The following is a 65,782-nucleotide window of genomic DNA, read 5'->3' as shown; positions in this document are numbered from 1 at the left end:
TCTGACGGCGTTCGGATCGATGCTCAGGGCCGCCTTTGTTTGCCTAGACATTGCACTCCATTTCTCGTCCGCGAGTTTCATGGTCCCACTCACCGCGGACGAAGGGGGGTAGTGGAGGATTTATCCAAAATATTTTGCATCGACAAAATACACACCGATGTACATCACATTCTAGACAGATGTTTAACGTGCGCCCAGAATAATCCATCTAAACCAGGCGCGGTACATCAGCACCTTCCCATACCTGACACGCCGTTCCAGGAATGGCAGATTGACTTCACTCACATGCCAAAGCAGGGCCCCTTTAAGTATCTCTTGGTCATGGTCGACAAATTTTCACGATGGGTGGAGGCTTTCCCTTGCGGGAAAGAAGACGCTCGCACGGCGGTAAACAAATTGACGCAAGAAATCATTCCGCGTTATGGTCTCCCGGTAGGGATAGACTCTGACAAAGGTACGCCGTTCACCTCTAAGGTGACACAAGAACTGTGTAAAGACTTAAAGATCCATTGGCGTTTCCACATCCCGTACCATCCACAATCCTCCGGCATTGTGGAGCGCGCAAACAGAACAATCAAGGGTAAGCTGCGTAAAGCCATGCAAGAAGCTGGTACTAAAAACTGGGTACAAATTTTACCCTTAGTCCTCGCTGACATGCGAATGACCGCTCAAGTGGCCCTCGACAACCTGTCTCCGTACGAGCTCGTGATGGGCCGGCCTTTTCCTACACCCTGGCGCAGAGGTATGCAGGCTATAGGAACGAGTGATCTTGATGTACATCTCAGTGAGTACGCCGTGGGTCTCATGCGGGTACTTGATGAATACTGGACGAGACTAAATTCCAAAAAGCCTCCCATTCCTGAGGCACCCACTCACCCCTTTGAGGTAGGGGATAAAGTGTTGGTAAAGAAATTCGCTAAATTAGGCACTCCTCTAGAGGAACCACCCTACAGTGAACCCACGGATGTGCTCGCTGTAACTCGAACGGCTGTACTAACTGACCTTTTTCCACAGTGGATTCATGCCAGTCGAATAAAGAAGGCTCCAATGTAATAGAAATCTATATTGTTGATGCTTAACAGGTTTTTGTGTTTCAGAAAGTTGCTGTGACAATAGCTGACGGCCTTTTCAGGGATCCCCTTTCCAGCATCCGGAGTGATCCGGTTTCGGCTGATCTACAAAGAGGGGATGGTCGGTGCGTCCCGCAGACTTCTGAACTGAGGAATCTGGAAGACACGTGAGCCTGGGCTACCTTCAACTATCTACATCCTGTGGACACAGAAAGAACAAAGTCAGTGACCAGTATGACTTTCCTTCTGGTATTGGTCTTAGTGCTTGGAGCAGGGAATCCCGCTCAAGCCAGCCACGAGGACAACGTTTTTTGGCAATTTGCCAACTGGACTGCTAAACAACATACTAATCAGTCTTGTTATGTCTGTCAATACGTTAGAGTCTAAACTGTAGTTATACTCTGTAAACAAAGTATAAAAGAGGGGATTGTAAGATTGTATGTGTGTTCTCGTGCATAGCTGTACTGAACTTATGACCCTTTCACACCCTGGTAAACGTGCATAATCGCGAGAACATACTCTTTTATTTTCTCTGTACCTTCTAGTTTCGCTGAAACCACATTCCTGGTTCCTCCTGTTCTAGGGGGTGTATGGTCTGCTCTTTCATGTATAATAAAAACGACTCCTTATCTGGCGAGTTGACCTTGTGCCCCCGAGCCCCTTACTTATCTTGTCACGCAAGCTTCTGATGTATATAAACCCTGCTCTCTGTGTGTATCACTGAGCAGTGCCTGAATAAACCAGATTGATTTAATTCGTGTGGTTTGCTTTAACCCTGCTCCAGAGCGCTCTTACGTCAACGCATCTGAACTGAGACAGACACAGGTTCTAACACCAAGTATAATATTTTTGTCTCATTTGTTTAACTGGGTTCTCTTTATCTACTTTTAGGACTTGTGTGAAAATCTGATGATGTTTTAGGTCATATTTATGCAGAAATATAGAAAATTCTAAAGGGTTCACAAACTTTCAAGCACCACTGTACCTCAAGGTTTAATGTGTTGTGCATTCTGACATACTTTTCTGCTCACCACAGTTATAAAGAGTGCATATTTGAGTTATTATACTAGTGCATTTCAAACAATTATAATATCGTGAAAAAGTTATTTTTTTGTAATATAATTTAAAAATCGTAAACTCATATATTCTATATTCATTATATGTAAAGTGAAATATTTCAAGCCATTTTGTTTTAATTTTGATGATTCTGACTTATAGCTCACGAAAATCAGAAATCCAGTATCTCAAATTATTAGAATATTTCGTAAGCTCAATTAAAAAAAAAAGGATTTACAATACAGAAATGTCCGACTTCTGAAAAGTATGTGCCTTCAGCTCACCTGTATTTTTGGGCTGGGTGTTTCTCATCTTCCTCTTGACAATGCCCCACAGATTCTCTATGGGGTTCAGGTCAGGCGAGTTGGCTGGCCAATCAAGCACAGTAATATCATGGTCAGAAAATCATTTGGTAGTAGTTTTGGTACTGTGGGCAGGTGTTAAGTCCTGCTGGAAGAGGAAACCAGCATCTTCATAAAGTGTGACAGCAGATGGAAGCATGAAGTGCTCTAAAATCTCCTGGTGGGTGGTTGTGTTGACTTTGGACTTGATAAAACACAGTGGACCGACACCAACAGAAGACATGGCACCCCAAATCCTCACAAACTGCAGAAACTTCACACTGAACTTCAAACACCTTGGATTCTGTGCCTCTCTACTCTACCTCCAGACTCTAGGACCTTGATTTCCAAATGAAATGCAAAATTAACTTTCATGTGAAAAGAGGACTTTGGACTACTGAACAACAGTCCAGTTCTTTCTCTCCTTAGCCCAGGTAAGATGCTTTTGACATTGTCTCTGGTTCAGGAGCATCTTGATATTCGGAATGCGACAGTTGTAGCCCCTTTCCTGAGGATGTCTGTGTATGATGGCTCTTGATGCACTGATGCCAGCCTCAGTCCACTCCTTGTGAAGCTCTCCCAAGTTCTTGAATCGATTTTTCTTGACAATCCTCTCAAGGCTGCGGTCATCCCTGTTGCTTGTGCACCTTTTCCAGCCAGCCTTTTCAGCAATGACCTTCTGTGGCTTACCCTACTTGTGGAGGGTGTCGATGATCATTCAAGATTCAAGATTTTTATTTGTCATATACATAATAACAGACATAGCGATTTATTATTGGGTAATGAAATTCTTATTTTGCAACTGCCCGACCAAACTACGCTTACCAAAATAAAAAGAATAAAATATGAAATATAAAATATAAAGTGCATATGGAATGCAAAATATAAAGGTAGAGTGAAAAATAAAGATAACATTTAAAAAAAAGGCAAACAAACAATGTGCAAACATAGAGGTAGATATACTGTGCAATGTCTTGTGCAAAATTGCTAAGATAATCAGTGGCTCAAAGCCTGATGGAAATATAGAGGTAGATGGTGATTATAATCTGTGATTCAAAAGCCTGATGGAAATATAGAGGTAGATGGTGATTATAATCCTTGGTTCAAAAGCCTGATGGCCTGGGGGTAAAAACTGTTTGTCAGTCTAGTAGTCCTTGCTTTCACACTCCTGTAGCGTCTGCCAGATGGTGGGAGTGTGAATAGTCTGTGTTGTGGGTGTGTTTGGTCCCTGATGATGCTCTGTGCCCTTTTTGTGACCCGGGTGTTGTAAATGTCCTGTAGTGGGGGCAGGACAGCTCTTCTGGACAACTGTCAAGTCAGCAGTCTTCCCCATGATTGTGGTTGCATGTACTAAACTAGACCAAGAGATACACGGTATTTATACTGTTTTACTCAAACTCAAAATGAAATTCTCATATTTTGAGATCTTTTTTTTGTCCTGTAGGCCATAATTATCAAAATTAAAATACAAAGGTGCTAGAACCATTTTAGCTTACATGTTTTGAGTCTATAATATATTACATGTTCACTTTCTTAATTAACTGATGGAAAATACTGAACTTTATTATATGTAATATTCTATAATATTGTTTCAGATACACTAGTAGACTTCCTGTCAGCTCAGATCAGTCTGGTCATTCTCCTCTAATTTTTCTCACCAGTAAGGTATTTCAGCCTGCAAACCCTCTGCTCACAGGATATTTTTTGTTTTTCACACCATTTTGTGTAAACACTAGAGACTGTTGTGTGTGAAAATGCGAGAAAATCTGCAGTATCTGAAATACTCAAACCAACCTATATATGGCACCAACAACCATGCTACGGTTGAAGTCACAGAGATCACACTCCCCCATTCTAATGTTTGATGTGATCAATAACTGAAGTTCTTGATCTGTATCTGCAAAATTTTATGCATTGTGCTGTTTTTTACCTTTAAATCAAAAAGGGTTAAGAAGGACAAAAAACCCACAGACACTGAATGATCCATTAGAATTTTTAATAGTTAAAAATGATATGGAAGTGCCTTATGACCATCCACTTTGTCTGACTTTCTTTCATCTGTGGAGTTGGGCCTCTGCAGTGGCAGGGAGCTCATGCAGATGGAATGATGCTATGTGAAGCTGGATATTTCCAGGGCTCATTCTTAATCCGAACAGTGATTAGTCATTCTTAGTCTGAACACTTTGCTATCAGTAGCAAACCTATCATATTAAAGCTTTAACACAACCAAAAGCCTATAGTTAAAAAAAATGCTTATTCTACTATATATATGAACAGATATTGCATAGGATAAAAGCCATGCTGTATAGTATGCATATGTAAAAAAGCTGAGTAATAGATAGACAAGGTTTAGCATTAGAAAATGACATTACCAATTCAGAATTCATCTGAACCCTTAGTGCATCAGAATGGATAACATTCAGATAACTGTGGATATCTCCATTTGCATGATACAGACATAAATAAATTCATGTACGATATATGTACTAAAAATAAAACATTACAGGACATTGTAAAGCCCTTATCCATTATTGAAACCTATGACTTAAATAAAGTTAACTGATAAAATGATAAGCCACCTTACCAAAAATATGTAGTTAAATGATAAACTGTACAAAAATTGTCATACCAGAAACATGGTGGGAAATTGGCTTACAATGCAAAGTTGAAGATTTGCCTGAAATATTAATATTGTCTAAATGGTGTCACTCAAATACACAAACAAAACTTCATATCTTCCTCAAACAGTAGGTTAATATATTGCATGCACTACATATCTCTATTTTTTGACATGAAAAAGAAAAGGCATTGTGAATCAAAGGTAAATATTGAAAGCAACACAATCATGCAATAAAATGTTCATAATATTTACACTGTTATTAGTAATATTTCTCATTAGACATCCTCTTGCCAACACATTCATAAGGCATGCCTTGAGTGGTCATATATTTCATCTCACCAATACTTTCTTAACACCAGTATAAGCTTTCTTAAACAATGAACTCCTTTGTGTTACGTTCATATGGTCATGATATGAATGTCTTCATCTAAACAAAACAAAAAAAGAATAGAAAATAGATGATCACAAAGATGAGCTCATCAACCATATCAACAGCAGATATTAAAGATGAGTTTTAATGTTTGTAAATAACTTTGTCTTTAGAAGAAAGAAGTGGGAATATTTAACTTACTGTACTAGTGGTTGGTTTAATTTGTATTCCTTTGACGTAGGTTTTTGTCTTTGTGATTGTTAGTTGAATTAGTTTTCCTGGGAGACATTATAGCATCATTCAGCAGGTCAACCAGCACTAAAGACTATTGTATTACAATGCCATGACTAAACTTTACTGAAATTTGTCTTGAGAAGTGTAAAGGACATCAAATTTAATGGGCTCACTTATAAAGACCCTGTTTACACTTGGTTTTAAAATGTGTTCTGGGTGATCAAATCACAAGTAGACACCACTAAATACAAGTGTAAACGACCACCAAGATGCATTCAAAACATTCACTCAAACCACTTGCCAAGGTGGTCTGGGACATATTTGACCACATTGCTTTTGTAGTGTAAATTCTAATGCATCCTGATGTGTCCCTGACAAGGATGTAACAGGAAAAGTGACATAAGCAGTAACAAAATCTGAACATAAGTGATCAACTGAACACCTTGGAGATACATGATAGACACAGGTGTAAATGGTGATTTCTCGGTAAACCACTTTTGAGCCGATCACCCAAAACACATTTTATTGTAAGCAGAAGGAAAGAAAAACCCTAGTCACAAAGTTCCATATGAGTAGAGGAATGGTGTTGTTAAATATTCAACAAATACTTAATCTTTAAAGAAAACAAAAAATCTTAGAGACCGGCTCACCCTTCCCAGAATCCAGTTCGTTTTTGTTTTGAAAGTATGTGACTGCTACCTGTTAGCTTTCTGTGCAGCAAAACCTGTGCAAATTCACTGTTAAGGATCCCTTCAAACCCAATCTCAAACTTTTTCTTCATCTATGTGTCATATGTGGAAGCTTTGAACAGAATATTCTTTTTTTCTTCCGTTCATAGCTGCATGCAAGACAGCTGAGGCCGGTTCGGATCCATTACAATGGAATAATCATATGAAAACAAAATGGATCGGTTGAAAGAATTTAAAACAGATACTTTGACAAAATATCTTCAATTTCACATAATTTAAAATTTATGGACTAGGATGATGCTGGATTGTTTTTGAAATATCGCTTGCATAGAAAATGGTGACTTCCTACTTAGTGTAGGGGATTCTGGGAAGGGTGAGACGGCCCCTTTAACTTGGTGTTCAGTAAAAACTGTCAACCATAATATATCACAAAGGGCCTTAAATTAAGAGAATTTTACATGGGAGACACGGAGTTGATATGGACAAGAAAGGGTATTTTGAGTATGAAGCACCATTTGCAGTCATGTGAAAAAATAAGTACATCCCATTGAAATTATAGACTTTTTCTCAATATAGTTAAACAAGCAAACATTTCACCCTTTTGATACAATGCCTACAGATAAAGGTGATATACTTGAACAAAACAACAAGCAAAATTAGCTTTTTCAATCATTTATTCAACAATATCAATCAATGTAATATTCTTCTGTGGAGAAAGTAAGTGCACCACTGGCTTCAGAAATTAGTATTGCCCCATTTACCGAAATAACTTCTCATAGTCATTTTGCATAATTGTCTACCAATCTCTGACATCGGTTTGCTGAAATTTTTGGCCACTCTTTCATACAAAACTTCTTCAGTTGAAAGATGATCTTTCTTGTATGTACTGATCTTTTCAAATCTCCCCACAACATTTCAGTGGGGTTCAAATCTGGGCTTTGATGAGGCCATTCCATAACCCTCCATTTCTTCTTTTTGAGCCATTCCTTGGTGGATTTGCTTGTGTGCTTAGGATCATTATCTTGTTGAAAGGTCCACCTTCCGTTCAACTTCAACTTTTGAACAGATGACCTCATATTACCTTCAAGCACTCTTTGATATGATTCAGAATTCATAGTTGAATCAATGAATGCAAGCTTCCCAGTCCCTGAGGCAGTGAAGCAACCCCAAACCATAACATTTCCACCATCAGTCTTCACAGTTGGTATGAGGTTCTTCTCCTGAAAAGCTGTCTTTGGTCTTCAGTACACACGTACTCTTAGTTTGGCCAAACAATGCTACCTTTGATTTGTCTGTCCAGAGCACGTTACTCCAAAAGGCCTGGTCTTTGTCTATATGTTCATTGGCAAACTGTAGTCTTGCTTTAACATTCCTTTTGGACAGCAAAAGCTTCCAAAGCTCCCATGCAGGTCAAATTTGTCCAGTCTCTTTCTGATTGTAGATGTATGCAGTTTCACACCAACAGCTGCGAGAGTTACCTGCAGATCCAATGATGAAATTTTGGGGTTCTTGGAGACTTCTTTTAGCATCAAATGGTCTGCTGTTAGGCTGAATTTAATGGGGTGCCCAGTCCTGGACAAATTGGCAGTTGTTTGAAATCTATGCCATTTGTAGATGATTTTCCTTAAAGTGGAATTATTCATTTCTAATAATTTAGAGATCTTTTTGAATCCCTTGCCAGATTCATAGGCGGCCACAACCTTTTTGCTGAAGTTCTTAGAGAGCTCTTTAGATCTTAGCATGATGACACCACACATGTCAACAGCAAAGAGATCACCAGGTCCTAGATGTCAGGTTTAAATAAGACGGGTTCCACTTGTAGGAGGTTCGAATCAATGGCACCAAAAATCTGGAACACCTGATTCTAATTTTATGGACTTGAAAGCATGATAAATTTAAGGGTGTACTTACTTTTTCCAGGTATCCTTACATATTTTTGACTGATTGTTTTTTATTTAAATTATAAAAATGACTACAAAATCCCCTCCTAGAACTGTCACCTTATTGTGGTGGAGGGGTTTGTGTGCTTGAATGATCCTAGGAGCTATGTTGTTGGGGGCATTATGCCCCTGTCAGGGTTTCCCAAGGCAGACAGGTCCTAGGTGACAGGCCAGACCAAGAGCAGTTCACCAAAAACCCCTATGGAGAAAAAAATCAAGGACCGTGACGTCTCCCAGTATGACGCAGCCGGGGCCCCACCCTGGAGCCAGGCCCGGGGTTGGGGCTCGTATGCGAGTGCTTGGTGGCCGGGCCTTTGCCCATGGGGCCCGGCCGGGCTCAGCCCGAAGAGGTGACGTGGGCCCGACCTCCTGTGGGTTCACCACCCACAGAGGTAGCAGTAGGGGATTGGTGCAGTGTGGATTGGGTGGCAGTTGAAGGCAGGGGCCTCGACGACCTGATCCCCGGACACAGCGGCTGGCTGTTGGGACATGGAATGTCACTTCGCTGGGGGGGAAAGAGCCTGAGCTTGTGCGGGAGGTTGAGAGGTACCGGCTAGAGATAGTCGGGCTCACCTCCACGCACAGCTTGGGCTCTGGAACCCAGCTCCTCGAGAAGGGCTGGACTTTCCACTTCTCTGGAGTCGCCTGTGGTGAGCGGTGGCGGGCTGGTGTGGGCTTGCTTATAGCTCCACAGCTCAGCTGCCATGTGTTGGAGTTTACCCCAGTGAATGAGAGGGTCGCGTCTCTGCGCCTTCGGATTGGGGAGAGGGCTTTTACTGTTGTTTGTGCCTACGGGCCAAATAGCAGTATAGAGTATCCGGCCTTCTTGGAGTCCCTGGGAGAGGTACTGAGGGGTGCTCAGATTGGGGACTCCATTGTGCTACTGGGGGACTTCAATGCTCACATGGGCGACGACAGTGACACCTGGAGGGGCGTGGTTGGGAGGAACGGCCTCCCCGATCTGAACCCGAGTGGTGTTTTGTTATTGGACTTCTGTGCTAGTCACGGTTTGTCCATAACGAACACCATGTTCGAGCATAGGGGTGTCCATAAGTGCACGTGGCACCAGGACACCTTAGGTCGGAGATCGATAATCGACTTTGTAGCTGTTTCATCTGATCTCCGGCCCTATGTCTTGGACACTCGGGTGAAGAGAGGGGGTGAGCTGTCAACTGATCACCACCTGGTGGTGAGTTGGATCCGCTGGCGTAGGAGGAAGCTGGACAGACCTGGCAGGCCCAAACGTATGGTGAGGGTCTGCTGGGAACGTCTGGCCAAGCAATGTGTTGGGGAGGTCTTTAACTCCCACCTCCGGGAGAGCTTTTCCCAGCTTCCGAGGGAGGCGGGGGACATTGAGTCTGAGTGGACCATGTTCTCTACCTCCATTGTGGATGCAGCTGTTCGGAGCTGTGGCCGCAAGGTCTCCGGTGCCTGTCGTGGCGGCAATCCCTGAACCCGGTGGTGGACACCGGAAGTAAGGGATGCCGTCAAGCTGAAGAAGGAGTCCTATCGGGCCATGTTGACCTCCGGGACTCCTGAGGCAGCTGACGGGTATCGGCAGGCCAGGTGCGCTGCAGCTCGGGCAGTTGCGGAGGCAAAAACTCGGAACTGGGAGGAGTTCGGGGAGGCCATGGAGAAGGACTATCGGTCGGCCTCGAAGAAATTCTGGCAAACCATCCGGCGCCTCAGGAGGGGGAAGCAGTACTCTGCCAACACTGTTTACAGTGCAGGTGGGGAGCTGTTGACCTCAACTGGGGACATTGTCGGGCGGTGGAAGGAATACTTTGAGGATCTCCTCAATCCCACCGTCATGTCTTCCACTGAGGAGACTGAGGCTGATGACTCAGAGGTGGACTCGTCCATTACCCAAGCCGAAGTCACTGAGGTGGTTTGCAAGCTCCTCGGTGGCAAGGTACCGGGGGTGGATGAGATCCACCCTGAGTATCTCAAGTCTCTGGATGTTGTGGGGCTGTCTTGGTTGACACGCCTCTGCAACATCGCGTGGCGGTCGGGGACAGTGCCTCTGGAGTGGCAGACTGGGGTGGTGGTCCCTCTTTTTAAGAAAGGGGACTGGAGAGTGTGCTCCAATTATAGGGGAATCACACTTCTCAGCCTCCCAGGGAAGGTTTACTCCAGGGTACTGGAGAGGAGAATTCGACCAATAGTCGAACCTCGGATCCAGGAGGAACAATGCGGTTTTCGTCCTGGTTGCGGAACACTGGACCAGCTCTATACCCTTCATAGGGTACTCGAGGGTTCATGGGAGTTTGCCCAACCAGTCCACATGTGCTTTGTGGATCTGGAGAAGGCATTCGACCGTGTCCCCCATGGTATTCTGTGGGGGGTGCTTCGGGAGTATGGGGTTCGGGGCTCTTTGCTAAGGGCTGTCCGGTCCCTGTACGAACGGAGCAGGAGTCTGGTTCGCATTGCCGGCAGTAAGTCAGACCTGTTCCCAGTGCATGTTGGACTCCGGCAGGGCTGCTCTTTGTCACTGGTTCTGTTCATAATTTTTATGGACAGAATTTCTAGGCGCAGCCAGGGGCCGGAAGGAATCCTGTTTGGGAACCACAGGATTCTATCTCTGCTTTTTGCGGATGATGTTGTCCTGTTGGCTTCTTCAAACCAGGACCTTCAGCATACACTGGGGCAGTTTGCAGTCGAGTGTGAAGCGGCTGGGATGAGAATCAGCACCTCCAAGTCCGAGGCCATGGTTCTCGACCGGAAAAGGGTGGCTTGCCCTCTCCAGGTTGGTGGAGAAGTCCTGCCTCAAGTGGAGGAGTTTAAGTATCTCGGGATCTTGTTCACGAGTGAGGGAAGACTGGAGCGTGAGATCGACAGGCGGATCGGTGCAGCCTCCGCAGTGATGCGGTCGCTTTACCGGTCTGTCGTGGTGAAGAAGGAGCTGAGCCAAAAGGCGAAGCTCTCAATTTACCGGTCGATCTACGTTCAGACTCTCACCTATGGTCATGAGCTTTGGGTAATGACCGAAAGAACAAGATCGCGGATACAAGCGGCCGAAATGAGTTTCCTTCACAGGGTGGCTGGGCACTCCCTTAGAGATAGGGTGAGAAGCACAGTCACTTGGGAGGAGCTCGGAGTAGAGCCGCTGCTCCTCCACATCGAGAGGAATCAGCTGAGGTGGCTCGGGCATCTTTTTCGGATGCCTCCTGGACGCCTCCCTGGGGAGGTGTTCCAGGCATGTCCCCCCGGGAAGAGGCCCCGGGGAAGACCCAGGACACACTGGAGGGACTATGTCTCTCGGCTGGCCTGGGAACGCCTCGGTGTTCTTCCTGAGGAGCTGGCCGAGGTGTCTGGGGAAAGGGAAGTTTGGGCTTCCATGCTTAGACTGCTGCCTCCACGACCCGGTCCCGGATAAGCGGAAGAAGACGAGACGAGACGAGACTACAAAATGTCAATTTTATGAGTTATTTGTTGGAGTATATTACCTTTATCTGTAGACACTGCATCAAAGAGAGTGAAATGCTTGCTTGTTTAAATATGTTGAGAAAAGTCTACAATTTCTTTGGGATGCACTTATTTTTTCACATGACTAACAATGCCTTATATGGTGCTTCATACTCAAAATAAAGAAAGGAGACAGTGGACCTTGTACTATCTCATCTCATCTCATTATCTCTAGCCGCTTTATCCTGTTCTACAGGGTCGCAGGCAAGCTGAAGCCTATCCCAGCTGACTACGGGCAAAAGGCGGGGTACACTCTGGACAAGTCGCCAGGTCATCACAGGGCTGACACATAGACAACCATTCACATCTATGGTCAATTTAGAGTCACCAGTTAACCTAGCCTGCATGTCTTTGGACTGTGGGGGAAACCGGAGCACCCGGAGGAAACCCACATGGACAACATGCAAACTCCGTACAGAAAGGCCCTCGCCGGTCACAGGGCTCGAACCCAGACCTTCTTGCTGTGAAGCGACAGCACTAACCACTACACCACCGTGCCGCCCTACCTTCTACTATATGAAAAAAAAAATTCTGAGGTGTGTTAAGTGCCCATTATCAATAACGCTAGCTATTGGTATATGAGAGTAAATGGGTGGTCTGATACTTACATTGGCCCAGCTGAGTCATCATCTTGAGCAGAGTAGGAAATAAAACATTAACCATGTTAGACAAGACTCTTTCGTAATGTTAACAAGTCTTACAAACAAAGGCTTTGACAGATTTGAAGGCATTAGAGCATGTCAGATATGTTCTAATGCACTGGACTTGCTCATGCACAGTGTCAGTCATTATATCTTCAGGATGGTTAATAATGTGGGCTACAGTTTAGTAAAACCAAAACATCATGTTCACATTAAAAGACAAAAAAGAAATAGTTTTTCTAAAAAGATCATTCAAACAATGCTGATAATAGGTATGATAGAAATGACACATTTGCATTAATGCTTTGATCAAATGATTTTCTTTGGCTCTCTTACAAACATTTAAATTGAATGATGATGGCCAAATGTTAAGGATGTAGCAATGTCATGTAAGTGAGTAAAAGAAATTCTCCATTGTATCAGTTTAAACTCAAAACATAAACAATGAAGATTCCATTTCAAATAAAGAATCTAGCAAAAATCAGTTGATTAAAGCCACAAAACATAACGCAGCATAGTGGAAGATGTCTGGATGGACAGCAAACTTAAACACCATGCAAGTTCTCTCACTTACCACCCAGTGTTTTAGGTTATGCAAATTGGGGAGAGAAAGGTGTGTTATAGTATGAAAAACTATAAACTTTAAGGACTATCCTTTTATGTTGCAATAGATTATTTCATGAAAAATAATATTTTTATCCACCAGATGGCAGTATTCAATAGCACACCTGCCTGTGCAGCACAATTCAGAACTGCAACAAGACCCATGCAAATCCAGTTGAAACAAAGGCAAAAGAGGCCCATGTTTCTCATTTCTGGCTTCAAATATACTAACTGTGCTACATAGCTTAATTTAGTATGCTAAGGAGCTCATATTCGCTTAGGTTAGAACTCAACAGAATCAATAATTTAATGTAGACATTTCTCCTATCGGATTAAAGTCACTTGAGTGACCTTTGTGTGTGTGTGTGTGTGTGTGTGTGGGCTGGTCCACATTTAACTAAATTATTAATTGTGAGAGTGTATCAATATCAGTTCCACAGAGGATACTCTGAAAGACTGTAAGGACAAAACAATGCTATGACATACATCTCACATCTGTGAATTGTAACATCAGTCCCAAGAAAGTCACATAATTTTTTAATAAATGTCAAGTTGCTTATAGAGAAATGCATACAGAACCAGAAAAAAAATTTGGACACACGTACTCATTCATAGGTTTTTCTGTATTTTGACTATTTTCTACTTCAGAACAATACTGAAGACATCAAATTAAAAATAAAGAAAAAAAAACCCTATCAAATTAGAAGATGTGTCCAAACGTTTTACTGGTGCTGTATATTTGATCTTAAATTACAACTTACCATATCCTAACCTTGATTTTTTTAATCCAAAATTGAAAATTCAACTAGTAGAACATAATGTACAAAGAGAGCAAAACTGTTTCAAGATTTTAAGCCTGTTTTCACATATTTGCTCACCATCTGGAACTTCATCAGGCTTCTTGCGTTTCTCGTAGATGACAATGATGAGGATCAAAATGATGATTTCAGCAAGGACGCCCAGGAAGGGCCAGAGTGGAGCCAGGTGACTCCGCACACGAAGCACTGAGGTCATGCTAGTGGAGTCAATGATATTAGTGGCGTTACACTCATATTCTCCAGGATCAGAATTGATGTCCAGGTTAATGATCGACAGCTCTGTGTAGTTGTCCTTGTTGCTGATAAAAAAGCGGCCGGAGGAGTTGTCAATCTCCTGCAAGGTGAATTACGAGGAAGTTACTAGGTTAAGTCAGTAATTATGGCTTTGTACCTTGTGTGTCAGATACAGACAGACCAATCAGACTAAGACTGTCCTAATTTGTACAACACTTAGATTAACCATTTTCTCAACAAAGCCTGCCTTTTTTTTACATATCTGAATAAGACTCTTTCAGAGTAGTGTCACACCACAGCCGAAAGACTCAGAACTGTACCAAAAACTGTCATTTTGTTTATCACTAACAAAGATTTCAGAAAAAAAACCTAATCTCTATACAAAACAGCAGCATGAGGAATACATCAGGCAGAAGGACAAGCCATCAGTCGTGAATACAGTCAAAATGAATGCAGCTTTTTTTGACAAAAAGAAATAGTCTACACTGACAAACTGATGCTCTAGTTAGATTCTTGTTAGCTTGATATTTAATTTCACAAGAAAAAAGGCATTTCTCTCATTCAACAGAGTAGCAGCAGCAGAGATTATATCCTGCTGAGGCAATTTAAAGAAAAGTGATTATTATTGTGTCCAATTTAAGCTGCGGAGTTTATAGTTTATGTAATGAAATAACATTATTAAATTCATTCATGTAATGAAAATCGGTGTGCTGCATAGTTTTGATGTCGTTTGATGTCCTGTTATTCAGTTCATTTAACATCTTGGCCCTTATTGTCATTAATACAACGTACAAGAAGTCGTATACAAACTCTCATTTAATGTAACTCGATGCAGTGAGTTTTCAGCTCACTACTTTTTCCACAAAATTAAGTGGTTAGAATTCCGACCAAATCAAGAATGAATGCCGTTATGAGATTGATTAGAACAGAGCTAATATGCTGGAATAACAGCGAAACATACAAAAGAGCCACCGTTGTTTAACTTGCGCCAGAACCAGATAGGATTAGGGTAGCCAACGGACTTGCAATAGAGGACAGCGCGTTCTCCTTCGTTCTTATTCTCACTGCGCTTGTGTCCTGTGATCTCTGGAGCAGCTGAAGGAGAAAGACAAAAGGACATAAAGGACAAAGTCACAGTCTTCACAAAATTCTTGTTTTAATAAATCTACTGTACAGATTTTTCAAAGTATCAAATATTCTAACAGTGTCATTCAATTTAGCTTCATAATAAACTACAGATATTTTTAAAAGTCAAAGCCAACAGTTACAAACCAAATCATCCAGAATAAACTTCTCAAGGGAAATCAGAAATGTAAGGTATGGGTGATATGTTCAACTTTTACTATATCCACTATCTCTGTTGATGTATGCTGCAGTTATTTCCTGGATTCCTCTATGTCTTCTTATACAGTATATAAAAACTACTACACAAACAATCATCATTGCACTGCATTCAGAGCTACACTAGTCTTTCAGCTGAAGGAAACTGTCAGAAGAGAAACAAGTCTGCTACATTACTCTTCAAAACTCAAAAAATTGAATTATACTATTATTTAACCCAATGACATTCTGCAAAGTGGTACATAGTTAACGTCCAAGTGCCATTCATATGAGGGGTCATTTAATCACCAGTCCTCTGGACAAGCTGCCATGTGTTGTACTGCAGAACAAAGTATAACCAAAGTGAGAAAATATTTTGAATACTGTGGACTTTAATGTTTCCTGTTATAAGATTACAATAAATCAGAAATAAATCAGTATAAGAATTCCATGTGGTAATTTTTATTATTATTCTATTAGAAGAAAAAAAATAAAATTAGCCTAAAAATATCTGCCAATAAAACAAAATAATTTCAAACTTAAAATGTTTAGTTGTGTAGTTGTGAATGGTTCAGGGCATGTCAGAGATTAACAGCATCATGAGTTACAGAATATTTCAGAATATTTCAGTTTCCATCAATGAAGAGTTATAACATCAACGAAACTGACTTCATGTTAAAACTGTTAATGTTATAGTCATGTTGTCTGTTGTCGCCCAAATGAGGATGGGTTCCCTTTTGAGTCCGGCTCCTCTCAAGGTTTCTTCCTCATGTCGTCTGAGGGAGTTTTTCCTTGACACCATTGCCACAGGCTTGCTCATTGGGGATAGATTAGGGATAAAATTAGCTCATGTTTTAAGTTGTTCAAATTCTGTAAAGCTGCTTTGCGACAATGTTCATTGTTAAAAGCGCTATACAAATAAACTTGACTTGACTTGAATAAACACGGCTGCGTCTCCAAATTTTGTCCAATAACAACTTATGTTCTACGTATTTTTAAAATTAAAACTATTATTTTATATAGATAAATAGAGATCAACAGATGTGGAGAGAGAGAGAGAGAGAGAGAGAGAGAGAGAGAACATAAACACCACAAACTACATTTCCACACATACTCATACCTATTAGGGACAAGCACCTTACTTGTGTAATGACGGTTTCTACACTGACAGATTAATATTTCTACTTAATACGGATTTTGAGCCAACCAAACTGAGAATCACATCACACTGATATTCTGGTCATGCCGTCAAGCCCTTTCTCACATATCAAGCTTTTCATCTCTGACAGAATATTTTGTAGAGTACAGCAAAATACACAACAAAATGTAGCCTGCTATGTCAAAAAAGGGACACCTTATGGCACAATTCACTATCTGAATATATGAATGAGAATATACTGAATTCAGTATCTGAAGTAAGTGTGATGGAAAAGTGTAGGAGACAGAGAGAGCTAAAAATCCTGCACAGTCATCCTGGCCTCCATTTTAACACCTTGTTTCATGGTTTTGTCCTTCAGACTCAGTACACTGATTGAATCACATGATTTTCAGCTGCTTTTGCTGAATGTTGCCTGTAGGCCATACAGAGCCAAAAAAGCAAAAAAACCCAAAAAACAAAAAACATGTGATTAAGGTGATTGCTAACCCTAATTATGTTTAGGTGCCAGACTGCAAATCCAGTGTTAAACAGGACATTAGGAATGGTTCCTATTTAAATACATCGAGTCAGAATGCCATATTTGAAAATAGACCTCTTTACAACGTAAAAGTCCACTACAATTATTAATTATTAATAAGGTTATTTGTAACCTTGGATAAAACATACACAGGAAAAAACAGTAGATGTCTACTTATGTCTTTGAAAAGACAGGTGTATACTGGAAATGTATCATTAAATGCACTTTTAGCTTGTAAAGTGTATAAAAAAGATAACCATAAAGGTCATAGGCAATGGTCAGAGATGAAATTTAGAATATCAACTTTATTGTCTAGAAGAACGACCCAAAAAGCGAATTCAATCTTCCTGGTGTCTAATTTGCACCCTAAAATTGAATAAAATGCTTAAAATATATTGTTTTGCCCAATTTCCGAAGGTTTGTTTACATCTCACTTATGCGCACTTTCACCGTCAGGGGGCAGTCGTCGTGACGTCATTTAAGCCAAACAGACCGGGAGCAGCTCTGTGTTTACGGGGCCAAGATGGCGTCGTCGTGGATAGATATGTGAATTTACGCTCGTTAACAACTTCAAGTGAAGTGGACTGACAACTAGTTTAATGACAATTTTTGAGTAATAATAGTGTGTAATACAGGTAGTCGTCGACTTACGACCTATGCGACTTACGACCGATCGACTTTACGACCGTCTGGTTATGACTGGCAAGTGTTTCCCAGCTGAGCTAGCTGAGCATACGACAGTTTCCGCCCCAGCTCCTGGCTCCGCCCAGCATCCAGCCAGTGTTGCCAGATACTGCTGACGGTTTCCAGCCCAAAATATGTTCAAAACCCACCAAAATGCACTTAAAACCACCCAATCTGGCAACACTGCATCCAGCCTCTTCTATTATGTGTGCAGTGTTTCTCTGGACAAACAACGAGCGAGCTACAGTGCGCGTACGGCTTAACCAGATCTTGTGCTATAACGTGCACAGCTGGTAATCAAAGTAACTTTCACTTTTCTGTTCTGTTACACTGTTCTATGTCCAATGTCCAAAATGAAAAGTTAGTTTTCAACTGTTCAGCTAAAAAAAGTAATTAAAATGATTGTGTTGTTGAAATGATGTGTTTGCAATTTATTTATAATCAAAAACTGATACAGGTGGATGAAAGAGTGATAGTGTGATAAAAAGTACTATACTAATACTACTCAGTGATAAGAAGTCCTAGTGAATGCTTGATAAGTAGACAATAATAAATAATTTGGTGTATTTTTCGGCACGCGCACTATGGCTCAAAATAATATACCAGCAAGAAATAAAAGTTACTTTCACCCCTGAATATGCAGTGTTTGACTTAAACCAAATAATGAGCCAAGGTAATGAAATAAGAAAATGCTGATAAAATAAGAATTTAAGATGATTACAATATCATTACACATCACAATATACTTACGTTCATTTAACATAGGCCGACTTACGACCAGATTGGTTTATGACCCGTCAGTTGTAACCAAACGCAGTCGTAAGTCGACGACTACCTGTATATATTTAACACATAGTTGAGTGTATGGGCAAAAAAAATAAGAAACAAGGGAAAGGAAAATCTAAGAAGAAGATGCTGCAGGATATGGATATAGTGCAATCAGCTAGTTCCAGTGCTGTGCATTCACTGGTGGATTCGGGTGAGGAAGACGGTAAAACTCGGTTCGACTCAAGTCCATCATTTGACTGTAATTTTACCGTAGCTACCGAGCCAGATACTCCTGTGGAACCCGTGAGTAAGAAAAGTAAGCGCGAGGAAACAGGGATGCCGGCTATGACTAACAGTGAAAGTAATATGGACATTTTAGCTGCTATCTGTGAACTATCTGTTAAGCACGATGCAACGTTTCAAAAGATTTCCACAATTGAGAAAACGACTCATGCTACCCCAAGAGAAATAGAGAGCCTCTCTGTTACGGTGAAACAACTTGTAGTAGATGTGGGAGAGAATAAGAAAGAACTGCATCAAATAGACACAGAGGTTCAAGCTTTGAAAATGGAAAATCGCAGCCTAAAAACTGCACTGGATGAATCCCACTGTTATGGCTGGAAATGGTTTTTGAAACTTCATGGTCTAAAGGAGTCTGATGGGGAGAACGTGAGAGAGTTATAGACATCCTTCAGCAGGGGGCACCCGACGTGTGTGACCATTTGCAAGCCGGAGTTGACATTGTCCACCGTCTCGGACCCAAGCAAGAAGGGAAGAATCGATCCATAATCATCCTCTTCGCAGTCCGACGAGTTCAAAACGCAGTCTGGAATGCTGCGAGGAAATCCAAGTATCTTCAATCTAAACAGCTCTCTATCATGGAGCCCCTTTCTGCAGAGGACAGAGCAGCGAGGGAGAAACTTTGGCCCTTAGTTAAGAAGGCTCGTGAAGAGGGCAAGAAAGCATCTTTCAAGAGCTCATATGCCCTCATCGATGGGAAGAAGTACAACTTCTCAGATGTCTAATAAGAAAAACCAAAGCTGTTTTTACTTGGAAATCCGGGTCTTGTTTCTTTCTATGTAGCCCAGCTGTGAATTTTTTTCCCTCTCTCATAAGAAATCAGTAGGCTCCTAAGCTGGCTCATAAAAATCTATAGCCTATATTTTTTTCCCTTTTTCAGATTTTTATATATTTCTTTTTTCTCATTTAACTACAATGACTGACTGAATAAAAGAGATTTAAAGGGGAATAGCCATATTCAATTCTGACAATATCATCACTGGACACTTTATTGACCTTTTTTTTGTGTGGATAAATCTCTTCACTCAAACTCAATGGGTTGCCCAGCTCACATTTGACCCTTTTGAAAACCTTTTTCATATGTCTTTTTCCATTGAACTCTAAAAGAAATTTTATAAGTAGGCTACACAGCAAGTGCTTAAAGATAAGATAATTTTCATTTGGCTTTTTATTTAATTTTATAAGGGTAACTTATATTGGGATTCTTTGTATTCTTAATAGAAATCCTGTATATCCTCACACTGTTAGCCTAAAAGTTTCTAAGTTGTCATCCACCTCTCCTTGGTAGGTAAGTTTCTTCAAGTTCTGGGTCAGTGTTAATTGTTGTCTTTATGGATTATGTTTTTAAGTATAAAAGATTTTTTTTTGTTTTATTATGAAAACCCTGATAATAGCTCATTGGAATGTGTTGTAAACTTTTTAATTTTGCATTCTAAATTTTTTCTCCATAAACAAAAATGGCAAAAACTACGACCTTCCTTCTGTGCCTTCAAGTCAGAAATAGACTTGCTCCTCAGTTCTCTTCGCTTGGTTAAAAATAATTTTAAAAAATGACAGACCTTTATGTCTCCTTCACACAGTATTGAAAGTATGATTGATCCCTTCCTCTCCTTGTACTATGTAATATTATATAATATTATATAATAATATATAAAATATATTGTTATTTATTTTTAACATATATTGTAAAAATGGAAGACTAATTAATTAATTAATTAATTAATTAATTAATTAATTAATTAATTAATTAATTAATTAATTAAGTAATATTTTATTTTTTATTATTGTTTATTTTTTCCTGTCTTTTTCTTTATGTTGATGTCTGTTTGTCTGTGTCTTGCTGTCTGTGTTGTTATTGTTACTGTTCTACAGCATCAATAATAAAAAAACAAAAAACAAACAAACAAAAAAACAGCTCTGTGTTTACCTGCGAACTGAGCACACGTTTAGGAGGTTCATTTATTTAACCACTTTCTAAATATACTTTTTTTTTTTGCTGGAGAGAAACATACAGGGCTAATTTTCAACAATTCAATAATAACATATACCAGGACATTTAATGGGGTTACCCACTGATGCGCACAGGGGCACACACATAATCCCTATAATAGAATGTGTATTCATTTATATTGCTAATATAATTAATCTCATCTCATCTCATCTTCTTCCGCTTATCTGGAGCCGGGTCGCGGAGGCAGCAGTCTGAGCATGGAAGCCCAAACTTCCCTCTCCCCAGACACCTTGGCCAGCTCCTCGGGAAGAACACCGAGGCGTTCCCAGGCCAACCGAGAGACATAGTCCCTCCAGTGTGTCCTGGGTCTTCTCCGGGGCCTCCTCCCGGGGGGACATGCCTGGAACACCTCCCCAGGGAGGCGTCCAGGAGGCATCCGAAAGAGATGCCCGAGCCACCTCAGCTGATTCCTCTCGATGTGGAGGAGCAGCGGCTCTACTCTGAGCTCCTCCCGAGTGATTGTGCTTCTCACCCTATCTCTAAGGGACCTGCGAAGGAAACTCATTTCGGTCGCTTGTATCCGCGATCTTGTTCTTTCGGTCATTACCCAAAGCTCATGACCATAGGTGAGAGTCAGAACGTAGATCAACCGGTAAATCGAGAGCTTCACCTTTTGGCTCAGCTTCTTCTTCACCACGACGGACCGGTAAAGCAACCGCATCACTGCGGAGGCTGCACTGATCCGCCTGTCGATCTCACGCTCCATTCTTCCCTCACTCGTGAACAAGATCCCGAGATACTTAAACTCCTCCACTTGAGGCAGGACTTCTCCACCAACCTGGAGAGGGCAAGCCACCCTTTTCCGGTCGAGAACTATGGCCTCTGACTTGGAGGTGCTGATTCTCATCCCAGCCGCTTCACACTCGATTGCAAACCGCCCCAGTGCATGCTGAAGGTCCTGTTTTGAAGAAGCCAACAGGACAACATCATCCACAAAAAGCAGAGATGAAACCATGTGGCTCCCAAACAGGACTCCCTCCGGCCCCTGGCTGTGCCTAGAAATTCTGTCCATAAAAATTATGAACAGAACAAGTGACAAAGAGCAGCCCTGCCGGAGTCCAACATGTACTGGGAACAAGTCTGACTTACTACCGGCAATGCGAACCAGACTCCTGCTCCATTCGTACAGGGACTGGACAGCCCTTAGCAAAGAGCCCCGAACCCCATACTCCCGAAGCACCCCCCACAGAATACCACGAGGGACACGGTCTGCCTTCTCCAGATCCACAAAGCACATGTGGACTGGTTGGGCAAACTCCCATGAACCCTCGATCATCCTATGAAGGGTATAGAGCTGGTCCAGTGTTCCACGACCAGGACAAAAACCGCATTGTTCCTCCTGGATCCGAGGTTCGACTATCGGCCAAATACTCCTCTCCAGTACCCTGGAGTAAACCTTCCCTGGGAGGCTGAGAAGTGTGATTCCCCTATAATTGGTGCATACTCTCCGGTCCCCTTTCTTGAAAAGAGGGACCACCACCCCGGTCTGCCACTCCAGAAGCACTGTCCCCAACCACCACAAAATGTTGCAGAGGCGTGTCAGCCAAGACAGCCCCGCAACATCCAGAGACTTGAGATACTCAGGGCGGATCTCATCCACCCCTGGTGCCTTGCCACTGAGGAGCTTGCAAACCACCTCAATGACTTTGGCTTGGGTAATGGACGAGTCCACCTCTGAGTCATCAGCCTCTGCTTCCTCAATGGAAGATGTGGCGGTGGGATTGAGGAGATCCTCGAAGTATTCCTTCCACCGCCCGACAATATCCCCAGTCGAGGTCAACAGCTCCCCACCCGCACTGTAAACAGTGTTGGCAGAGTACTGCTTACCCCTCCTGAGGCGCTGGACAGTTTGCCAGAATTTCTTCAAGGCCGACCGATAGTCCTCCTCCATGGCCTCACCGAACTCATCCCAGTTCCAAGTTTTTGCCTCCGCAACTGCTCGAGCTGCGGCACGCCTGGCCTGCCGATACCCGTCAGCTGCCTCAGGAGTCCCGGAGGCCAACATGGCCCGATAGGACTCCTTGTTCAGCTTGACGGCATCCCTTACGTCTGGTGTCCACCACCGGGTTCAGGGATTGCCGCCACGACAGGCACCGGAGACCTTGCGGCCACAGCTCCAAACAGCCACGTCAACAATGGAGGCAGAGAACATGGTCCACTCAGACTCAATGTCCCCCGCCTCCCTCGGAAACTGGGAGAAGCTCTCCTGGAGGTGGGAGTTAAAGACCTCCCCAACAGAGTGTTTGGCCAGACGTTCCCAGCAGACCCTCACCATACGTTTGGGCCTGCCAGGTCTGTCTGGCTTCCTCCTCCGCCAGCGGATCCAACTCACCACCAGGTGGTGATCAGTTGACAGCTCAGCCCCTCTCTTCACCCGAGTGTCCAAGACATAGGGCTGGAGATCAGATGAAATGACAACAAAGTCAATCATCGACCTCCGACCAAAGGTGTCCTGGTGCCACGTGTACTTACAGTATGGACACCCCTGTGCTGGAACATGGTGTTCGTTATGGACTAACCGTGACTAGCACAGAAGTCCAATAACAAAACACCACTCAGGTTCAGATCGGGAAGGCTGTTCCTCCCAATCACGCCCCTCCAGGTGTCACTGTCGTTGCCCACGTGAGCGTTGAAGTCCCCCAGTAGAACAATGGAGTCCCCAGTCTGAGCACCTCTCAGTACCTCTCCTAGGGACTCCAAGAAAGCCGAATACTCTATACTGCTATTCGGCCCATAGGCACAAACAACAGCAAGCGCCCTTTCCCCGACCTGAAGGCGCAGAGAGGCGACCCTCTCGTTCACTGGGGTAAACTCCAACACATGGCGGCTGAGCTGTGGAGCTATAAGCAAGCCCACACCAGCCCACCACTGCTCACCGTGGGTGACTCCAGAGAAGTGGAGAGTCCAGCCCCTCTCGAGGAGCTGGGTTCCGGAGCCCAAGCTGTGTGTGGAGGTGAGCCTGACTATCTCTAGCCGGTACCTCTCAACCTCCCGCACAAGCTCAGGTTCTTCCCCCCCTCAGTGAAGTGACATTCCATGTCCTAACAGCTAGCTGCTGTGTTCGGGGATCAGTCATCGAGGCCCCTGCCTTCGACTGCCGCCCAATCCACACTGCATTGGCCCCCTACTACTACCTCTGTGGGTGGTGAACCCACAGGAGGTCAGACCCACGTCACCGCTTCGGGCTGAGCCCGGCCGGGCCCTGTGGGCAAAGGCCCGGCCACCAGGCGCTCGCATACGAGCCCCAACCCCGGGTCTGGCTCCAGGGTGGGGCCCCGGCTGCACCATACCAGGTGAGGTCACGGTCCTTGTTTTATTAATTTCCATAAGGGGTTTGGTGAACTGCTCTTGGTCTGGCCTGTCACCTAGGACCTGTTTGCCTTGGGAGACCCTAACAGGGGCGTAATGCCCCGACAACATAGCTTCTAGGATCATTCAAGCACACAAATCCCTCCACCACAGTAAGGTGGCAGTTCTAGGAGGGGGCTAATATAATCTCATCTCTCATCTCATTATCTCTAGCCACTTTATCCTTCTACAGGGTCGCAGGCAAGCTGGAGCCTATCCCAGCTGACTACAGGCGAAAGGCGGGGTACACCCTGGACAAGTCGCCAGGTCATCACAGGGCTGACACATAGACACAGACAACCATTCATACTCACATTCACATCTACGGTCAATTTAGAGTCACCAGTTAACCTAACCTGCATGTCTTTGGACTGTGGGGGAAACCGGAGCACCTGGAGGAAACCCACGCAGACACGGGGAGAACATGCAAACTCCACACAGAAAGGCCCTCGCTGGCCATGGGGCTCGAACCCAGACCTTCTTGCTGTGAGGTGACAGTGCTAACCACTACACCACCGTGCCGCCCGGCTAATATAATGTATTGCTCATATTAATACAAGCATTATACTATTTATAGCCTACTCTAAACATACAAACAATCATGTTAGTCAATAGCATGTTAGCATGCTAGCAGGTAGCCATTGCAAATCAACTTCAACTTAGTGGCCACTTTATTAGGAACACTTGTGTAAAAACATGGACAGACATATCCACTGAGCATGTCAGCCACTGTCATGTTAGCAGGCAAGCAGTTAGTATGTTAGCTGTGACTAATCAACTTCAACATAGGCCCTGTCCACACGGCAACGGATTCAGGTGACTCCGAAACAATTGCTTATCGGTTAGGCCTGGCGTCCACACGGCACCGGCGTTTTGGGTGCCCAAAACGCAATCTTTTTGAGAACGGGTTCCAGAGTGGAAAGATCTGGCAACGTTGCCATTGTGAAGTCGTCTGGATGAATAGAACGGATTTGTTTACGATGACGTCACAACCACATGACTGTGAGTGCTTCACGCCGGGTAGAAGTGTAACGAACTCGATGCGAGTTGTCAACAAATCCTGTAACTTGGTTCATGAAACGCGCTTACAAAATATTTTCACTGTGAATATTTATTGTGTAATGGTGCAAAGTGAGAGAGAGAGAGAGAGAGAGAGAGAGAGAGAGAGAGACTCTGCCCTTAGGGCAGAGTCAATCCCGCCAGCAAAAATAGGGAAAAAAAGGAGCGATCTCACCTCTTCAGATGTTGGTTTAAGTCCTACAATACATTCCTCAAAAAGGGCGTAGAAGAGCAAATTAATCCATCAACGTGTAGCATTCAATTTATTCCGGACCATTAAAGACGCCGCCTTCCGCGTAGAATCATACGTCATCCTCGCCACCATATTGGATAGGTCAAAGCGGAGAATAAAGATTAGCTGCGTTTAACTGTACCAACAGGTTTGCCGTCCAAACGAGATCACATGGGATTACCTTTCACAGGTGAGACTGGAAAAATACTTTTCATTGTATTTGGTCATTATAATGTAATTTTACGAACAGATTTTCCTGACTTTGTGGCTAATATGAAGTCTCGCGCATAATAGTTTATGCGCATGCATCCTTACTTCTTCTATTGTTCTGGTGTCTCCAAAGGGACCGTCTTACAGTGCCCCTAGAGGTGTGGCATGTGTATTGCATTGTTTTCAGCAAGCGTTGCGTTGCCATATGGACCTGATATTTTACTGATCGTTGCCCATTTGGACGCGATATATTTTTAAATAACATCTCGTTGCCGTTGTCGTGTGGATGTAGCCTTAATGGCCACATTATTAGCAACACGTGTGTCTGTATAAACACGCACATACATTTAGCATGCAAATGGCATGTAAACCATTAGCATGTTAGCATGCCCGCATGTATCATTTTAGCGGTGACAAATTAACTTCAGCTTAGTGGCCACTTCATTAGGAATACTTGCGTTCGGACATACATACACACCAGGGGCGATTTCTCAGAGACAACAAGGGAAGCTGAGCTTCCCCTAATATTCTCTCCCCAAACTGCGGCATCTATGACGTTGAATTATCATTAAAACAATAACTTGCATAACATAATATATGCCCAAGATTGTATTTACGTTCATAACTATCCTGTAACTTATTTGAGTGATGTCTGACAAACTTGCAGTTCGCTACGAGAATCACCTTTGCTGCCAGGCTGTAACCAGCGTTGCCAGATACTGCTGACGTTTTCCAGCCAAAATATGTTCAAAACCCGCTAAAATGCACTTAAAACAGCCCAATCTGGCAACACTGGCTGTAACCTTTCTTATTTCAATGGGCTCTATGTGCTGGCAGCCAGGTATCCGTTGCAGTCTATGAGAGGGCTCTGAACAGCCAATTTCGGCTAGTTGTTATTGGTTAAAATCGACAAAATCGTCACTTCCAGGGAAGCCGGGCTTCTCTGGGACTAAACGAGACAGTGGGAGGGGCAAGAAGCTGGGCTGATGAAGGATTATTGGAGGTAGTGAGGAGGGCGGGCTCTGTACTTCGGCGTCGGCGAGGAACACGGAAGTATGATCAGTGAGTCCCTAGCGGATGTTGAGAAAGTGTAGTCGTGTGCCAAAGTGCTGTCCGAATTTCTTTTCATATAAACGTTTCTTCTCATTGATATCTCTGTACATTACTTTGTAAATAAATGTAAATATTACTTGTTGTGCTCCGTTAACTTTCATCCATTCTATCAGTTTGATCATTCGTGAATTCACTCGTTTATTTCATTTGTAGTTCAATCTGGTTGTAGGCTAGCTTGAGCCTTATTGGGATCTGCAGTGCTAGCTGATAACAAAAATTGGTGAAGTCTCTGGAAAGCACAACCAGCTAGTATGACAGGGTCACAGACCATTTTCTGGAAAAGAAGCGGAGGACAGAATTTGTGTATAAATAGTGTGCATCATATAATGTTCATGAATCTGAAGTGTGTATATTGTTCAATAATGTTAAGAGAATGGTGGGCTCTGTGTTATAGGTTATACCTGGGTATGATATTCAAGGTTCTGTGTGTTGCATAGCCTACCTGGTTATGAATTTCCAGACTGTGTTGCAGAAGATGTTCAAGGATGTGTTGCACAGCTGGGTGTTGTGTTAAAGACTCTGTGTTGCATATCAGGGTATGATTGTTCAAGGCTCTTCGTTGAATAGCCAGTGATTTTTGGATGTTTGATATTTTTGATTAAGGATATGAGGCACTAGCCTGGCAAGCCAGACTATAACATGAAATGTACAAGCAAAAATACTTTCTGCCACTAGGTAGGGTTGTCTAGTTCACTGTGCTAATGGGGAACACCTTTCTATGCTTTGATATCCGGCCTACAGGTTTTACGATGAATACGTAAAATGGGCTTCCCCTGTTTTAAAAACCAGCAGCCGCCACTGATACACACACAGACATTTATCATGTTAGTCAATAGCATGTTAGCATGCTGGCAGGTAGCCATGACAAACTATCCCTTTTGTCTCATTTACACAATGATTGTACAGGATCCCTCAGGATTCTTTACTTGAAAAATTGCAAGCAAAGGTAAAAATGTTTATCTCCAATTTTCTCCTTTTTGCTTGAGCATTGCTGGTCTGTTTCTTCTTTGACTGCTTGCTTTTGTGCTCGAATTTTGTTGGAACAGCGTCAGGTTTGAGCCTTCTCTGTCCAACACTGACACCTAAACTTTCCAACAGATGGGGATTCTTCAAAAATGACTCCTCCTCGAAGTGATTGGAGCACAGAGCGGCTTATTTACCCGGCTGCCAACCCTCTCGCTTCACACGCACAATCCACTCTCTCCTCCTCTTTTGGTAAAAGGTAAAAACTTCTTCCTGAACTGGTCCCGTTGTTACAGTTCACTGCACAATAAAAAGGCTTTTTTTTTTTTGGAAATTCCTGAATGCATGTCTGCACTCAAGCCGAATGGCAATGAAAATACACAGAAGTGGACTCAACTCAAGCGGTTTGTTTGGCTTAAATGACGTCACGCGCCGAGTGGTCACGGAAATAGCCAAACAGAAATTCGCCACGATCCGCGCTAACTTCTCATCTCATTATCTCTAGCCGCTTTATCCTTCTACAGGGTCGCAGGCAAGCTGGAGCCTATCCCAGCTGACTACAGGCGAAAGGCGGGGTACACCCTGGACAAGTCGCCAGGTCATCACAGGGCTGACACATAGACACAGACAACCATTCACACTCACATTCACACCTACGGTCAATTTAGAGTCACCAGTTAACCTAACCTGCATGTCTTTGGACTGTGGGGGAAACCGGAGGACCCAGAGGAAACCCACGCGGACACGGGGAGAACATGCAGACTCCGCACAGAAAGGCCCTCGCCGGCTACGGGGCTCGAACCCGGACCTTCTTGCTGTGAGGCGACAGCGCTAACCACTACACCACCGTGCCGCCCCTGCGCTAACTTATTTTAATTATTACTTATTAACAATACTTCTTGGGACCAGAAAAAAAATTACAGAGGGTTTTTTAAACATATAAAGTTTCAAATGTGCATAAAATTAAAACTGTTGCCTATGAGCTTTAATCTGTTCAAAAACTTGAGAAAATCCTACCTTTCACTTCAATGGTAGCATTGGCAGGAGGGCCCAGGTCAAGTATGTACACACACATATACTCCCCTGCATCATCTGCCCTTGGTTTCTTGATTCTGTATATAAAATATAGATTCATTAATGGCACAGGGCAATACGACTTGTTGTCAGCTGTCAACTCTGTGACCTGGTGTTTCCAGTGACTACATAATATTTGGAACAGTTGCTGCGTTCAGTGATGTTATTAATATTAGTCAAATGCATGGTGAGTCAAATGAAAACATTTAACAGAGTGACATAAATTAGAGAAACACTACATTAAACATTACATAAAAAAGTAAAAATGTACTACTGGTCCATTGTTCTCAATAGCCCCGAACTTAAACCTGATAGATTATTTACAACATTTTTATACTTAGTAAACCTTGTGTCCTGTGGGCAGTACTGTGCATGAACGTGCTAAATGAGCACTGTTCATTGAACATGCTCAAATTTTTGGTGAACAGTGACCTGTACAAATAAGTTTGCAACTAGCGTATGTGAACGAGTGTCACTCACGCACCAGAAGTATGGATAATAGGCAAAAACTTAACTTTTACATTGTAATATGAAAGACAATATATTACAATATCTCGGGACTGTGACTTGGAAGATTGCTCAGTGACCATCTCGAATTTCTCACATGTTCCTTGTCTTGACCAGTGTTGTCTTACGGTGATGCACTCTGATGTGCTGGTGGTGACACTACTGATTTGCTTATGCCAGTAAAGTCAACTCCAAGAGCTTTCAAATGGTTGGTGAAATTTGATATTTTAATTGTTTATCAAAAATGTCATTTTGGATTCAGAGCAGCTTGTTAAAAAAAATTCAGAAGAAAGGAATGTGAACTGGGTGGCACGGTGGTGTAGTGGTTAGCACTGTCACCTCACAGCAAGAAGGTCCTGGGTTCGAGCCCAGCAGCCGACGAGAGCCTTTCTGTGTGGACTTTGCATGTTCTCCCCGTGTCTGCGTGGGTTTCCTCCGGGTGCTCCGGTTTCCCCCACAGTCCAAAGACATGCAGGTTAGGATAATTGGTGGCTCTAAATTGACCGTAGGTGTGAATGTGAGTGTGAATGGTTGTTTGTCTCTGTGTCGGCTCTGCAATGACCTGGTGACTTGTCCAGGGTGTACCCCGCCTCTCACCCATAGTCAGCTGGGATAGGCTCCAGCTTGCCTGCGACCCTGTAGAACAGGATAAGCGGCTACAGATAATGGATGGATGGATGGATGGATGGATGGATGGATGGAATATGAACTAGGCTAGTTCATTTTTGGGACTATAAACTATGACTGTGAACTAGTTCATTTTAATCTGTGTGAACTGAACTTTGAGCTAGCTCTTGTTTAGTGTGAACTTGCACAACACTGCCTGTAGATATGGACACTGTCATCCTGGAACAGACCTCTCCCATCAAGATAGAAATATTTCATATCAGAATAAAGGGAATCAGTCAGAATAACTTTGAACTGATGTACAATGATGGTTCCCACTAGAGTGGCAAAAAGACCCACAGTATTAGTTCTTTTCCACCAGGATGGTGCCAATACTGGTACATGTTTGAAAACCAAAAGTAATGTAGCGGATTTTTGTTTCCTGTTGAAATGTTACTGAGGTAACGTTTGTAGGGGAAAAATCATGATGGACAGAATGCATCTGCTTTGCTTGCTTTTTATAAATTTCAAGTCATCTTGCATCTTGGGTGGCACGGCGGTGTAGTGGTTAGCGCTGTCGCCCCACAGCAAGAAGGTCCTGGGTTCAAGCCCCGGGGCCGGTGAGGGCCTTTCTGTGTGGAGTTTGCATGTTCTCCCCGTGTCCGCGTGGGTTTCCTCCGGGTGCTCCGGTTTCCCCCACAGTCCAAAGACATGCAGGTTAGGTTAACTGGTGACTCTAAATTGACCGTAGGTGTGAATGTGAGTGTGAATGGTTGTCTGTGTCTATGTGTCAGCCCTGCGATGACCTGGCGACTTGTCCAGGGTGTACCCCGCCTTTCGCCCGTAGTCAGCTGGGATAGGCTCCAGCTTGCCTGCGACCCTGTAGAAGGATAAAGTGGCTAGAGATAATGTGATGTGTGTGATGTGTGTAGTGAGCCAGCCAAGTTTAATGCCAGTGTCATCAAAACATGATGCTAATTAATAAAGATTCTTTATATCATTTGAGTCATAAATGTGCTTGCTTTGTGGACCAGGTTATATGTTCTAATAGACATCTAATAGACATTTCTTTATATCATTTGAGTCATAAATGTGCTTGCTTTGTGGACCAGGTTATATGTCCTAATAGACATTTTGAAATATGAACCCAGGAATATCCCAGGTAAGAATCGGCAGTTCTCTAAGAGAATCTACGGAGTTGCCAGTTTGGAAAAAAATACAACAAATCAGATATATTGCTCTTGTTTGTATAAGTAATTAATTTTAAGGGTCAATTATTACATTTTCTTAAATTTTTCTTAATTATATGTCCCCCCCCCCTTTTTTTTGCAAATTTGTTTTAAGCACAGATAAAAAATAAAGTGGTGGTATTACTATATGTTAGTAGTCTCCAGAAAAGCCTCACACTTGTTGTCCAGTCCTAGCATCATGCTCTCTGAGGCATAGAAGTTCTCAAGATCAAATTCTTTGCAAAAAAAACCCTCTGTGTGTATGCAATTGAAATTAATTAATTAATTAATTAATTAATTAATTAATTAATTAATTAATTAATTGAGAATATTGTATTTGGTATGATGATGTTGTCAAATGCACAAAATACACGAATTAAAAAATATGCTGTGATAAGTGACATCATAGTATGAAGTGCCTACATGTATTCAGTGGCGCTCAGCCTTGTCCGTGTGTCCGGGAGCTCCTCTCCATTCTTCATCCAGTAGCTTTCAGGTTGGGTGAGCTGGGAGGTAGTCAGGTTACACTGTAATGTGACCGATGGCCCGTGGTAATTTTTGGGTAGGATGAAGTGGTCTGATGCATTGATTGATGGCTCTGAAAACAAATGTAAGACAACAGAAAGTACTCTTTAACTTCAGTTGTATTTGGGATAACCATGTTAATTAATTTTGGAGATATTCTCCAAGCGGCATTTCAAATCAATTTGTGAGAACTATACTACACACACACACACACACACACACACACACACACACACACACACACACATAAAATGTATGAATACAGTCACATTGAAAAACATTGGCTTGGTTTCTATGTATAAAATAACTTCTGTTATTCTATCTACAACCCCGATTCCAAAAAAGTTGGGACAAAGTACAAATTGTAAATAAAAACGGAATGCAATGATGTGGAAGTTTCAAAATTCCATATTTTATTCAGAATAGAACATAGATGACATATCAAATGTTTAAACTGAGAAGATGTATAATTTAAAGAGAAAAATTAGGTGATTTTAAATTTCATGACAACAACACATCTCAAAAAGTTGGGACAAGGCCATGTTTACCACTGTGAGACATCCCCTTTTCTCTTTACAACAGTCTGTAAACGTCTGGGGACTAAGGAGACAAGTTGCTCAAGTTTAGGGATAGGAATGTTAACCCATTCTTGTCTAATGTAGGATTCTAGTTGCTCAACTGTCTTAGGTATTTCTTGTCGTATCTTCCATTTTATGATGCGCCACATGTTTTCTATGGGTGAAAGATCTGGACTGCAGGCTGGCCAGTTCAGTACCCGGACCCTTCTTCTACGCAGCCATGATGCTGTAATTGATGCAGTATGTGGTTTGGCATTGTCATGTTGGAAAATGCAAGGTCTTCCCTGAAAGAGACGTCATCTGGATGGGAGCATATGTTGCTCTAGAACCTGGATATACCTTTCAGCATTGATGGTGTCTTTCCAGATGTGTAAGCTGCCCATGCCACACGCACTAATGTAACCCCATACCATCAGAGATGCAGGCTTCTGAACTGAGCGCTGATAACAACTTGGGTCGACCTTCTCCTCTTTAGTCCGAATAACACAGCGTCCCTGATTTCCATAAAGAACCTCAAATTTTGATTCATCTGACCACAGAACAGTTTTCCACTTTGCCACAGTCCATTTTAAACGAGCCTTGGCCCAGAGAAGACGTCTGCGCTTCTGGATCATGTTTAGATACGGCTTCTTCTTTGAACTATAGAGTTTTAGCTGGCAACGGCGGATGGCACAGTGAATTGTGTTCACAGATAATGTTCCCTGGAAGTATTCCTGAGCCCATTTTATGATTTCCAATACAGAAGCATGCCTGTATGTGATGCAGTGCCATCTAAGGGCCCGAAGATCACGGGCACCCAGTATGGTTTTCCGGCCTTGACCCTTACGCACAGAGATTCTTCCAGATTCTCTGAATCTTTTGATGATATTATGCACTGTAGATGATGATATGTTCAAACTCTTTGCAATTTTACACTGTCGAACTCCTTTCTGATATTGCTCCACTATTTGTTGGCGCAGAATTAGGGGGATTGGTGATCCTCTTCCCATCTTTACTTCTGAGAGCCGCTGCCACTCCAAGATGCTCTTTTTATACCCAGTCATGTTAAATGACCTATTGCCAATTGACCTAATGAGTTGCAATTTGGTCCTCCAGTTGTTCCTTTTTTGTACCTTTAACTTTTCCAGCCTCTTATTGCCCCGTCCCAACTTTTTTGAGATGTGTTGCTGTCATGAAATTTCAAATTAGCCAATATTTGGCATGAAATTTCAAAATGTCTCACTTTCGACATTTGATATGTTGTCTATGTTCTATTGTGAATACAATATCAGTTTTTGAGATTTGTAAATTATTGCATTCTGTTTTTATTTAAAATTTGTACTTTGTCCTAGCTTGGGCCCGCCCATCCTAAGCGTGACGCAACATGAGGGCCTGTTGCGAGCTTAGTCTGGCCAGGCAAGCTATCTCCAGCTCTTCCAAGCTCCGGAAAAATCGGGAGCCAATCAACTTTGAGCATCTCCAACGGCCCTGGGTAGAGGCGTGTTCAAGGCACTGACGTAGTAGAACTGCGACCGGAAGCCATAGATTGTTTACAGAATCATGCTGTATTGAAAGCATTCAACGGGAAGTTCTCATTGAAAACGGAGCAAAGAGCAGCCCTGGAGGTATTTATTGAAAGGAAGGATGTTTTCGCCTTGCTCCCGACCAGCTTCGGTAAGAGTTTAATCTACCAGTTAGCCCCGCTAGTAGCCAAATCAATGGGGCGAGAATCCTATCGTCACGTCACATACGTCAGAGGAAAGAGTGATGTGATTGGTTTAAGCTTCGTCACAGCCTTTTCTGGCTTCGACCAGTAGCAAAGTGAGGCATTTCAGGGAGGCGGGTCAACCACGGGCTCTGGGAAACGGTTGGGCTAAATATCAGACCAATAGCTCGGAGAGCTTTGAAGTCGCGTTAGCCAGACTAACTTTGTCCCAACTTTTTTGGAATCAGGGTTGTACATTCACTGGATATGAGCAATTGCGTGCTCTGATTGGCTACTCTACTACTAGGATATCAGTTCAGATACTGTGAGTAGAGAAAATCAAAATGGCAGAGCATGTTGCTGAACCAACTGAGGACAAAATAAAAACTCTACAAGAAAACACCCCCCCCCCCCCCCCCCCCCCAAAATACAAAAAGCAACAAAATATGGAATAAAATTATTTGATGGGAAGAATGTATCTTTTTTATTTTTCAAGAATTATTATTATAGCATTTTTCACAAATTGCTCATGCCATTTCGGTGGTTTGTTTGCATTCTAAGTGGAAATTAGTTTGTTGGATGGTTTTGTATAAAGTGGCAAAAAATACAAATAAAAATGCTCTGTTTCTCAAAATCCAGTGAATGTGGATAGAATAAAACAGTTATTAACCCCGCCGACAGTAGTCGGAGGGGTTATTATTTTCACCTGCGTCAGTCTGTGTGTGTGTGTATCTGTCTGTCTGTCTGTGTGTCTGCAAGATATCTCAAGAACCAATGGATCGATTTGGACCAAATTTTGTACGTGTTGCCAATCACCCAGGAAGGAAACCATTACATTTTGGAGGTCAAAGGTCAAAGGTCAAGGTCATGGCAGAACTTCGAAATTTTCGCCCAATGTATTTTAATAGGGAAAAGGTGGGGTTTGCACTCGTTAGTGTCCCTGTCTAGTTCCACTCAATTTCATCATACATGGCTTGTAGCCAACTTGGTGCTATGCGTTTCATCAGCTATCAGCTCATGTATGACTCGATTTTATGGAATAACTGTTAAATGTATCTCTAAGATGGTGAATACTTAAGCAATATTACATGAGAAGGAGTGCTGTTGTACTGAATATCTGAATAATGATTATCTTCAGTACTTGGCCTCATGCCTGCCACCGAATCACAGCTGGGATATTCAGTACAACAGCATGACCTTGAGTGTTGTATTGTTTTTATACACCAATTCTCTAATCAAGAAATCAAGTAAGTGACATTTTGGGCAGAATATGGCCCAATGTTCTTTTTATTTTTGCTCAGTGAGAGGAAATAGAGCCCAAAATAGCCAAACTAACTTTATAGCACATTGGCTAGCTGGCTAGCTAGCTAGCTCACATTTATTTGGACATTCCTTTTTAGGTGCTTCTGATAAAATTCTGTCCCTTCTTCCTTTTCACCCATATGGAAAAGAAATAGAAGAAACATAAAAAAAAATATAACTTTCCATCACCTTCAGTTTATGTTTCATGTATTGTGCATCATATAAGGAATATGATTTACTCCTGAAAGTGGCCACTTTTGCATTCCTGTCATATATTGTTCTGATAAATACGCAAATCATACAAGTTTCATTTTGTTCAAATTTACTAAGGATCTTATATCTGGTTTCACTGTTGTATGCTTTACATACAAGTTTCAGACAAAGGACATACAAATTTTATAAGATTTATCTACATCTTTTCCATATGGGCATCTTCATCTGATGAGCTTTGATATTTTAAGTCAAAAGTTATAGTCCTGAAAAGTATCATTAACACTACCGTAGTAACCGTTTCGAATTAGGAAGTGGAATTTTACCTGCTGAACACAGGCAAACATCTGCTGAACACACAGTGAAATGTCCCAGTGCTGTTATAGACCCTTTTCAGTCACGTGACCTTCGTAAACGCGACCACCATTTTGGACATGTAGCAGACTTCGGCTCGAATTGGTTTGAATGCGAGGAAGGCGACAAACGGAGAACATACAAGAAAAAGGAGCGAGATGCAGAAAACACCTTCGCTATCCAGCAACGTAGGGCATTTACAGGGCGAGCAGAGGGAGAAATAACAACAGTAACGACACATTAGCAACGCCATACAGAAATAACGGTTTATGGCACAGACCCTTTCGGTTCTCGCTCATCTAGCTGCTACAATGACTGCTTAGACTGCAACAATAATACCTAACACACATTTAAGTATCCGTCGTAAAGACGTGAAACTCGTCGAGTGACGAGTGTGTTCATTGATAAGCTAACACAATCTAAAAGTAGACATACTATCACACTGCCCTGGCGCTGTGTACAGTTTCCCTTCTATGGTTTGTGCACTCGCTATTTGCCATAACTTTCTCCAACCCAGTGTTACAGATTACAGGGAACGGCCTGGATTTAAGAGACAAATACATGTTCCTCTTGTTTTGAACACTTAGCCCATGTTTACATTAGACCGTATCAGCGGATCATCAGATTAACATTTTTAAAAGCGATTAGTGTGCACACAGCAACACCAACACACGATTCGTCTGCACACAGCAACACCAATACACGGATACGCTCGGCTCCGCAGGCATCCTGCGCTCCAAATCACTCCGCCCTGAACAGCGAGTGCCCTCTGGAGGGTGCGCACTCCGGCCCTGCGCAGCTCACACAGCGCGCGAGTGAAGTGCACGAGCCACGATTCGGGACTGAGCCGCTGTGTGTGTGATCCCAGCGCAGATCACTTACCACTCGCAAGTGGAAGGATGGCAAGCCTAAAGACAATCGTTTTTTTTTTTTGTTACATAGTCAAGAGAGGTGTCGGATCACTGGATCCAGTGTAAATAGCTGCCGGAGCCAACGCCCGAGGTTCCGGAGCGCGCTCCGGCTTGCTCCCCCTCAAATTAAGCGCTGTTTGTAGGACACTGCCTCTGATCTGTCCTACAGTCTACCAACAGCAAAGGAACACAACGCTAGCTAATGTCGTTAGCTAATAGCTACTACAGAAGAACAAAGAGGTTACAATGGGTTATTTTAGCCTATTTGGTTACACACTCGCCGCCACAGAATGTTAACAGCAATGTAATGCCTTTTCTGGCTAATTTTATTCGTCTTACCTCCAACAAAGTGGTCACTACACAAGCGCTGGTATGCCGAGGGCTGCCAATCTGTTAATGGCCGCTATCCATCTTCTCCATCGGGATCCGATAAAATGATAACCCTTGCCTTGTTTGTTGATGGTTACTACATCCAGGTGCACAACAATATAGTGGCATGATGGAAGTCTTGCTGAAAATAAACACTTTCTTTGCTGCCGTTCCTCAATGCTGGCTGTGGTAAACTACTGGTAGTACATGTCCAAAATGGCGGCCGCGTTTGTCGTGACGTCACGTGAAAAGGGTCCATACGAGTACTAAATGTCAGCCCTCTTGGAATGCGGCTCAATCAATCAAATTAGTGGACTGGAACTAACTTGTATAAAGTTATTTAAACAGAGTTTATAAGCAGGCATGTTAGTTTTTGTTTACTTTTGTTCAAATGCATCACAAAACAGAAGAAACATGAACCAATCAAAAGACATTGACTTTTAAGGAAAACTCAAGCGTTGTAAAAACTGTCAACTGTCAATTCTAGCTACAGTATATTACAAAATGTTTACACACCTGACCATCACATTTCATATATGCTTTTTGAACATTTCATCCCACTCATCTGGGAAGGTTTTTCACTAGATTCTGGAATGTGACTGTGGGGGTTTGCTCATTCAACCACAAGAGCACTAATGAGGTCAGGCACTGATGTCAATCAAGGAGGCCTACTGTGTTCCATTTCATCCCAAATAGGTTCACTAGGATTGAGGTCAAGGCTCTGTGCAGACCACTAAAGTTCTTCCACTCCAACCTTAGCAAACCAAGTCTTTATAGACCATGCTTTGTGCACAAGGGCATTACGGTATCATGCTAGAATCTATTTGGGCTTGACGCTTAGTTCCAGTGAAGGGAAATTCATATATATATATATATATATATATATATATATATATATATATATGAGTGATTCCACGCTTATGGGTACTGAAATGGGGACATGAACTTATTCACCTAAAACCATTTCTTTTTTTACCATCAGGTCACAAAACATGTAATCTTTAATGAATGATATGTTAAAAGATAACTTTAATTTTCTGAGATGTAATAAAAACATATTTATATGCCAAAGTCAAGCCTATGAGTTCCAAAATGATGTCTGTTACATTACTTCTGTTACGATTGTCCATCTCGCGTCTGTTACAAATTAATTACAATCTAGCTATATACCATGTTAATCTTATTGAAAGAATGTGTATGTTTATTCTACTACACATGTTTATTAATTATATTTGCTAAAACATCACCTTCCTATGTTTCAAAAAGTAATTCTACATTGTTAAAATTGAGAATATATATGTCCACAACACTTCTGTTACGTTCTGACTTTGGCATATAAATATGTTTTTATTACATCTCAGAACATTAAAGTTATCTTTTAACATATCATTCATTAAAGATTACATGTTTTGTGACCTGATGGTAAAAAAAAGAAATGGTTTTAGGTGAATTTTTAAAAATAAGTTCATGTCCCCATTTCAGTACCCATAAGCGTGGAATCACTCATATATATATATATATATATATATATATATATATATATATATATATATATATATATATATATATATATATGTATGTAATTCTGTGCTTCCAACATTGTGGCAACAGTGTGGGGAAAGCCAACATAATGGGCATGATGGTCAGGCGTCCACATATTTTTCACTATATAGTGTATAATGTAAAAACCTGTGCTGAAAATTGAATAGGCCAACAGTAGCTGGTAGCACTGAAATATGTTGAAAGATTGAAAGACTAAGCCAGTGGCCCCACAAGCAACTGAAACCGTCCTTCAGAGCAAGCAGGAGGAAGCACAAGAGAAGACAGCAGTGAGCAGCAATCTTTTGAGCCAGCCAAGGAAAAGCAAAACAAAACAAAACAAAAAACAGGCGCTAGGCTCTATAAGGATTGATTCTTAGAATTTGGATTCATTAACCAGACTATCCAGCCACTAATCAGATGCTAGGCCAATGTGCCTGCTGTGTCATTTAACAACCCCTCATTGCAAGCTTGGTAGATAAACCCGTTTTGTTTTTTCAAAGAAAGAAAGTGCTTTATTGCTGCTGCCCTCTACAACATATATGTGTGAAATGGGAATCTCTGTTCCAACTCAGATGAAGAGAAAACTGAGAAGTCTATTGAATACTGCTTCCAAGAAACTCTTTTCTTATGAACCACCGTGGAACCAGGTAGTCCTCAGTAGACAGGCCTACCCTTCTGTATCTCCTTTTGTGTTTTTTTTAGTTAGATGTATCATTTATGTTGTATGCATCAAGATAAAAATGACTAACAAAAATATGGGACACTTGAAAAAACAAACAAACAAACAAACAAACAAGCAAACAAGCAAACAAGCAAACAAACAAAAACCCAAACACTTATTTCCATTGATTTTGATGAGACTGTCGTGCTCACACAAACATCACAGAAACTTTTCAGAACATTTAGTGTGAAGAATAATCTCATGGCTGAGAGTCCCAAGTAATACATATTCCGAATTATTCTATCCACATTTGCTGAATATGAACAATCATGTGCTCTGATTGGCTACTCTACTACTAGGTTATCAGCTCATATACCATGAGTAGAGAAAAACAAAATGGCGGAGCGTGTTTCTGAACAAACTGAGGACAAAATAAAAACTCTACTCGAAAACAATACAAAAATACAAAAAGCAACAAAATATGGAATGAAAGTATTTGATGGTGAGAACATATCTTTTTTAATTTTTCAAGAATTATTATTGTAGCATTTTCCACAGATTGCTACTGTCATTTTGCCGGTTTGTTTACCTTCTCAGCGGAAATGATTTTGTCAAATGTTTTGTATAAAGTTCTTATTTATCGAATTTGAAAAAAAAAACCAATAAAAACACTCTGTTTCTCAAAATCCAGTGAATGTGGATATAATAAAACAGTTATTCTACTCAATCTCATCGTACATGGCTTATAGCCAACTCGGCGCTACATGCTTCGTGAGCTATCAGCTCATGTATGACTTGATTTCATGGAATAACCGTTAATTATTTCTAAATATTGCATAATGCACAGCAAGTTGTCAGCCTAAATAGTAATGCTATAGTAACATGAACTTAAACATCACTTAGCTGTATCTCCTGCTTAGTTGGAATGAAAACCTGCACCCACACCGGCCCTTTGTGGATAAGTTTGGACACCCCTATGATAAAGTATATTTCTCTTCGTAGTCATGCTTCTTTGTTTTTTACACAAGCCTGTGGACTTTAAAGTTAAGTGATTTACTTTTCCCTACTTTCATTAGCGGTATTGTCCAGACATTCACTCCATGCTGTATCTTCATCAGTGATGCTGCAAGCACTACATTTAATGCTCCTTCTCTGCAACATGGTCCAACATAGCCAATTAAATGATGCAGGTCAGAGCAGCACAGTTCTCTACTGTCACTGTACACATAAATCCGAGAACCTTTTGCAGTGAAGTGCATGATGACAAGCAGTTTCATCATCAGACACTCCTTGAGGTGAAGTGTCTGATATCTGATAAGGTTGCAATCTGAATGGGTTTCAGCATTTTTCTGTACACGCACTCCCACATACTGTTTTCCAGCTGGAAAACAAACTTTTGCACACTGTGAAAGAATGAGATTTTCAGGGGATTATATAGTCACTAAATTAACAGTGTCTATAGAATCCAGTCTTTCATCCCCCCCTGAGCTGTGAATATAAATGTGATTGCCTGGTCTAAGACATTAAAGAAACATGGAAGATGAAAGCTACAGGTCTGGCTCACAAGATGACCAACAATGCAATTATTTTTTTTATGTTGTGTTGATGGGCATAGTATGTTGTGTGTTCCATCACACAGGTGGAAAAAAAAGCCATCATGGCTAGTTATGGTAGAGTCAGCGTCACTGATCATTCTGTGATGTAGGAGCTTTTAGAATGTGTAAAAAGATGGAGGGAGTGAAAACAAAAACAGCCTGGGAACAGGATTTAAACAATGAGCTCCCAGAAGAATCTTTTCAGGGCAGTCTGGAGCGTATTCACACCTCTTCATTCTGTCTAAGACACTGTCTTATACAATACAAAATATTACACTGTTTACATCTCTCTAATGAAAGATTATCCAAAATATATCTCAATACTGATCCAAGTTGTTTGAGGTGCCAATACAGCCCAGTAACACTGGGTTACATGTTTTGGACTTGCTCAACTCTGAATACATTTTAGAGTCATGTTTGAGGCTTTCTCTTTCATATGTGATAAAACAATTAAGGTACATCTCATTACTGCCACCTTTGGAGTACCGGGGAGTGGGTTGGGGGGCAGGTATTACTACACCCCAGTCCATTGTCATACATATCATTTACCTCACTCATAGCTCAATGACTCATTTTACATTGGAAGTCAAATAAGCCCCCTTACTTCTACAATGGGTCAAGTAAATGCTCTCCCTAATTCCTTTAGAAAACTTAGATATATCAGAGGGAGGGCTCACAGAAAATTTAAGGCCATATGGTCCCCTTTTATGTAATTTGAAAAGTGCTTATCTCCCCCCCCATTATCCATCTATCTATCTATGTATCTTTAGATATTTGTTGGGGGTGGTTCAACATTTTCAACAATTTCACAAGCGTACTGAGGGGACGGGCTTAATGCTCACTGTATGCTTTTAAAATCTATTAAAAATTTTGATCATGTCATCAGAAGTTGAGGCCACTGTGTTTGAAATGCGTGCCGAGCTCTATGTAGCGTATAACAGCTTCGGGGAATAGCTCCGCATGCTAACAATAGTCACAAACAATGGCGGCAGTGGGTGATGACCGTTTTGAAAAGCTTCAATTTCGCTAAAAGCAGAACAACTGCGATACACAAAAAGCCAGTAAACACCTTCCTGAATGTCTTTGTGTTCATGCACGGCAGTTTGAAGAGGCCAGATGCCGTTTCGAAAGGTCAGGCAGTGTGGAAACAGAGCAAGTCTGAACTGGTTGGAAGCAAGCACCATACAACTACACTATTCAAAAAAGCCGAGAAGAAAATGTAAAAACTCATGTCAAGAACGCGTAAAGCCTGTCCTTAATAGACAGAATTAATGAAATATCTAGGCTATTCATGTTCTAGTAGCAATTGAGAAAATGCTTGTCTCTGGAAACCGTGTTAATTTCAAAACTTATATAATTGATGAAAAATCAACACTTTTATTTGTACTCTTTTGAAGGGAAGGGGAGGGTCATCAAAAAGATTACTCTGTGTACACTTGCGCAATTGTTGAACCATTCCTTATCAGGGTGGAGGTGGGTGATATTTAGTTTTGTAAAGAGCTGGGTCTAAGAGTTGGGTCTCCTACGCAGATGTGTAATGTGTATATATGTAACAGACTAACTGTTTTATTGGTGTAATGTTTATATTTACCAGACATGTGGACTCGAGTCATGTGACTTGGACTCGAGTCAGACTCGAGTCACCATTTTGATGACTTGAGACTTGAAATCCCTAGATGAGGAATGACTTGCAACTCGACTCGGACTTGCACGCTGTTGACTCGAGACTTGACTTGGACTTGACAGTTTTAGCTTGCAATGACTTGGCGTATCAGGTATAAATATTCTTCCCCCCCGATTTTGAATCCAAGTACACTCGTTATTATTTGAATGCGGTGTAGCTCCTTGTCCTAGGCTACGGCAGCTCAATCCACTAGCACTAGGTGTCACTCAAGCACAATGCCGGGGTGGCCCTATATTTAGCCGGGACCATCCCCGGCCCAAACCATCAATGGTGGCCTGCTTGGAGCATGGGGAAAATAATTTTCACTAATTTTGGTCACTGATCTTATTCTTGCATTAATCATCAATTCAACTGCACTCTGCATTTTCACATGGCAGCCCAGACGCCGACAGCATCGCAGCAGATTAAATAGGCGCTACCAAATAAGGAAATCCTCCCCTCCCCTCTATTGCAGTTGGTTTGGTCCAAGACTCCTCCTCTGTATTGCGGGGAACTTAAACAACATTGGCGCGAAATAGCGCGCGTCAGTGATGGAGGGCTGAAAGAGGCCAGGTGGAGCCGAAAGGGCGAAGCTTAAAAAAGGTGGCAGCAAAATGTGCCAAATTGACAGATATGTTCTCAAGACCAGCTGGTAGGTTACGAAAGATATGGAGTATGATAACCCTGTTTGTCGATTTTATCAGTCTATGCTAGGCCTATAATGTGTCGATAGTTTGCGATGTCAATTCAGCTTTTTGATGTCATGTGAAATCTCGCAATTTACACGGTATAGATGTGGTGTATGTCTTAATTCTAAGAAGAACCGGACATTGCTTTACATCCCAGTTATTAACAATTTTAGATGAACAGGTCCCAAATGTGCTGTTGCGCGTTATTTCCTCATCCAGCCTATTTCATCTCGCTGTCACACCGTGCATTTCCACAGGCGTGCGCACATTGTGGTTATGAACACATAGGCCTAGAAGTCATATTTGATGTTAAATAATTGTTGTTAAATATATAACTTAGAAGAGGTGTATTCGTATGCCAATATTCTAAGCAGAATCGAACACTTGCTTTAGCCTACATTTCATTTAACCATTTTTGAGTTGCCTAATGCGCCCTCACGCTTTATCTGCCGGTTGCTGAGTACCCAGCATTGTTGATTTGCCATTATTTTCGAGGCGTATGCGGCATGTAATGCACAAGCATTGGTTCAAATGCACGCGAGATGGGTGCTTTCGTTGTTTTAAGACTATGTGACTAAAAAAGTGTTGTGTAATTCGTCTTAAATAACGCGAAACAATCAGCCATACTCGCTGCTTTGCTATTTGGAGTGGCAGTCAGCTGGATTTCGCCCCCGACGTAAAAGTTCAGTCCCACACCCGGGCCGAAGATGCCGATTTCTGAAGATGCATGTTCTTTGGATGTGTTTTCAAATATTTTCACTAAGGAACTTTGGGACATGTTGGTGACACAGATAAATGTATATGCGGATTAGACACGCGGCCACACACCATCCAATTTTAAGTGGAGCCCCGTCTCATACTAGATGAAATCGTTCGTCGGTCTCTGCATTACGTTTGTGGTCATTAAACTACCGCGTAATGGAAGTTTTATTAACCCTAAAGTAATGCAGAGAACGATGAACAACATACATTGTCACTACCTGAATTTAAACCAAATAAAAAGCATTGTGAAAGAACAGTTATTTGTTTTATCTTTTTTAATGTACTCAAATTCTTCCTCCATTTCAAAGTGGCCTGAATGTGAATTAAACTCCCGGAGTGAAAACAGGGCCCACTCCGGCCCTGCTCAAGCACTTCAACTGGTTCAAATGAAAAACCAAACGGTGATGGGCAACGAGGACGCTGAATGATGAACGGACGGATAAAAACATGATTCCCCGCGTAATTTCCTTTGGATTTAAAGAATACTCCAATACAGATGACAAACGCATTGCTACGTGCAGAACATGTGGAGCCACAATTTCGGACAGCCAGTCAACCACATCAAACTTCGCTCGTCACCTGAGGCTGCATAAGGAAAAGTAAGTAACAAAGCCAGGTAGCAAGAATCTGTACAGGCTAGTTGGTGGCTAGAAGTGGAATGTGTTAATGTATTAACGCTGTCAAGGATTTGTTTTGCTTTGCTGAATATAAAATAGTGAAGTAGATTTTTTTTTTTTTTTTTTATTGGATTGCTTTTGTGTTCAGTCTAGTGTTAGATTATGTGGGCTAGGCTACCAGTTAACACACATTGGGAAGGCATAGCCAGAAGGTGGTGATTTGGTCAGAGCAGAGAAAGTTTACAAGATTGTTATAAAGGCTCTGGTCAGAACGACACAGACTTATGATAAGAACCGGACAGCAAAGGATAAAACGTGAATCAAATAAACAGTTACCCAGACTGCAAACTAAGTATGTAAAACAGAAGTTCGCTCTTTGCAGTGGGAAAGTCAGTGCTCGTCATGAAAGGCATTTAAACCACTGAGACGAGATGACTAGCAATGCAAGTTAAACCAGGCGTTTAACTGTTTGCTACGTACTGCACCAAGTCATGGACGCTGTGCGATGTGTGTTATTAGTGCTGGGATTACGTGTCATCAGAGACATTCAATTCTATTCTCTTCCTCTCTCTGGTGTCATGTAGGCAATGTGAATAATGGGCCATTTGGGCTATGTAAAATGTAAGCTCAGCTGACGTTTTATAGCGCAGTACATCCCGACAGATTGGAGTGTAGCCTACTCCGACGCGAAGCATTATCCCACAGTCTTACCCAAACGACAGGGCACACAATGCCTTTACATAGCGTGGCTTTACCAGTGCATTTATTAGTCTCTGGCGAGAAACCAAATTCGCCAAAAGCACGCAACTTGGATCTGGAGGATTCCGCTGAACATTCTGAAATTCACAACAACTGTTTATTCTACGTTATTATACGGCTCTCTAGAATGTTGCCAGGGCTTCATTCTCACATTCTGGCCAGAGCCCTAGAGGACTCTGATTCTGGCTATATCGTCACAACGTTCTGTGTTTACTGAGGCTACCGGTATTTTAGCGAGTGTTTAGTGAATGCATTGTGGTCTAGCTAAACTGCTTAAGGGAACATCCTGGCTGGCTTGTATTAAACATTATACTGTGTATAAACAAATATGTTCAGATTAAATGAACTCAGACTTTGATATTGAAAATGATAAAAACATGTTAATGTCTACATGATTAAAAACAGAAAACAAGTAGGCCTACTAATTTTACATTTTTTTTTCTTGTTTAGATTTGCAGAATATCTGAAGAACAAGATCATCCCAAGTGAGACAGAGCAGCCGTCCATTTCTGGATTCCTTACTGCAAAAGATAGACAGTACAATGCTACCCACCCACAACAAAAAGCCACCACAAATTCAATACTAACAGATTTGGTCATTGGATGCAACATCCCTCTCTCAGTAGTGGAGAACAGATATTTCTGGAATTTTGTCAGTTAGTTGGTCTCTCTCACACACACAAACGTACTCAAGTCACATTGTATTGTGTTAAAGGCATGTCATGTTGTATGTTGGGACAGTGCCTAACTTCAGAAGGAAAACCATTCTTTGATTCTAAAAGTACACAGATCATCTGTTAGCTTGGACTTTGAGTTTCATGTCTTAAAATGCACATGAAAAGCATTTTTATGTGAAAAATGACATGAATGAAATGAAAAGAATGATTTTTGTTACACAGTACTAGTTTTGTTTAGAATTTTGTTTTAATTTCTCACTAATTTTCCAATAAAAAATTTAAGGAAATGGTCATACTTTCACTCATTCTCACACCCTTAGCCTCAGATGTACACTGACTCACTCAAACTAAACTCACTGAAAATTTAGGATGCTTTACTAACGTTAACTAACTAATCATTGTCTCCTCTGAGATTCTTTGATTGTCTTGGGGCACAAGCTCTAAAACATTTTAAAATGGAAAAGAATGGGTGTACTGTAGTTACTTGTGCTGCCTCTATGAATCATTGACATTACATTACATTTAGCAGACATTTTTATCCAAGGTGACTGGCAAAGGAGGACATACACTGCAGTGTGGAGAGGTAATACATTTGTGATCAAAAATGTGTTGATTGCCTGTAGAATAAATGGTGACTTGTTAGGGACTTGGAAAAAAATGAGACTTGGACTTGGACTCGACTTGGCTTGGGTAGGACTTGGACTTGGACTTGACTTGGTCAAAAGTGCCCTGACTTGTGACTTGACTCGGACTTGAGTGGTAGGACTTGAGACTTACTTGTGACTTGCACATTAGTGACTTTGTCCCACCTCTGATATTTACACTCACCAGCCACTTTATGAGGAACACCCATACACCTGCTGTTCTATGCAGTTATCTAATCAGACAATCTCTTAACGGCAGCACAGTGCATAAAATCATGCAGATACAAATCAAGAGCTTCAGTTAATGTTCACTTCAAACATCTGAATAGGAAAAAGGGTGATCTCTGTGACTTTCACTGTGGCACGCTTGTTGGTGCCAGATGGACTGGTTTGAGTGTTTCAGAAACTGCTGATCTCCTGGGGTTTTCACGCACAACAGTCTCTAGAGTTTACACAGAATGGTGCAAAAAACAACCAAAAAAAAAAACAAATTAAAAAAAACATTGAGTGAGTGACAGTTCTGTGGGTGGAAATGCCTTGTTGATAAGAGAGGTCAGAGGAAAATGGCCAGGGGTGGGTTTCCTAAAAGCCTCTTAATTCTAAGAGCATCTTAACTAGGAGACAGAGTGTTCATTGTGATGCTCAGTTTACCATTTAACAATGATCTTTGTACCACGATGCTTTTGGGAAACCCACCCCAGATTGGTTCGAGCTGCCAGGAAGGATATAGTGACTTATATAATCACTCTTTACAACCATGGTGAGCAGAAAAGCATCTCAGCATGCAACGGCAGAAGACCACATTGGATTCCACTCCTGCCAGCCATGAACAAGAATCTTTGAATCAAGAACAAGTTCCTATTAAAGTGACCAGTGAATATAGATGTATCTGTCTTTTCTTCAGCAAAAGCCACTTACAGCTAGGCCTTTATGTCTGAATGATTGTATGTAGGTACAATATACAGGAAGTCAATGAGAGCCTGTCTTATTATTGGAAAAAATGCCAGAATCATTTTTTCTTCTTTCTCTTTTGCTGTAAATGCATGTTCTGTGTAGTTCAGTTATTATTACAGTGCACTAGGCCCATTGCCTATCTATCCTCACCCTTTTTTTCTTTTGAAAATCTTTATAATTCTTGTTTTATAGTCCTTAATATGCCATGTAAGGGTGGGGTGGGATGGAAGGGGAGGGCAGGTTCTTCCTTCTTGTTTGTGTGGGTGGAGTGTTAAAATGTTTCCATCAAAAATCCATAAATAAAGTATTTAAAAAGACGGATGAAGTGTGGGAAGTGTGAGATGCTGCAAGAACATAAAGAGAAAAAAGTATTGTTTTAATGTAAAAAGATTATAAAATATTAAAATCAAGTAAACAGAAAGAAGGTATTAAGTACATGAATAAAATCTGAATAAGGCAATGGTTGAACAGAAGAGAAACAAGACAGATGACTATTTCTAAATACAGGGACATTAAAATTCAAGTCCATGGATAAAGCATGATGACCTTGAATAATGCTTCTGCATCTAGAACGCTTTGATGTTCCACGTTTCATTGAGATGTCTACCTACTCTTGTGTGGGTGTGCTCTGAAAGATGACCTCTGTTGCTATGTTACTATGGAGTAGCACCCTACAGCAACAGAGCAGGTAGGACCCATGTCATCAGGGGAGGGAGGATAAGTGCCACACACTTTCCACACATCCACCACCCCCATGGAACTACTCAATATTCAATCGTGAAATAGCGACTACTCTTAAGGTAGCAAACGTTGATTTGCAGAATGTGTTAAAAGAATATGTCTTAGCACACATTGAACTGGGAAGTAAATTAAGCAGGAATCAAGTAGAAATCACTGGATTAGTGAGTAGGGACCGGAAGGTTAAAGTGCATATTCTGGACCAATTTTGTGTTTTTTTTTTTATATGAAAGTATGTCCCTTTACACACTCATCCAGAAGGGTAATTTTGCATAAGGCCATCTGTCTACAGCAGAAAAAAATAAAATAACAAAACGCGTCTGGAAAAATCCCAAGGGAGTCTGGAGCCAGATTTGTGACGTTATCTGCGGAAGCGCCAGCAGGCTGCGAGAGCTTTGAATGGTTTCAGTGCACAGCCTGTGTAGACCAAGCGCTCCCATTTCTCTCTCATTGTCCGGTCTTTTGGAAAACAATGAGTACTAATCCCATCAAGATTGGTGTTGCTACACCCTCCTATGATACATCTGTTAACCATTTTAATAATTACGCGATAACGTTGAAGAAACTTACAGAAAACCACCAGGTCGTTTTCTCATAAACGAACCAGCGCTGATGTAGGATTCAGAGGGAGGCATCCTGCAGATGACATCATGAAACTCAATGTTTGCCGGGAAATTCAAATGGCAAGTTTTTTTCAGAGGCGGACCAATTCGCCTCAAATGGCTTGATTTCAACTGAATTTTTTTGGTATTGCGCAAGGTAAAAAAATTGCAGAGAATGCAGAATGTTACAGATATTTGACCAAAGTTTAATATAAAATAGGATAATTACATTGATCTTGCTCCTGAATTTACCCGATATGCACTTTAACCTTTAGCATACTCTGAGGAGCTGTTGTTGATGATATGTGAAGACCTTCAGAGGTCATGTACAGTGAAGTTTTGAATATATTAAAGTCATATCCTTTAATCATATGCTTTTGATGAAATTAACTGAGCGAGCAGACTGTTGAGGTTTTGTAGCATTTGGAGAAGTGAAAATCTAAGTCAAATGCACCAAAGCCTGCCATGTCTCAATATGCAAAGACCAGGTAAATTCAGGGAGAGTACCTTATGCAGTAATGAAATAACTGAAGTTTGGGAGCTCCACCTTCTTCCTAGTTAACATCCGATAAATTCCCATCTCACTTTTTTCAATTAGTAAAGGTTCTGCATCCACCACCTTCCCATCTCCTCCCTACAATTCAGCAACTTTTATCACAGAGAGTTTTAGTTTATGTTGTTTAGTTCAGGGTGTGGTCTGCACTCACAAAGTATGAAATGTTGCTTTACCAGGGAAAGAGGTGGATGTGTGTAGGTTTGGGGACAAGTCTCATTTACATATTCAATGAATTTCCTCAAGACAGTAAAAGTGTAGTGGCTTCTGTACCCTTTTCTCTTTTCTAAACTCACTTTTTGTATTTGCCACGCAAGCATTATTGTTCAATGCCAAAATATAGTATGGTCTTTAGAACATGTTTTGGGGCAACTTAAAGGTAATTCCTTAATTGCTAATACATGTGTGTACACATCTTGCCATGTGTACAAACTTTTTTGCATGGTGTATCAAGAACAATCATATTTACCAGCCTATAACATCTGAATGACACAGAAATGCTTTTGAACCAGCATTGTGAAGATACAGATACAGATACAAAGCATGTTCTGTTTAATAGAAACTGGGTTTGTGATGATTAGGTGGCACTTCAGTACATATATTTATGAAATCAAACCAACACAAAATTATATATTTTTAAGACGCCTTGTGTCATATTTAACATATTTTGACTGCTGAATAGAAGTACAACCTTTTTAAATACATCATAGACACTGAAATATCTTGATTGATTAAAAACTGTTGACTGTGTCATGTGCTCCGGTTTCCCCCAAAGACATGCAGGTTAGGTTAACTGGTGACTCTAAATTGACCGTAGGTGTGAGTGTGAATGGTTTTCTGTGTCTATGTGTCAGCCCTGTGATGACCTGGCGGCTTGTCCAGGGTGTACCCCGCGTTTCGCCCGTAGTCAGCTGGGATAGGCTCCAGCTTGCCTGCGACCCTGTAGAACAGGATAAAGCGGCTAGAGATAATAAGATGAGATGAGACCTTCCTGCTGACTAGTTTATCTTCACACTGGGTTATATGTTTTTCTTCCCAAATACTGTGTTAGCCTACTCACAATTTCTGTTAATTTCATTAATTTGACATTACTCAGCATTTGGATTGGCAGTGTGAACCAACTACAGGGTTGTTATTTTTATCCAGCACTTAGGTTTCTTTACTTAGTTAACACACATTTATTTTCTTTATGCACAGAAAATATACATTTATTGAGACCATTCAGGCGGCACGGTGGTGCAGTGGTTAGCGCTGTTGCCTCACAGCAAGAAGGTCCGGGTTCGAGCTCCGTGGCCGACGAGGGCCTTTCTGTGCGGAGTTTGCATGTTCTCCCTGTGTCCGCGTGGGTTTCCTCCGGGTGCTCCGGTTTCCCCCACAGTCCAAAAACATGCAGGTTAGGTTAACTGGTGACTCTAAATTGACCGTAGGTGTGAATGTGAGTGTGAATGGTTGTCTGTGTCTATGTGTCAGCCCTGTGATGACCTGGCGACTTGTCTAGGGTGTACCCCGCCTTTCGCCCGTAGTCAGCTGGGATAGGCTCCAGCTTGTCTGCGACCCTGTAGAACAGGATAAAGCGGCTAGAGATAATGAGATGAGATGAGATGAGATGAGATGAGATGAGATGAGACCATTCAATTTGGCCATTTGGCATCCTTGAATGTCATGAACAAGCAAAAAATGAACAGCCAGTTCTCAGAGTTCATGTGTTGGACGCAGGAAATATGGGCAAGTGTATGGAAGGGCCAAACTGTGATGACAGTTGAGTCGGTGCATCTCCAAAACAGCAGGTGTTGTGGGGTGTTCCTGGTATGCAGTGGTTAGTACCTACCAAAAATCGTCCAAGGAAGGACAACTGGTGAACCAGCAACAGGGTCATGGGCACCCAAGACTCACTGATGCACGTGGGAAGCAAAGGCTAGTCAGTCTTGTCCGATTCCACAGAAGAGCTACTGTAGCACAAACTGCTGAAAAGGTTAATGCTGGCTGTGATACAAAGTGTCAGCATTAACTTTTTTTGTCAGAACACAAAGAATCACAGCTTGCTGTGTATGGTCAGAGTGCCCATGCTGACCCCTGTCCACCACCAAAAGTGCCTACAATGGGCACGTGAGCATCAGAACTGGACCATGTAGCAATGGAAGAAGGTAGCCTGGTCTAATGAATTGCATTTTCTCTTACATCATGTGGATGGTCGGGCGTGTGTGCATCGCTTACCTGAGGAAGAGATGGCACCAGGATGCATTATGGAAAGAAGGCAAGCTGAGGCAGGCAGTGTGATAATCTGGGCAATGTTATACTGGGAAGCTTTGGGTCCTGGCATTCATGTGGATGTTACTTTGACACATACCACCTACCAAAACACTGGTGAAGACCAAGTATACTCTGTGTCCCTTCATGGCAATGCTATTCTCTTTTCCCAGATCTCAATCCTATTGAACAGCTATGGGAACAAGTCCAACAAACAAGTCCAATTCATGGAGGCCACTCCTCACAACTTACAGGACTTAATGCTAACGTCTTGGTGCCAAATACCACAACACACCATTAGAGGCCATGCCTCAGTCAGAGATGTTTGGCAGCACAAGGAGGGCACAATATTAGGCAGGTGGCTTTAATGTTAAGGCTGATGTCTGTGTGTGTGTGGGGGGGGGGGGGGGGTGTAAATCCATCCATTATCTATACCACTTATCCATCAGGGTCGCAGGGGGAAACTGGAGCCAATCCCAGCTGCCTTCGGCTGAGAGGTGGAGAACACCATGTAATAGCCTATATATATGTATATATTTATTCTATGCACATTCACTGGATATAAGCAATCACGGGCTCTGATTGGCTACTCTACTACTAGGATATCAGCTCATATACTGTGAGTAGAGAAAAACAAATTGGTGAAGCTTGTTGCTGAACCAACCAAGGACGAACTAAAAACTCTACTCGAAAACAAAACTCCAAAAATTGTTATCAAGTATTTAAAAGAAACAGAAATAGCTAAAAGAAATTATAATAAAAATTGTTTTGTCCCCCAGTGGCTCCTGTTCCATACTCCAGCCCAGTTGGTGGCAGTAATGCACCTGTAAGTTGGTTTGCCAACCACCAAAAAAAAACAAAAAGAAGAAGGAAAACCCCTAAAAATACAAAAAAGCAACAAAATATTGAATAAAAGTATTTGATGGTAAGAACGTATCTTTTTTATTTTTCAATAATTATTATTATAGCATTTTTCACAAATTGCTACTGTCATTTCACCAGCTTGTTTACATTCTAAGTGGAAATGATTTTGTCAGACATTTTGTATAAAATGTTTTTATTTATAGAATTTGAAAAAAAATACTCTGTTTCTCAAAATCCAGTGAATGTGGATAGAATCAAACAGTTATTCCACTCAATCTTGTCATACATGGCTAATATCAGCTCATGTATGACTCAATTTTGTGGAATAACTGTTTTATATATATATATATATATATATATATATATATATATATATATATATATATGAGAAGATAAACTTCAAATGATTTTCTTTTTTATATAGACACATTCATAAACAAAAAGTACACAAATTTATCAAAACAATTCAGTGATATCCTCACGAGTGTGTGTGTGTGTGTGTGTGTGTGTGTGTGTGTGTATATAAAATGTATGTATGTATGAGTACCATTCAAACGTTTGTACACACCTGGGTTTTTTTTCTTTATTTTTATTATTTTCTACATTGTACAACGATGCTGAAGGCAACAAAATTATGAAATAACATATGGAATTATGTAGTATGCATTATATTATAGTATTACTATTATGTAGTACAAAAATTTTGTATTTTAGATTCTTCATAGCCACCTTGTGCTTTGATGACAGCTTTAAACACTTCTGGCATTCTCTCAACATACTTGCCAACCCTCCCGATTTCGGTGGGAGGCTCCCGATTTTAGCCTCCGTCTCCCGCCTCCCGCTCGTATTTGTTAAAAACTGGATAATCTCCTGGTTTTGGGAAATCCCTACCGCCAAGTTAAAATACTCCCGATTATGTCCAATCAGAATCGTATGAGAAACACTGCTGACGTCAATTGATTTTTAACCAATCAACGAACAGAACGACAGTCACTTCCGTAATGTAGGATTCACCCAGGCTGGCTGACATTTTTTACAAGCAGTCATTCATCATGGCCACTAAACCAATACCAGGTTGCATGGGAGAATGAATTTCCATGGATAAGCAAATGTTCGACCAGCCAGACCAACGCATTTTGCAAGGTAGATTAGATTAGATTAGATTAGATTAGATTAGATTAGATTAGATTAGATTAGATTAGATAAAACTTTATTGATCCCTTTGGGCGGGTTCCCTCAAGGAAATTAAGATTCCAGCAGCATCATTACAGATAAACAGAGAAAATAAATAGAGAAAACTTCTAGATAAAGTAAAATAAATTATTTACATATACAAATATAAAAAGAATAAGATATGGGGAAGGGGGGAAGGAGGGAAAAATAAAAATAAAAATGGGGGGTGGCAGCAGGAGAGATATTGCACTTTATATTGCACATTATATTGCACATTGTCCGGTATTGCTTATTGTTAGGCTAGGCTACTGCTCCTTCCCATCCTCTGTCCTCCTGTTACCTCTCCTCCCCCCCAGAGAGGAGTTGTACAGTCTAATGGCATGAGGGACAAAGGAGTTTTTGAGTCTGTTCGTCCTGCACTTGGGAAGGAGCATTCTGTCACTGAACAGGCTCCTCTGGTTGCTGATGACAGTGTGCAGAGGGTGACTGGCATCGTCCGTGATGTTCAATAGTTTGTCCATAGACCTCTTCTATGCCACCGTCACCAGAGAGTCCAGCTTCATGACGACCACAGAGCCGGCCCGCCTGATCAGTTTGTCCAGCCTGGATGTGTCCTTCTTGGATGTGCTGCCCCCCCCAGCACACCACAGTGTAAAACAGGACACTGGCGACCACAGACTGACAGAACATCCACAGGAGTTTCCTGCAGATGTTAAAGGACCGCAGCCTCCTAAGGAAGTATAGCCTGCTCTGTCCCTTCCTGTATAAGTGTTTGGTGTTGCAAGTCCAGTCCAGCTTACTGTCCAGCCACAGCCCGAGGTACTTGTAGGAATCCACAGCCTCCACCTCGACTCCCTCGATCAGAACTGGTCGTGACCTTGGTCTGGACCTCCCAAAGTCAATGACCAGCTCCTTGGTCTTCGAGGTGTTGAGCTGCATGGTTCCTGTTGCACCACACAGCAAAGTCCCTCACCAGGCTCCTATACTCCTCCTCTCTGTCGTCACTGATACACCCAACGATGGTTGTGTCATTGGCGAACTTCTGAATGTGACACAGCTCTGAGTTGTAGCAGAAGTCCGCGGTGTACAGGGTGAAGAGAAGAGGGGCCAGCACCGTGCCCTGGGGTGCTCCGGTGCTGCTAATCACAGTGTCAGCCTGACGTACTGTGGAATGTCAGTGAGGTAGCTGGAGATCCAGGTGACCAGGCAGGGGTCCACTCGCATCCTGTTCAGTTTGTCCTGAAGCAATAGGGGCTGGATAAGGTAAGTGATTCAGTGACCGCACAGGTCAAAGTTTAGAAGTCTGTATGTTTACATCCGGGTCTTGTGAATTTATTTCAGTTGGAAAATTTTTAATGCTGGGTCGGGTGGCCGTAATGATCGAATTTGTTTGGTGAGTGTATTTGAATAGTGTGGTAGTGTCTTAGTGCCATTTTAAATTTATGTTTGAAAGTAAAGTGAAAGTTTACAAGTGAATTATCTGGAAAGTGATTGATTTTGATAGAGTTTTGAGGTTTTAAGTAAAAGATCACTAGTTAGCATGGCCGTAGCCAGCTATGAGGCCACCGAGGTCCAGACCTCGGTCATTTTTAAGAGCTGAAAATACATTTGTACGCTAAATATTCAACTGGATAAAAAAATAAAGAATAACATTAAAATGTCTCCGTAAAAAGTGCATTGTTAATTATGTTAAACGTTGATTCTGTCTTCTGTCTGTTTTGTGCGTGCGGCTCTGAGACCAAGAACACAAAAATGAATGAGTGCACGACTCAACACACGTACACAGTTGATAAGGCAAACTGTTCAACAAGTTTAAAGTTACCCCTACTCTTTATTCAGACATGGTGGTGTATACTGATTTTTTTCCCAGAATTTTTTTTTTTTTGTGTAGGTGTAACGGATGCCAGATTGTTAATGTATCTTAGTTACATAGGCTACATGGTTAGGGTATCTTTTGTCCTCATTGCCTGGGCCAGATCAAACCATTAAACAAGCTTAAATTATTCTTACTCTTGCCACATACTTTCTTATTTCTATTTTACTCCTTTCTTATTCTTATTTTACTGTTTTCTTTTAATATTTTACTGTTTTTTTTATTTATTTATTATGCACCGGCCAGAGAAGCACTGCAATTTCATTGTATACCTGATGTGCAATGACAATAAAGATTCTATTCTACATACATGATTTTTTTTTTCAAAACTGATGATATTCAGTTCAAACACCATTAAAAGTAATTTCAGGAATAGATCTCTTGTGTGACGTGTAATTCACCCCCTCATTTAAATATGTCGAAAATTTTTTGGCGCGCGCTTTGCGCGTGCATCACGGACCTCGGTGATTTTAAAATGCTGGCTACAGCCCTAGTGAGTGTATTTTGGTAGTACAAAAATTTTGCATTTGAGTGAATTTCTTTGTGGAGTATATTTTGATAGTATGGTAGTATTTATAGTGCCATTTTTAAATTTTGTTTGAAAACTTTCAGTCCAAGTTTGCAAATGAGCAAATTCCCTTGATGCATTCTGATAGGATTTTGATAGGATTTCTAGTGCGTTTTAAAAATTCTGTTGGAAAGTGTTTAGGTGAGAGAGATGCATTTTAGTAGTACTAAGACAGTGCAGTATTTATTTAATTGAGTTGTTACTATTTTGGTCAAATCTTATTTAAATTTAATTTATATATGATATTATAGTTCTCTGTATTTTTACATGAGCTTACAGAAGGAAAACATTTGATGCAATCCAATAATACTTTCATTCACTGTGACTATTTTAAGAAACTATAAACATTCTTCTAAAGCATCACTTGTGTTATTTTCTGTGGGTCTCTGTATGTAGACAATATTCAAGCATGAGATTTTTCAGCTAAAACTCTGATTTAAGACTTCCCTTTCATTGTTATTATATTAAAATTCAAGACAAGTATTATTTCAGATTTTTCACTCTGAGCTATCTCATGCCTGATACATGAATCCCATAACCTATAGTAATTGATAGAACAATATCAACAGTTCAAAAACTCTTTAATTGTATAAATTTCAAATGGTTTGCAATTAATTGGGATCCACTGTTTTTATCGTTTCAACCGCGCATCATACCCTCGTCCAATTAAAAAGGTCGTTCATGCACTTTTCTCCCCCATGAGAATTTTGAAAAGTTGGCAAGTATGTCTCAACCAGTTTCCTGAGGCAGTTAACTGGAATGGTTTTCCAACAGTCTTCAAGCAGTTCCCATATATGTTGAGTGCTTCAGTGCTTTTCTTTCATTCTGTGGTCCAATTCAACCCAAACCAATCGGGTTTAGGTTGGGTGATTGTGGAGCCCAGGTCATCTTATGCAGCACTTCTTCATGCTTCTTCTTGGTTAAATAGCCCTTACATCACCTGGAGGTGTGTTTTCGGTCATTGTCCTGGTAAAAAATAAATGACTAAGTGTAAACCTGATGGGATGGCATGTCGCTGCAGAATGTTGTGGTAGTGATTCTGATTAAATGTGCCTTCAATTTTGAATAAATTGCCAACAGCATCACCAACAAAGCACCCCCAATCATCACACCTCCTTCTTCATACTTCACAGTGGGAACCACACATGCAGATAACATCCGTTCCCCCTTTTCTGCATCTTACAAAGACACAGCAGCTGGAATAAAAAAATCTCACATTTGGACTCATCAGACTAAAGTACAGATTTCCACTGGTCTAATGTCCATTCCTTGGGTTTTTTGGCCCCAGCAATTCCCTTCTGCTTATTGGCCTCCCTCAGTAGTGGTTTCCTTGCAGAAATGTGGCTGTGAAGACCTGATTCACACAGTCTCCTTTGAAAAGTCGATGCAGAGATGTGTCTGCTACTTGAACTCTGTGACGCATTCATGCCGGCTTTAATCTGAGGTGCTGCTAATTGGCGATTCTTGAGGTTGGTATCTCTAATGAACTTATCCTCAGGTAATCCTTGGCCTTCCTTCCCTGGGACGGTCCTCATGAGAGCCAGTTTCATCAGAGTGTTTGATGGGTTTTGCAACTGCACTTGAAGATACATTCAAAGTTCTTGCAATTTTCTGGATTGACTGACCTTCGTGTCTTACAGTAATGATGGATGTTGTTTCTCTTTACTTAGGTGTGCAATTCTTGAAATAGTATGGATTACTACAGTTGTTGAATAAGGCTATTTACTGTATTTTTGTTTTTTACTATTGACTGTTTGATGGCCTAAACCACATTAAGAAAGCAAAAAATTGCACTAATTAACTTTTGACGAGGCACACCTGTTCACTGAAAAGCATTCCAGGTGGCTACCTCATGAAGCTAGTTAAGAAAATGCCAATAGTGTACAAAGCAACATCAAGGTAAGAATGAAGAATCTAAAATATGAAGCGTTTATATTTTAAAACACTTTTTTGTTTACTACATAATTATATACAGTGGTGCTTGAAAGTTTGTGAACCCTTTAGAACTGTCTATATTTCTGCATAAATATGACCTAAAATATCATCAGATTTTCACAAAAGTCCTAAAAATAGGTAAAGAGACCCCAGTTAAACAAATGAGACAAAAATATTATACTTGGTCATTTTTTTAATTGAAGAAAATGATCCAATATTACATATCTGTATATTCCTCAATAAATAAATGACCAAGTATAATATTTTTGTCTCATTTGTTTAACTGGGTTCTCTCTATCTACTTTTAGGACTTGTGTGAAAATCTGATGATGTTTTACGTCATATTTATGCAGAAATATAGACAATTCTAAAGGGTTCACAAACTTTTAAGCACCACTGTATGTTATTTCATAATTTTAATGTCTTCAGTATTGTTCAAGGATGTATAAAATAGTCAAAATAAAGAAAAATCTATGCATGAGTACATGTCCAAACTCCTGACAGGTACTGTTACACCCCCACCACACACACACAACGTGTAGATCAGAAGATATCCCACAATCATGGGCGTAGCGGACGTGGGGTACGCGGGGTACGCCCCGCACTTCCCGTATTTGTGCCCTCTGTCCCCTGCACTTTTGACAGCCGTTACAACCACTCAATTCATTTTTAACATGTGGAAACGCGTTTTTCCGAGCCGCCTCTAAACGCATCATGAGCAGGCGGAGCTAAGGCAGCAAACAAACCCTGCTGTCGTGTGTGATCAGAGACGCTTTACAAAATATTGTATGAGTATCTTTGGTGTGATTCAGATCTGGGCAGTGCTTCTGTATGTTCAGCAAACCAGCCAAATGGCTGAAGACTTTAGACAGTTTTTTCCAAACAAACCGTGTAATGTAGATAATGTTTAGCTAAAAGATGACAAATAGGTGTCAATTTAGTTAGTTAAGCTAGCTAGCTAACTTAGAGGCGGTAGTAACTCGTTACATTTACTCCGTTACATTTACTTGAGTAACTTTTTGGATAAATTGTACTCTTAAGAGTTGTTTTGTTGCAAAATACATTTTACTTTTACTTGAATAATATTATTCTAAAGTAACAATACTCTTGAGTAACGTTACTATTTTGGCTACTCTAAGATTACTCACTTCTGGGTAGAAAATAAGAACATAAATGTATTTGTGTTCCTTTGACTGTTATTTTTGTAAAGATTTAATTTATTTTTGTGGTAGTTAAAGTTTAAAGTACATGAATTTGCTGATTATTATTACTGTATTCCTAATTCTATTTCAAAATGTTGCTTTCCACATATTTTTTTAATTTTTATGGCCACAATAGAAAGAGCAGGGTGAGAGAGGAGACAGTGGACCAGAGGCCAACAGGGATGATTATACAGGGTCACAGGTGAGAAGAGAATATAACTAGCTATGTCACTACTACTATTCTTAATTCTATTTATAAATTTTACTTTGCACATTTACTATCTATATTATTGCAGGAGAAATTGTAGGAGAAATTGTAGGAGAAATTGTAACTGGCTAAAGAAATGTATATAGGATAAGAGTGACTGTAAGATTAGCATTTCCACTGCTATTTCAGAACTAGTCTTATTTATACTAAATGTGACGAGTCATGGAATCCGAGTCATGGAATTAATTAATGCTTCTTTTGCGATTTTCTCGGATTCGTTTCGGCCGACATGTGTCCGTGGATTCCATGACTCGTCACAAATGTTTTTTGTCTGTGTTGCAATAGGCAGCACAGGGAGAAGGTCATGTGTCGGGGAGAGACCAGGTTGCAGCATTGACAGGCAGGGAGAGACTTCAGACAGAGATACAGCAGAGGATGAATCTTCTGTGGCCACTTTAAAACCACATCAGCCAGATCCTAACACCATTGTGTCTCAGAAGTTGGCAGACAAAACTCTAAGATTTCAGAGACAATGGTATCAGGTTCCCTGGTGCTGTGCTGTTTGTGGTTATGTGGTTCTTTAGCTGCTAACGAGAGGTGCAGTTGAATGCGAGAGGATGATAAATCACTCAATAGCCCTCTGAACAATTTGTCCCCCTCACTTCTAAAATGATGGCTACGCCCCTGCCCACAATGGTCTAATTATATAACACAACTAGTTGGGTTAAAATAAATAATGCAGCATGTGTTCTGTCCAATATTTTCCCAGGTTGGGTTATTTTCAACCCAGAATTTGTGTCTTAATTAACAAACTTCAAATTGCATCTACCCATTGTTTAAAGCTATATGCCCTTTCGATTTCATAAAAGCGGGGAAATTTAGTTCCCTCTGAAATTTGGTCATTGTGACATATGTTTATTTCTGTAATATCTAAAAAAAAAGCCATTCTGTGGCTGGGAAGTTATTTAATTTGAAGGGATTCCCTCGCAAATAATGTGCATGAAATCGCTCACTTTGCACAGTCACGCAGACAGAGGAAGTCCGTGTGCACATGCTGCTTCTTCTTCTTTTCCTTCTTCATTTGGGTTTTACGGCAGCTGGCATCCAGTGTTGCATTACTGCCATCTACAGGTTTACCTTGACCGTGCACTGACAGTTCCATCATTCTGTCACTAATGCCGCTTTTCCACTACAAACGCGGCTGAGTCGGGCTGAGCCGTGCCGTGCTGACTCGGGCTGAGTCGAGCTGAGTGGGGCTGTTGGAGTTGCATTTCGACTACAACCGCGCTGAACCGTGCTGGCTGGAAGTGGGTGGACACATTGGGTGGAGTTAGCGAAAGTGGGTGGACGTCACGTGATGTCGTTAAGCGGCGCAAACAGTGACATCAGTGAGCTTTTAAGCGGTAGTCTCACGACCCGAATACTAAACAATAAACATGGAGGACATGGAGTCGTTAGTGTTGCTGGTCTTGGTTCTGTGGCTTGTTGTCACCGACAACGCCAACAGATACTGGCAAGAGCGTATAGATGAGGCGAGGCGCATAAGGCTTCATAATTCTCGTAATTCTCCTTCTTCCGGGTTTGCGGTGTTTACAGATCCCAGCGTGCTCGCGGGGCGTGTGTGGGCATGTGAGGACACTCCTCCTCACCAATCAGTGCACAGGGGAGTGTCTCCTCACGCCCCCAGCCTCACTCGGCACGGTTTGGCTCGCTTCAGCCCCACTCCAAAACCGTGCGAGTTTTAGGGGCTAAGCAGGGCTGAAGAGAGCTGAGTCGTGCTGTTTTTTGGTAGTCGAAACGCGAGCCGTGTCGGGCTGAAGTGAGCTGAAGCGAGATAAAGTGAGCTGAAAAAGGGTAGTGGAAAAGGGCCATAAATGAACAGCTGATCACATCGAGGTGCTCACTGACCACTGATATTTATTAGTTTGGTTCTGCGTTTCCTTTCCTTTGCAACATAATGTCTTTTCTTCTTGTTTTCTGTTACTGTAGTCGGTCTTTCATGTTTCATTTGCATCCTCCATTTTCCTCTCCTGTTTCAAATTTGTATCCCACAATGCCTTGCATGAACAGGGAAAGCCCACCACGTGATGCATGACATAGTATCTTGAATTGGGTCATGGCGAAACAGGAAAAAATAGCTGAGAATTTATGGCCACATGGCCCTAAATTCATTAATTGTTCTACTAAAAAAAAAAAAAAACTAATAAAATTGGAAGTCTGTGATTCAAATTCAGTAGCTTTCGGTCCACTAAACAAAAATAACTGGGTGTCAGGGAAAATTATTTTTATGACCTAAACTTGAAAAATCTGAAAGGCAGTCTACCTTTAAACCTTGTAATCTGCTCAAAAGTCCTGAAAATAATGTTCTTCAGTTGTGAAATCATGTGAGGCAGATCTGAAGAGTGAGGTGGTCAAATTGCTGTATGTGTGGGTTTGCATGTAATAGGTCTACACATGAATGGAGTCAGCTTGGAAGGAACAGAATTCTGAAACACTGTTGCCTTCAGGGTGGGAAAGAAATCCTTGTTCATAGGCTAAATAGGTCAATGTATTTGTGCCTAACTGTGTGTGAGAAGGTGGAAAAAAAAAGTCTATCTAAGGGAAGGCGCCACCAGTCTATTAAAATGTTGCAACCTGATCTCATGGAAAATGTCAGATGGCATTAGACTGTAAGATCTACAGAAGCGCAACAGAAATCAAATATCTTGTAGTTGTTCAAAGTCTCAGAAGCAAATGAGCACATCATTCTTCATCCAGATATATAATCCATTCTTTTTACACAAGAATCATACAGAATTATCACAAGTTGTATTTTCACAGTATGGCAGTAGATTGGTGAAAATTCATCCATGTTGCCCTTGTCAGTCTGTCAATGAGGCTACAGCTATATGATGCATTCACACTGTGCGGCCATGTTCTGGGGTGATGGTGCAAGCTGCTTTTCTACTGATCTGAAACCAGGCTATTGGCTTTCTTTTTGAGGATGACTAGAAGAGGTGGCGCTGGTCCTCATTCTGTGAATTAAAGAGCCACCTGAGCACATTCCTCAGGTTTAACACCAGATGCCTCGTTGGCTTCCATGCACTTTACTAATTACAGCGTTAATGCAATCGCTTGTTAATTTAACAAAACCTCAGTGCGGGTGATGTTTCTTCATGATCCACTCTGGAGGCTGTAAAAGGACCACCAGGAGGATACTCCAACTGCTGCAGCGCATCTCTATAAATAGAGCACCATGCAGCAGATCAAGCTGCTATTTTCGGTGCTGCAGGGTGCCTGTGCATTATCTCGGCTGAACATCATTTTCAATGTTAATGCAGTTATATTTACTGAAGGCTGTGGGAGAAAGGTCTATTATAAACCCCCAAGTGATGTATGGAAATAGCGCATGTCCATAACAGTTATATTGGTCTGTCTTAATCGGTTCAGTTCATATGGGCCTGTTTACCATTTGGCACCTAAACATTTTGTCATGAGCTTACATGGTGAAAATCTATTACCAGATTTCTGTTTTTAATAAAAATAACTGTTTGCTCACTTATACTGTATAGTGCTTTGCCTTTTTTACTTTACAATATATGTGTCATAAATACATCTTGCATCTCGAGGGAAAAGCTCGCCATCATCATCATCAGGATACCTCTGCGCTAAAAAAAACAGAACAACACAGAACCTGGCAGCCACAAGAAATGTACATAAATCTTAAAAAAGCGTTACCGATAAGAGCAGACACCGCATGCAGCACCGCCACTCCCAGCACCAGCATCACTCTATTTCCTGGACCAGACATCTTCTGTCACGGCTGGCAGGTAGGTTACCGACCACTATACGTGTGGAAGTCTGAGTCGGGTTTAACTGGGAGCTGATGATAAATACAGGCTCGTTAGTGAGAGCGCAAGCCTCGGCGGAGCCTGAACCGGGTCACTGGGCACGCTGGTCGCCTAGCAATAGCACACCGAGCGGAAAGCAGAGACTACCTGCTCCATCCACCCGCTGTGAAACACGAGAGCATAGCAGCGCACCCGAGCCTGCTCTCGCGAAATCCCGCGATACTTTCTCGCGTGGACTGGATACTGATTGACTGATTATTTATTATTTATAAATGATCAGTGGCATTCACACGAAGATACACCATTCAACTTTTTTTTTTTTTTTTTTTTGGGGGGGGGGGGGGGCGGTTTGAACGACATAGGAGAGAAATAAATGCGGATTATTAAAAGTAAATCAGATGTAGCCTACAATCTATTTAAAAGATGCAGGCTTTACTATTCGGCTCTCAAATTATCTCATCTCATCTCATCTCATCTCATCTCATTACCTGTAGCCCACCCACGTGCAATGAACAGGTGCTCTAGCCCCTGTCCCTTTTCTGTTTGCTGTCCAAAGTGACCTTTTCATAGGGACTGTTTTGTTGTTTTGTTTTGTTTTTTTAATATTTGTAAAAGATAAGTTAGCTCCAACATCAATATTCTCTACAATTTGACAATAATATATGAAATTATAGATTGATAAAATAACGTTTTTCTATGTAAATACGGGCATCAATCCGTGACGTCATGCATTCAGTGAGCCTCCGTGCAGAAAGCGCATGCAGGCGGTTGGCAGTGGGAGACAGTGCGAGGAACGGCATGGGAAGGTCACACTGAAAGTCTCCTTTCATTTCTTATCTGAACATGCAATATTGTGCAGCTTAGAACACAACAGTAAATGCGTAGGGTTGTTTATCATTTAATGAAGCCGCCTAGGCTATATTTAAACCGTTTGCTCCATCCATTTCATTAACGTGGCAGATTCGGAAACTTTAGTTTGAACGACGGCGTTAATAACATATTCTAGCAGCTTCGAAAACTTAAGGCTGAATGACGACGTCCACAACATATTCTATCAAGACTTTTATGTTATAGTAGCTTACACACACACACACACACACAGAATGTTCAGTTGCAATTGAAATTTAGTTTTGAATAAAGTTAACTTGTGTGAAAAATTTGTTCCAAGTGCCCTTTTTTGAATGTTGAGCCCCTGCCCCTCCAAAGGCCTTTGCACGGCCCTGCTGTAGCCGCTTTATCCTGTTCTACAGGGTCGCAGGCAAGCTGGAGCCTATCCCAGCTGACTACGGCCGAGAGGTGGGGTACACCCTGGACAGGTCATCACAGGGCTGACACATAGACACAGACAACCATTCACACTCACATTCACACCTACGGTCAATTTAGAGCCACCAGTTAACCTAACCTGCATGTCTTTGGACTGTGGGGGAAACCAGAGCACCCGGAGGAAACCCACGCAGACAACATGCAAAATCCGGACAGAAAGGCCCTCGCCGGCCACAGGGCTCGAACCCGGACCTTCTTGCTGTGAGGCGGCAGCGCTAACCACTACGCCACCGTGCCGCCGCTCTCAAATGATGTACTGGAGAAATAATTTGTTGTGAAGCTCAAAAGAATATATAAACCTTTTATATTTATTTTTAATAGGCCTAAATGTGGGCGGCATGGTGATGTAGTGGTTAGTACTGTTGTCTCACAGCAAGAAGGTTCCAGGTTCGAGCCCCGTGGCTGATGAGGGCCTTACTATCTGGAGTTTGCATGTTCTCCCTGTTTCCTCCGGTTTCCCCCAAAGATATGCAGGTTAGGTTAACTGGTGACTCTAAATTGAGTGTGAATGGTTGTCTGTGTCTATGTGTCAGCCCTGTGATGACCTGGCGACTTGTCCAGGGTGTACCCTGCCTTTCGCCCGTAGCCAGTTGGGATAGGCTCCACCTTGCCTGCGACCCTGTAGAACAGGATAAAGCGGCTAGAGATGATGAGATCTAAATGTTATTTTAGGCTATTGTCCATCCATCCATTATCTGTAGCCGCTTATCCTGTTCTACAGGGTCATAGGCAAGTTGGAGCCTATCCCAGCTGACTATGAGTGAGAGGCAGGGTACACCCTGGACAAGTCACCAGGTCATCACAGGGCTGACACATAGAGACAAACAACCATTCACACTCACATTCATACCTACGGTCAATTTAGAGCCACCAATTAGCCTAACCTACATGTCTTTGGAATGTAGGGGAAACCGGAGCACACAGACACGGAGAACATGCAAACTCCACACAGAAAGACCCTTGCTGGCCGCTGGACTCGAACCCAG

The 65,782-nt window shown here is 41.7% G+C and overlaps 1 protein-coding gene across 1 annotated transcript; it reads right to left on the bottom strand.

The window, feature by feature from the left end:
- Nucleotides 1-5,239: 5,239 nt before the first annotated feature.
- Nucleotides 5,240-63,616, bottom strand: nptna (neuroplastin a). The gene is made up of 8 exons (XM_060909068.1): nt 63,358-63,616; nt 31,605-31,779; nt 28,783-28,877; nt 15,043-15,176; nt 13,908-14,181; nt 12,394-12,415; nt 5,659-5,735; nt 5,240-5,514 (listed from the first exon to the last, which is right to left on the bottom strand). Exons 1-7 carry the CDS (start codon nt 63,428-63,430, stop codon nt 5,675-5,677), a joined length of 834 nt encoding a protein of 277 aa, XP_060765051.1. The 5' UTR covers nt 63,431-63,616; the 3' UTR covers nt 5,240-5,514; nt 5,659-5,674.
- Between the last annotated feature and the right edge of the window lie 2,166 nt (nt 63,617-65,782).

This window comes from Neoarius graeffei, chromosome 2, assembly GCF_027579695.1.
Source record: "Neoarius graeffei isolate fNeoGra1 chromosome 2, fNeoGra1.pri, whole genome shotgun sequence".
Lineage (NCBI taxonomy): Eukaryota > Metazoa > Chordata > Actinopteri > Siluriformes > Ariidae > Neoarius > Neoarius graeffei.
The sequence above is the reverse complement of the archived record's forward strand: the minus strand, read 5'-3'. Positions and strand labels throughout refer to the sequence as shown.

What these genes read in the sequence shown, in the direction of transcription:
- nptna (XM_060909068.1), bottom strand. Translation starts at nt 63,430, where the DNA reads ATGTCTGGTCCAGGAAATAGAGTGATGCTGGTGCTGGGAGTGGCGGTG. An exon ending in CTGAGCGCCACTGAATACAT is followed by an intron (nt 28,878 to 31,604) that starts GTAGGCACTTCA and finishes TTTTATATACAG; the next exon opens with AATCAAGAAACCAAGGGCAG. An exon ending in GCCTGATGAAGTTCCAGATG is followed by an intron (nt 12,416 to 13,907) that starts GTGAGCAAATAT and finishes ACTCTGCTCAAG; the next exon opens with ATGATGACTCAGCTGGGCCA.